Below are 72,089 nucleotides of genomic sequence, written 5' to 3'. Positions count from 1 at the left end.
AAATCATCTTAAAATATATTTCTTCAAGAGTCAAGCATAATTGGTGAAACATAAATTAGTCCGACTAATATTCAGACAGATGATGTTTATTTTGATCTCGTTCAGGCAGTCATCACACACTTCTGTGTAACAGGGATGTGGAAAAAGAGCTGATTAGTGGTAATGGGAGATCTAACTTTCAAAGTTCAATGCTGACCCTGACCCTTGAATTTTTCTTTTAGTTCAAAAAAGTGACTTCATCTCTTTGAGTCAAGTTAAGTAAATGAGGTTATTATTTGGACCAGGTGTGGTCTAGGGAAGTTTTCAGTTGATATTTTATGAATCCCTGACCAAGGTCATGTTGATAATAAGAGCTATGTCCCTACAATGGGGGTAATATAGGCCTATGCAAAGGTGAACCTATCCTTAAAGATTTTTGGAAGCGAGTATGGGAGATACAAGTATATTAAAATGGATATGTCTCAAGGTGGTTTCTGAATTGTACAGGTGATTTTTTTCTTTTAATGTTCTTTATTGCCGCAGAATTAAACATGCTCCTCAATTTGTCTATGCAAAGCCCTTCTCTTGTTTTACTTTATTTTTGTTTTCCCTTTTATCTTCAGTGCTCATTTTCTTTCTCCTCCCTACCCACAGTCTTGCCTATATATGTAACTTTGTAAAACATATGTTATTTGATGTGTCTTTGTGTTTTCAGCTTATGTAAAGGATGCTTAATCTCCTTAATTTATAATTTAAAACTATGTATTTAAAATCTATCTCCAAGTTTTACTATATATATCCCATTCAATAATTGTGATACTTTACTTATTTTACCAGAAATAGACATATAGGTTACCTCAGATTTTTCACTGTCACAAGTCCTCTGAAACCCAATTAAAATCTAAAAAAGATCAACAGAAAAATCATGTTAGCAGGACTTGGAGAAGGGACAGTATGCCAGTGTTGGGCATATACCCTTTATAGACCTCTGTGACATTTTCAATGGGGTAGATTCCTAGTCCATAGATCATGTCCTTCTTAATTTCATTACTAACTTCCAAATTGCTCTCCAAAATTACTTTATCATCTTTTAGTATCTCTGCCAGCAATGCAAGAATATTTGTGCTTGTCCACATCTTATCAAAGTTTGGTATTTTCTGACTTTTCTTTTTTTTTCAACAATAATAAGTGAAACTGTAATAGGTGAAATGGTAACTCATTGTTTTAATTTACCTTTTATCCCATTATCATAAGCTTGTGTATCTTTTCTTATACTTGTTTATCATTATAATAGGATAAGCTAGGCGATGCTGAAACATCAGTGGCAAAATTCAACAAACTTCTACCTTTTATGTTGGGCAAGGCTCCAGGGCAACTCTCCTTGTGGTTGCTATAGGCAGCTCCCATCTCATGACTCACTATCTCAGCTGACAGCCTCCAATGCTGCCACTGAGCGGGAGAGAGGATGCAGGAGGCATCACAGATCTTTCCCACTTTAGCCTAGAGGTGGCTTTGTCACTCAGAGACTGTCGGCCAGAACAAGTTATATAACTCCAAGGATGCATAGGAAATGTAGAGGACTGGATGTACTGTCTGCCACAGTGATTTAACTTTCCAACAAGTCTGTGTGCTTTGGGTTGTTACAATACTTTTTATGCCTTTATAATAAAGAAAAAAAAAACATGTAAGCAATGATCAAGAAATCAATTTTGTATGTCACTGTCAGTTGTAATCATGTCAGTCCTCTGTTCACAAGCTTTCAATGGAGCCCCACTGCCTAAAAGGCTAAATAAACTTCTTGGCCTAGGTTTCTCTCCAGTAATAACAGATAAAATTTAGGATGACCATTCAATCCCATAAATGTTTGATCAGTTTTTATTCAATCTTTGTGTAAATTGGAAGATAGTGATGGTCCCTTAAGAATTGGTATAGAACTGAATGAAATTTAATAAGGTGCTTGACAGTTACGTGATTGTGATTTGTAGAGCTTTCATTTTATAACCTTGAGCAATACTGACCTCAGAGAAGACTAGACAGAATGAGGGACAAAACGAATGAATACATTATTCTTCTTTGGTCTAATATTCCTACTTGCTAACTGCCCCAATAAAGTCTAAATTAATTTCTGAATAAAACTTTCACCAATTTTCTTTTGAGAAAGTTGATTCATTGCCAATACATTTCATATACAATATGCAAGAACAGATGACGGGTAAATGGATTTTACAATGAGCACACTGACAGATACTATGAAGGTATAGAAATGAACAAAAAGTAAGTGTCACTGGGTGATTCTCAAAGGACAGCCTCGGGGATTTGGGAGGTCCCTTTAACATACCTGGGTTTACTTTGAACCCCAAGAGATGGCCTTGATCCTCTCAAGCAGAAAGAACACATTTTGAAACTATGTTCTTCAATTATTTCAGTAGAGCAAATAGCTCTTAGGGTGAGCTGAAGTATCTGGAAGCTTGCAAGCCTGTTTTTAAAAAATTGACCTCCGCTAGATTTTGTGAAATGTCATTTCAATTATTTTTGCACAGAAGCACTGGAGAAACAACATTTCCTATGATTAGCTTGACACGTGGTAATTTGGGTAGAGTTTAACTTTATTTATCTTTGACTAGAACAAATTGTCTCTCTGCCCTTGTTTATACAAAATGCTGTTATTTTTGCTCCTTTCATTTGTATAATCTGTGGCTCGGTTTCATCTTAAACGCTTATAATTGGTACACTGAGGCAGGCTTTCACGGCATCAAACACATAGCTAAGAAAGCAAAATGATGTGCAGAGGAGAGGTGGGGGAAGTTTCAGCACAAACATAAGACCTGTTAACCAAAAGCCAAGGATAATTTTTTTTAATCCTCTGACAGAACAATGAACTGGCAAGGAGTTTCCAACTTAAAAAAAAAAAAAACAGGAAAAAGGAAAACTGAAGAGGAAGCATTTCCAACGCAACTTGGTTTCAATTCTACTTTACATTGAAGACTGTTTCCTTACTCTCAAATTTACATCTATAAGTTTAGATCAGGAAGACTCTAATAATTTGGTCTCATCCTAACAGGAAAAGTTCACATGGGAAGTTATAAGGCCTCTTTAAAGAGTGTTGGCACATTAAATGATGTTCAGAAATGGCAATTAGCCTTGAGAACATGTAAACACATACACTATTATGAATATGTGTAGTATATTCCCTTAATTATGCTACATTTAATTGGATGATTCTGGAGTAGATCATAGAATCAGACAAAACCTAGAGTTTAAATGTCGTCTCAGAGGCTACTTCAACCCACAAAGCCTATTTATTTTCTCTCTCCAACACACTTTATTTTGATTCTGTTGACTTAAATTTTATTCAATGTCAATTTGGCCTTTGTATTTAATATCCAGACAAATTATTTCCATATAAGGGCTCAGCACTGAACATAGAAAAAAACAGAAAAGGAAACATTGAGCACCTAAAACTGGCCACTCTTTTGAGCCTTTTATATGTATTAACTCTCACAACTATCACAGTCTTCACAATTATCAAAATTTATACCTATTTCATTGAATAATTTTATATTTATTGCTTTTACATATTATTTTTTTATAAAATTAATAATGTTCCTCATAGAAACTGTGGAAAGATGTTCAGAGGAAACTACAAATCATTCATAATCTACAGTCTAGATATTATCACTATTACGCTTCTATTCATTTTCCACATGGAAGTCTTAGTTTTTAATGTAATTGGAATAACACAGGTTATATAGTTTCTTGCACTTCAATTTTTACTGAAATTATATCATCAACATTTTCCTATGTCATTATAACTCTCCAACCATGACTTTGAAGGGCCCATTATGTTTCATCATTGAATGCACCATAATTAGTCTAACCTCTTTGATATTGCGGGGATTGTGGGGGGGTGGGTAATTTGCTTAGAATCTTACTTTCTATGAAACCAGGTTGCATCTACAATAGTAATACCATGAATTACTGTGGCCACAGCCTCCCTCTGAGGTTACTGCTGTAACACATTTGAAATCTAAAGGTCGGCTCAAAAAGTATGTTAGCAGGAGATGAAGAGCTAGGGATAGTTTGGAGAGATATTTAAGAGTCAGCAGGATATACTGTGCTCTGCTCTCTTATTTACTCCATTATTTCAGCCAGAATCTAAAAGGGTTAGGTTCAAGATATTTAGGCATTTGCATTGGGCTCCAGATCTTCCTGAAGCCTAGTCAAATTGTGTACACCTCAGTAAACTCCTAATATAAATTCTTCTTTTTTGGTTGTTGTTGGTTTTTTTTTTAGTTAGTTTTTTAGTTAGACTGTTTTACAACTGTCAACCAAAAGAGGTCTAATACATATTTACTAATGAACAAACACATTTAGTGTCTATAACAAAAGTGGTAATGGTCCCATTCTCTTCTGAGCAGACCACACTGGGATTAAAATAAGTTAGTTCATTTAAAACAAATATTGAAAAAGTAGGGTCCCTCTACCCCAACAAGAGACAAGCACATGATAGTTTCCAACCCAGTTCCTACAAGGAATGGTAAAAATAAATGGGATAGTTAGCATAGTGAGAATTATCCATAAATGTTGAAATGTTGTCTTAGGAGATAGATTTCTCTGTGTGGGTGCATGGCTTACAATTTAAACCAATGAAATATAATTTTGTTTAATAGAAGCAAGAACATTCCAAAAGAGTGGAATAAAAATGGACTGGGATACCTTAGGAAGTACTTAGTTCTCTGTAACTGGAAAACGTGTATACTTAATAACCATTTGATGGATATGTTAAGAAGAGAAATCAAAATATTGGCTTCTTAAAAAACTGCTCGGGCTTCCCTGATGGTGCAGTGGTTAAGAATCTGCTGCCAATGCAGGGGACACAGGTTCAAGCCCTGGTCCACGAAGATCCCACCTGCCGCAGAGCAACTAAGCCCGTGCACCACAACTACTGAGCCTGTGTGCCACAACTACTGAAGCCCACATGCCTAGAGCCCGTGCTCCACAACGAGAAGCCACCGCGATGGGAAGCCCGTGCACCGCAATGAAGAGTAGCCCCCCCTCGTCGCAACTAGAGAAAGCCCCTGCGCAGCAACGAAGACCCAACGCACCCAAAAATAAAATTAATTAATTAATTAAAAAAAAACTGCTCTAGGGACTTCCCTGGTGGTCCAGTGGGCTAAGACTCCACGCTCCCAATACAGGGGGTCTGGGTTCGATCCCTGGTCAGGGAGCTAGATCTCACATACCACAACTAAGAGGAGTTCGCATGCTGCAACTAAAGATTCCTCATGCTGCAACTAAAAAGATCCTGCATTCCATAGCTAAACATCTTGCGTGCTGCAACTAAGACTTGGCACAGCCAAATGAATGACTGAATGAATGAATAAGTATTTTTTTAAACTGCTCTATTATTGACATTCCAATTGACATACAAATTTGATGTTTGTTTCCTTTCCTTATTATACTATAGGTTATTATAATAAGAAGTTACCTTCTTAAAGCTAAAAATTGTTTTTTGTTTTTTACTTTTTTTCAGACTGACTTTTCTTTGAGGGTCCAGGACAAAAGTTTGGTAGGAATGTTACCTACTGGTGTGCCACCAAGATTATTTTTCCAAGAAAGTATGAGAAAGTGTCACTGAGTGAACACAAATTACAGTTTAGAGGGAAGGAAGTCAGTATCCAGGGAAACAGTGTCAAGTCTGAGGGTGAGAAGAAGCAAGAAATGTGAGAACTAATAACACGATCAGGAAACTTTGAGAGAAAGTCAGAAAACAGTGAAGGGAATGGGACAAAGTAAGTGGGTCAGAAATCGCATAGTGAACAGTGAGCAAGTGTTACCTTCCATGGTGCTTTAAGCCAGGCATGGGTCTTAATGGAAGAGTGATGGCCTCGAAAAAGAGGAAACGTGTTTATGGAGACCCTAGGTTGGTTGTATTTTCATCTCAAGCATTTACATAAAAGAAAACTTTAAGAAATTTGATATATCAATAAAGACAGAATATGTGACAGAAGTTCAAAATGCTCAAGAAAAAAACAACTGAATTTCTTAAAATTTCAATGTAAGTGCAAACTTACAGAAATAAAAACCTGGATGAGAAAAAAAAATCACTGCAGTATTTGTCTTTTGTAGTATTTAATGCTTGAGCTCTCAATTAGAGAATCTCTTGCTAGAAGACATTTCATGCTTCTTTCAGTCAAATTGAACCCACACAACAGTCATGGGTTCATGACACGGAGGCAAAGAGCATGAGCTTTGCAAATATACAGGCATGAGGTCAAAATTCATCTTGGCTTTTACTAAATTACCTTGTGGAAAATGGCATGACTTCTCTTGTGTTTCAACTTGCCCATTTGTAAATTGAGAGTTGTTCTGAGGGTTAAATGAGAAAATACATTTGATGTGTCTAGCATAGTTCTTGGAAAATTGTAAGTATACATTATAAGTGTAGCTATAGTTATGAGTTCTTTAAAGGTCTGATGCATACATCTGTTCATTAATTAAAAGTTTACTGGCTCTCAAAGTTTGGCCTCATCTATTCAACCATCACCATTACAGAGGCTAGAGATTTTCACAAAATTCAAGCAAAAGGTGAACTCGATGGCATCCAAATAAGAAGCAACATCCCAAGTTAGAATTTGGAGCTGTGATGAACTTTTAATTCTGCCTTCTGAGGAGTAAAACCAAAATGGTCTTTGTTGTAAACAGATCTCTGTGTGTTGCAATGTTGCAGTGTCAAGTGAGTGATGGTGTTGTCCTAGGGTTCATTGGTATAAACCAAGAGCCCAACAGAATTTGGGTTTCTCTGGACCAGCTGAGTTTCCTCTAAACCTATTACCTACAACTGAGTTAAAGAGCAGCCACAATTTTTTAATTCAGATAATTTATTTTGATAAAATGTCTTCTAAATTCAGCTTCCCGGGGTTAAGACAGTCACTTTACCTAATTTACAACTCTGTTAGCTTGACAGCATACCAAAGAGAGAGCAAGACTTGGCAGGCGACCAGGGAAACTGTGCACATGCTGGGTCAATTATCAAAAAATGTTTTCAAATTGCAGTGAATCCGTGTTGTACTTCCTGGCATATAATGATTGCAATGGACTCATAAACAGGAAATTTGGGAGGGGAGAAAGATGGAAAATGTAGGATTTGAGAGAAAATTCTTAACCTTCCACAGAAGGGCGGGATGAAAGAGTAGGAGATGTAAAAGAGGCACTTCAGCCAGAGAAAGAAGTGCACAGCCAAAATCCGAGACCCTCAACCACCATATAATCTATAAATTACTAGAATGACAGTGGTGTAAATAAGTTGTTTAAATATCTAGTTCAATTTCTATATGACAGATAAGCAAAAGGAAATCCCAAGAAGTAAAATGGCTCACTGTTTTCCAAAGTATATATCTTCTTGCAGTACCAGAGACAGAACTATAGATTCCTCAATTTTATGCTATTTCCATGTTACATTTTAAAAGTGATATTACATCATGAAGACCATACCTTAGAAATGCACCTTCAGAAAAAAATATAGCATAGACAGAGAAGTAGCAGAAAGTAGAGTCTACTGGTTAAAGCATTAATACCAGCAACAAACCAACCTAGATCTGATTTAGTTTTAACATTGCTAGTTGTATGGTCTTGAGTAGTTTGCTTACTTTTTCTGAATGCTGCTTTGGTTTTATTTTTCTCGTTATTTCTAAAAGATTTGTGTATTAGTTGGTTGGATGGTAATGAGATATAAATACACCCATCTCATCCAGTTTTTGTTGTTATACTATTAAATTATATAACAAATGTAAAGTACTTAGCATAATCCCTGGCACATATGGGGTATTTTGCAAAAGGAAGGTCTTACTGTGATGGTCAGAGTTTTGAATATAATCTTCCTAATCAGACTGTTAGAGCTAACAGATCCACTTTACTCTGAGATAAACACTGAAATCTTTAACAATACAAGAAGGTAAAATCTGATTATATTCATCAATTAACTATAAAGGGCATCACATACATCAATACAATATATTCATTTTCATACACAGATGAGGTGCTGAAGCTGACTGAATCAACTTTTAGGTGAAGACTTGGTTTTATTTCTTTTAAAGTACATAAAAGCAAAGGTTTGAGAAACCAACTGAGGAAACATGCAGGAAAGTGATGGAGCAGAACATGACCCATCCAGGCCTACCTGTTAGAAGAGATCTTAGTCATGCTTGCCGATGACCATGGAGAAAACTGAAGGTCAGGAATCTTTTGGCCTCCTTTTGGGTATCCATAGCTAAACTACTTGTTTTTAATGTCAAATAAGACAATAGGGGGACTTCCCTGGTGGTCCAGTGGGTAATACTCCGTGCTCCCAATGCAGAGGGCCTGGGTTCAACCCCTGGTCGAGGAACTAGATCTCACATGCATGCCACAACTAAGAAGCCCACATGCTGCAACTAAAAGATCCCACATGTTGCAACTAAAAGGTCCCGCATGTTGCAACGAAGATCTCACGTGCCACAACTGAGACCCAGTGCAGCCAAAATAAATAAATACATAGATACATAAATAAATACAGTAGGAGTTAAATATTCAAGTAAAAAGAGCCTCTGTCAATTAACACACTCTTGGAGGAAGTGTTATTAAATCCGACCATTGCAATTTTTGCCCATCTAGACCCTAAATCTGAATCAAGTGTTTGCCAGGGAAGCATAGGCTTTTGTTATTATTGTTGACGATTTTTTTTCTTTCAGTACAAACTTGGAAAAACAAAAGGAAGTGGGAAAAAAATGTTCCTTTTTTTTTTTTTGAGTTACATTCCTGCTCCTCATTTGGAGAATGATCCTGAAGGAACGATGTCAATGTGTTCTCCAGAGCTAAGCCATGGAATTATCATGAGCAAAACTAAGTTTTAAAAGCCTGTATACTGGGACTTCACTAGTGACGCAATGGTTAAGAATCCGCCTGCCAATGCAAGGGACACGGGTTCGAGCCCTGGTCTGGGAAGATCCCACATGCCTCGGAGCAACTAAGCTCGTGCACCACAACTACTGAGCCTGCGCTCTAGAGCCCGTGAACCACAATTACTGAGCCCACATGCCACAACTACTGAAATCCGTGCACCTAGAGCCCGTGCTCTGCAACAAGGTAAGCCACCGCAATGAGAAGCCCACATGCCACAACAAAGAGTAGCCCCCACTCACCACAACTAGAGGAAGCCCACATGCAGCAACAAAGACCCAATGCAGCCAAAAATAAATAAATAAATAAATTTATTAATTTTTTTTAAAAAAATGCCTATATACCGAAGAGAGGTTTAGAGGAATCACTCTTGATAGGTGTGGAATTTTCTCTTTTTACTATTTTGGAGCTGATAGGTAAAAGGGAGGAAAAAGTATATACAACCTTTGTTTTCTTAATATTCTACATTTTCAGAAGTCAAGACGGAAACATAGGCAGGGGCAACAAATTGGTCAATGGCTCTGTTTTAGATGACATTACATAGTGACTTCTGAATTCCCTCACCTCTTTGTCTGTCCCAGCCACCAAAGTCAAAAATCCATTCTCTGAACCTCCCATCTGTGTCTCTCTAGCTTAACCCCTCATAATATTCATTTTAAAGGCTACTGACAGAAAAAAAAAAGAAAAATTAAAAACCTCACCTCTTATTTAAAGTGGGGTTCTTAAAATTTTTTTTAAATAAAAATAAAGTGGGGTTCTTGCTTGTACATTGTTGGTTGGGAATGTAAATTGGTGCAGCCACTATGGAAAACAGCCCGGAGGTTCCTCAAAAGACTAACAGTAGAGCTACCATATGATCCAGCAATTCCACACCTGGGTATATATCTGGAAAAAATGAAAACGCTAATTCAAAAAGACACATGCACCCCAATGTTCAAAGCAGCACTATTTATAATAGCCAAGACATAGACATGCGTGCACGCACACACACACACACATGCACACGCACAATGGAATATTACTCAGCCATAAAAAAGAATGAAATTACGCCATTTGCAGCAATATGGATGGACCTAAAGAATGTTATGCTTAGTGAAACAAGCCAGCCAGAGAAAGACAAATATGGTATGACATCACTTATATGAGGAATCTAAAAAATAATACAAATGAATGTATATGCAAAATAGAAACAGACTCACAGATATAGAAAACAAACTTGTGGTTACCAAACGGGAGAGGGAAGGGGGGGAAGGACAAATTAGGGGTATGGGATTAACAGATACAAGCTACTCTATATAGAACAGATAAACAACAAGGATATACTATACAGCACAGGGAATTATACCCATTATCTTGTAATAGCCTATAATGGAGTATAATCTGCAAAAATACTAAATCACTATGCTGTACACCTGCAACTAACACAATATTATAAATCAACTATACTTCAATTAAATAAATAAATAAATTTGGCAAATTTTAATTAATTAAGGTGGGTTTCTTGGAATTAATTGGCAGCTTGCTAGAAATACAGATTCTTGGGCCCCACTCAGAATCTGCATTTTAACAAGATCCCCAGGTGATCCCATGGACATGAAAGATTGAATAGCCCTATTCTAGATATTTCCATCATCCAGAGAAACACAGCAAAGTCTTCTGCCTGTGCGTCTATTATGTCCAAACAGAGCACTGGCAGCCCAAATTGCAAAATGATTATGTGTTAATCGTGCAGGCATTAGACAAGCCCAGCAAGCATCCTGATTCAAATGCATCCAAAATGACTCTGCTCATCAGTAAGAGCACAATTTGTGAATTTACACCTGGCTTGTGGAAACCGTAACCATTAATCATTTGCACATCTCTCCTATGTGGAGAGCCCTGCAAATGAGAGGCTGTGCATTCATGATGATCATGGTCTGATGGTCTGTTAACATCCGTATTCTGAATTCTGAACTGACCTTACAATAGCAGGCCTATTTTTCCCAGAGTCAAGCTTGTGCCAGCAACCATCATTCTTACTCACTAACCTAGTACCTCACTTCTCGAAACATCTATCTTATGTGATACAGGATATGTCTAGGATTTGCTCACAAGCTTCGATCATGCATATGTTGTAGGTGTCTATGAAAAGGCACTCTGGAAAAAATTCCAATGCTTATAGAAGAGAAAAGGTATTACTCATACATCCCTACATTTGTTTCTTTTTTTCAATATTTACTTATTTATTTTGGCTTCACTGGGTCTTAGTTGCAGCACGCAGGATCTTCATTGCAGCATGGGGATCTTTAGTTGCGGCATGCGGACTTCTTAGTGGTGGCATGCAGACTCTTAGATGCAGCATGCAGGTTTCTTAGTTATGGTATGCATGCAGGATCTATTTCCCCAACCGGGGATCGAACCCGGGCCCCCTGCATTGGGAGCACAGAGTGTTTCCCACTCTACCACCAGGGAAGTTCCCCTACATTTGTTTCTTGAATAGTAAATGTTTCTTTTTCTCTCTCTCTTTTTTTTTTCTCTTTCTAGCTTACTTTGAATGGTAAATATTTCTTGAATGGTTTTTATATGCCATGTTGGTGACAAAACACATCCAGGCTTACAATTAACCTCGGGGAGAATAGGATAAACTAACAGACATTATGATGCTCAATTATATGCATTAACTAGGGAAAACTCAGGGTAATGTAAGTACAAAAAAAGATTCCCTAATAAAATCCTGAGAGATCAGAGCGTGTTACCTAGAGAAGAAGACATTTAGGTCAATGTGGACAAATAGCAACTATTTGATGAACACAGAGAGGAGAGAAAAGAATGTACCAGATTGGGGGGTGGGAGGCAGAATGTACAAAGGCCTAGAAGGAAGAGGGAACATTAAACAACTGGGGGAATCCCTGCCGGTCCAGTGGTTAAGACTTCATACTTTCACAGTCAAGGGTGCGGGTTCAAACCCTGGTCAGGGAACTAAGATCCTGCAAGCCACATGGCACAGCCAAAAAATAATAATAACAACTGGGAAGCTAAATGGAGTAATCCACTATGTCTACAGTATAGGAAGGGGTCACAGACAAGGGGCACAAAGGATGAAATCAGAGGAGTAAGCAGGAGACACATCATGAAGAACCTCCCAAGCCATATTAATGAGTTTGGATATTGAATGCAATGGGAGTTGGAGCCTCAGACTAATTTCTTGGGTTTCTTTGGTTGCTGTTTGGGGAATATATTGGATAAGGGTAGGACTAGAGGTAGGGAGACTAGATAAGAGACATACAGGTTCAGAGGTAAGGAGGGGCCCCTGACATCTGTCTGCAGAGCTCTACAGAAGGCTCAAGAGATAAGATCAGTAATAAGGAAATGAAGCAGAGATTCTGAAGCCCAGAGGGATCTGATTAGTGCATCCCATGAAGAGATCAGGCAAAGTCAGAATGGAAAGGGAGAAAGACCAACAATGAAGATGGTGAAGAAAAGGGAGAAGTTGGTGAAACAAGGCAACAGACACTAGCTGTTTTTTCAGGGCAATATGCACTTCTCCAGGCCACAGAAACCTTCCAAGAGGACAAAGAGGGATGAAGAGGGAGCCTAATAAATTTTTTAAAATACCACCTGTCATCATTACCACAGGGTAATTTGAAGCATTTAGTAAAGTATACACACATACACACAAACACACTGCACTTTGGATGTAATACCAAAGCTGATGAAAATATGTTAATCTACTATGGATTAGTCTGTCATGGAACACATAGGCAAATACAAAGTATTGAATAGCCAAGGCTGAGGAAAGTTTCAGTTCCAAATATCCAAATATTTGAACCTTGCATCTTAATGGAAAGTGGAAAAAATAAAATCCAAACAAATTCAGCATGTGGATGGACACATGTGATTTGTTAAGGTGCGCCTGATTTTCCACAGTATAAGTTGTCTGTGAACTGAATTTAGGGTTATTGTCCAAATATTAAATACATCTTATTGGCATAAAAAACTTTGCTCATTTATTAACCTTTTGGTATTATGAATTCTCTCCAATCACACCCTCCCGCACAGACTGGTCAGACCAACATACGTCGTGTGTGTGTGTGTGTGTGTGTGTGTGTGTGCACGTACGCGCCCTGTTCTGTTTGTCTTTATAGAGCAGAGAATATCTGCCTTGGAACAGTTCTTGTGATGGCAGGGAGGTAAGTAGTAACTTCCAAATCCAACATTCTATAACTCTAAACTAGTCACTACCTCCTTTGGTAACATAATAAAACCAAAATTTTTGTTCTATTGCCTTAAAATATTATGAAATATTTCAGTAAGGTTTGAGAGTTAAATCTCATCCATTTTGGCTTAGTACCACATAGACAAAAACCATACATTAGGTGTTTAACTGAGGAAACCACCATGAATTTGGATAATATTTTGAAGTTTCCTTAGATGCCTTATCTTTCCAAACCTACAGTAAGAACCAAACAACACATCTGTACTGGGTTGAATAGGGTTCCCCCAAAATTCATGCCCATCCAGAACCTCAGAATGTGACCTTATTTGGAAATAGGGACTTCACTTTGTCAAGTTAAAGTGAGGTCATACTGTAGTAGGGTAACCCCTAATCCAATGATGATGTCCTTACAAGAAGAAGGAAATTTGGACACAAACATAGAGAAAGGAGAATGCCATGTGAAGACATGCAGAACACCATGTGACAACGGGGACAGAGATGAAATGATAGGTCTATAAACCAAGGAATGACAAGGTTGCCGGCAACCCCCAGGAGCTAGGAAGAGACAAGGAAGGAAGCACCCTTAAACCCTTCAGAGAGAGCAATGTCCCTATTAACACCTTGACTTCAAACTCCTAGCCTCCAAAACCAGAATAAGACATAAATTTTTGAGACAATAAATTTCTGTTGTTTTAACCACCCAGTTTGTGGTAATTTGTTACAGAAGCCCTAGGAAACTAACACACAGTCTTTTTACTATTGCACTGGATCCATCAAATAACAATTCTCTAGAGACTTCCTGAAGTACCCACTGTCCTGACTTTGAGAACTAACCTTTCAGAGTCCGCTGAGTGGAAAATAAGGTGGAGAGAAGAACCTCAGTCACGGTAAGTCCATCCAAATAAAACTCTGACTCAATGTGCATTTTATTACTCCCTCCACACTCAAACAAAATAATTGAGGCTTTTAATTGGAATCTCTGAAAAGTGATCCAAAAAGAGTGCCTCCTCCTAAAACCTAAAAGTGAGATTGAAAATGTCACAGAAAGTCCCCATCACAAGAGATTTGTATTAATTCTCTACTGCCGCAAAACAAATTACCACAAATGTAGTAGCTTAAAACAACACCTATTTATTATATAATGGTTCTGTAGATCAGAAACCTGATGGGCTCAGCTCTGCTTAAAGTCTTGGAAGACTGGAATCAAGGTGTCAGCAGGGCTGTGTTCCTTTCTGGGGACTCTAGGGGAGACTTGGGTCTAGGTTCATTCAGTTATTGGCTGAATTTAGTTCCATACAGTTTTCTTGTTTTCTTGGTGGAGGTCAGCGGGGGACCACCCTTAGTTTCCAGAGGCCTTTCTCTAGTCCTTGCACATAGCCCCCTACATGTTAGAACCAGCAGTGGTAAGACAAATCCTTCTTGCACTGCCTGTCTCTTCTGTCTCCTATTCATCTGCACGATCTCTCTGACTGGCTCTTCTGCCTTCCTCTTCTGCTGGCTTTTATGGGCTCATGTGATTACACTGGACCCACCCTGACACCCCCATGATAATCTCCCTATTTCAAAGTCAGCTGATTAGTAATCTTAACTGCGCCTGCAAAAAATCCTTCACAGCAGTACCTAGATTCATGTTTCATTAATAAACAGAGGACGGGAATCTTGGGAGACACCTTTAGAATTCTGCCTACCACAACATAATAAAATAACTCAGACAGCATGAACAGATTCTGGCACGATGAAAGCTGTGCTGTCTATCTTGTGGTTGGTCAGGTCGGTGAATTTGAATGCCCTTGGGAATCCTGGGTTCCAGTAGCATTAATGCCAATCACACCATAGACAGCCCCAGAATTCCCTGTTAAACACTCCAGGGCCCCATCTCAGTCCTTCTGACACACTGGAGCTTCACATAATCTAACTACCAGCTATAAAAATGCAATAAACTAAGAAAATAACCAAACAAAAAAGGGCGGGAGTAATTTTCTGCAAACGTAATATGATATAGTTAGGCAGTATGCTCTCATTCCTGGATCACAAGGGCCTAGGGTTCTGCTCTGGGCCTAGGGTTCTGCTTTTCTTTCTGATACACCAGGAAATCACCACCCAGGTGCTGAGAGAAGAAAACCCAATATGTGCGCTCAGGTTGTTATTACTTAACTGCAATTATGCTTTCAAGAGAGTGTTGCTTTAAGAAACGCCCATTTAATTTCTTAGACTTTGAAAACCTTCAGGTAGAGTAATTCCCTGACATAGAACACCTAGGAAGCAAACTGAAATAAAAAGCCTTTTACTGAGTGGCAAAAAGAAAGTATTAAATGCTTGATTAGAAGCTCTGTGTCGCTAATAGTGAATGCAAAAAAAAAAAAGCCAGGTGAATGCTCCTCTCTTACATCCCATCTTCCCAACCTGACTTTCTCTTCTCTGTCATTCTGGAATGTGCAAATTCCCATTCTACACTGGATAACCCAAACTGGCTTTGAAATTTTGTTTTCCTTACTGAAAAAAAGGCAATTCATTCAATTGGTCTGTTGAGTATTTTTCTCGCTGAAATCTCTTCCTTAAAAGATTGCTTTATAAAAGATTGCTCCATCTTCATTAATGTAAAGACTTTGAGCCTGACATACCTGGGTTCTGCCACTTTCTACCATTATGACCTTAAGAAAGTCATGGGAACTTCCTGAACCTCAGATTTCTCAACGATGATATGGCAATAAAAACATGCATTTCTTGGACAGTTCAGAGAATTAAAACACAGAAAATTATTTGGTACCTAGTTGATGCTCAAATGTTACATCTCTCTTCCCTGTTCTCCTGTATCCTTGTTTATGCTCTAATTAATCTCTGGCGTGTGCTTGCAGGAGTACTGCAAATAGATCATAAGTCCTCTAAAAGCAAGAACAATACCAATGGGATTCCATGAAGCGATTCTTTGATTGGCATTGAGGAGATTTAAGCCCAGGAGTGCAAAAGCGACCTTGATTAAGCCAATTGCCCTCTCTATGTTATAATTTCCACAGGTATAAAAGGCTATTTAACCAAATGGATTGCCCAGCTCTAAAATGTCATGTTAACACCTAGTTTTTTACGTCTTTAAAGACCCTCCTGAGCAGGCAGTGGGCATTCAATTAATGCTTGCTTACTGTTGCCGAATGAAAGTACTCCATATGTTAGGCTTAGTGGCAATAGATAGTGGGTAGTAATGGGAATAGATCCAAGGCAAGTCACTCTTAATTTTAACTAAACATTTCTAAGAGTATCTGAAAACAAAACAAAATTTCGCTGTGGGAGTTAGAAGATAATGAATTGTAGCTAATGCACAATTTTCTCACAAACTGGGTTTGGATACAGCCCTGTATCTCCAGCTTTTTTTTGCTTGCAGTGATGTCATTGATCATTTCTCACTTCAGACAGGAATTGCTATTCACCACAGAGAATTACACATAGGAAGAAACGATGAAGAATTCCTAAAGGTTATGAAATCTTATACAAAGTTCTTATAGATTGTGATCTCACATGAACTTCTGAGATAGTAAGGAGGAGACCTGGTGCATTTTCTTGGGAGTTATTTTTTATTGAATTTTAATTTAAGTAAAATTAAATGCTCATTTTTTAAGTGTACATTTTGATGTGTTTTGACAATGTATACACTTTTGTAACTACCATTCCAATCAAGATATAGAATATTTCCCATCACCCCAAAGTTCCCAGTGCACCTCTCCAGTCAACCCTCCCCCTAAGGCAACTACTGCTCCAATTTCTATTACATTAGCTTAGTTTTGTCAGTTCCAGAAATTCATTTACAAACTATACAATAAGCAACTTTTGTGTGTGGTTTCTTTTGCTCAACATAATGTTTTGAGATATATCCATGTTACTGTACACATCAGGAGTTCATTCCTTTTTATTACTGATTAATATCTTATTGTATGAAAATATCACAATTTGTATGTCCATTCACGTGTTGGTAGACATTTGAGTTGTTTCAAGTTTTAGGCTTTTATGAATAAAGCTGTGAGGAAAATTCTTGCCCATTTTGGACATATTTTGTATTTCTCATTGGTGAATGACCAGGACTAAAATTGCTAGGTCATAGGGTGGATATATGTCCCAACGCATTTTTGTTCTTTTATTCCTCAGAATGAAGTTCACAAAACATTTTTCCTTCTTCTGGCCTCCATCCCATTACAAGAAAGTTCATATTAATCTCCAAAAATAAGTAATACGTATTTAGTGTTCACTATGTGCTAGGACCAGGGATAAGCTTTCTGTAAGCATTACCTCATTTAATCTTAAAAAAACCCTTTAATGATCATCATTTACAAGGCCCTAGGAGGTTAATAAGGCTGTTAATAAGGCTGTTGATCTTATGTAAGAGTTGAGAGCCAATAGAAAATAAATCCAGGACCAGCATTCTCTCCCATTTTACTGTATTACCACCTGCTTTCTTCCACAAAGTATTTTCTTCTCAGCAAGAGGAACTATGGAGGGTTTTGGAGATCAAGATGGTGAAGTAGGAGGATACTGGGCTCACCTCCTCTCGTGTACACACCAAAACTACCCACAGAGAGATTCTCACTGAAATAGACCTGGGAACTGGCTAAACAGCTCTTCTACAACGAAGGCTGTAAAGAAAGATATACACAGATTCTGCTAGGAAGCAAGGAGAAAGGAACTGGTTGGGAGACAGAGAAGTGCAGGAGGATATCACAGGATCAGAGCTCTTCCCTGGGGAGCGAGGGGTTTGAGCCACATATTAGGCACCCCAGCCTTGGAGTCTGACACCAGGAAGATGAGACCCCTTATCTGGCTTACCAAAGCACTGTGCTCCTGAAGAGCACACGCGCTTACAGTCACAGTGTGGTGGCAGCTGACTGAAATCTGCCTGGGGCTCTGGCCAGCTTGCCAGAACCACCCCAGGACACATCCCAGGCTCCTGCCCCAGCCCCTCTTGCTCCAGCCCCTCTTGCTCCAGCACTGCTCCCCACTAAGGTGGAGATTTCTGTTGCCAACAAGAGTGCGCAAAACTGGAGGAAACAAAGACAGACTGAACCCCAGCCCTGACTCTGACCAGGACAGACACAAGCATTGCCAGCTCACATGTCCCTGCACACAACCTGAAGCTAGCTCCAGGGCAGAGACCACCTTTGCTGGAGAACCTGTCCCTATACACACTTGGGAAGGGGTATGGCCAGCTCAGTGATGTGGCACCAACCCCTCCAGCCCTGACCCAGCCTCACACACTGGGGAAAAAGTGAAACCAGCACAGAAGTGCAGCCCCAAGCCCTCAGGCTCTGCCACATACCCAGAAGAAACCTAACTCCCTCAAGGCTCCTGCTCCAGCCCCTCAGCCCCAAACCCCACCCCAATAGGGTGGTGGCAGCCACTGAACATAGGAGAAGCCCCAGCTTGCACCTGGCTCTGGCTGTGGCCCCTCCATCTCCAGCCCTATCTCCCACCAAGACGGTGGCTGCAGCACTCCCTGGGGGAAGACACAGTCCATGCTCACTTCAGGTCCAGCTCTCCCACCAAATCCACTGGGTACATGCAGACTACACAGGACACCAGTTCACTGTTGGTGTGATGTAAATTGGTACAACCACTACGGAAAACAGTATGAAGGTTCCTCAAAATGTTAAAAATAGAACTACGTATTATCCAGAATGCCACTCATGGGTAGATATCCAAAGAAAACAAAAATACTAATTTGAAAAGATATATACACCCCAGTGTTCATAGTAGCATTATTTACAATAGCCCAGATATGGAAACAATCTAAGTGTCCATCACCAGATGAATGGATAAAGAAGATGTGGTATAAAAAGGGGAAACATGGGGGGGAGGGATAAACTAGGAGCTTGGGATTAACATACACACACTACCATATATAAGATAGATAACCAACAAGGACCTACTATATAGCACAGGGAACTCTACTAAATATTCTCTAATAGCCTATATGGGAAGTGAAGATGAAAAAGAATGAATATATGTATATGTATAACTAAATCACTATGGTGTATACCTGAAACTAACACAACACTGTATCAACTATACTCCAATAAAATTTTTTTAAAAAAGAAGGTGTGGTATATATATAATGGAATGTTGGAATATAATGGAATATTACTCAGCCATAAAAAATGAAATTTTGCCATTTGCAGTAACATAGATGGACCCAGAGGATATTATGCTTAGTGAAGTAAGTCAGAGAAATACAATACTATATATTATCACCTCTATGTGGAATCTAAAAAATAAAACAAACAAATGAATAAAACAAAAAAAACAGACTCACAGATACAGAGAACAAATCAGTGGTTACCAATGGGGAGAAGGGGGGGGAAGGGGCAAGATAGGGAAAAGGGATTAAAAGGTACAAACTACTAGGTATAAAATAAATAAGATAGAAGGATGTAATGTACAGAACAGGGAATATAACCAACATTTTTGTAATAACATTAAATGGAGTATAATTTATAAAAATATTGAATCATTGTATTATACTCCTGAAACTAATATAACATTGTAAATCAACTATACTTTAATTAAAAAAAAACAAAAAAAACCTACTGATTCTTTGAGGCAAAACAATTAGTGCCTTCTCACCAAGTGGGAATGTTTCATCTCCCAGAGCCTCCAAACTGAAAGGCACCAAGGTCCATAAGAAGTTGACCCACAAAGAGCCATTTACTCCCCCAGATATTATGGTTACCAAGTGAGAGAGTATTGATAGCTCAGTGGGATACCCAATTCCTCTAACAAGAGTAAATTTTACAATGGAATACTCTGGTTCTAAATCAAGAGCATCATCTCTGTGGGACAGATTAGTACTAATACCCAATATTTAGAGTGTATCAGAATCACCTGGAGAACTTGCTAAACTACATGTATGTGGGCCCCTCCATCAGAATATCTAACTCAGTAGGTCTGGGGTGGAGCCTGAGATCTTGCATTTTTAATAAGCTCCTAAGTGATGTTGATGTTGCTGGTCCTCAGACCTTTGTGTAGCACTGGGCCGGACTATCCACATCACTGTATTAAATCTCTGGTGAGAAACTGAGTTTTAGTTAGAGAAAATGACTAAGAAGGTTATGTAGCCAATTAACAGTAGGCCTGGAGCTGCAAGGTAATCTTTGAAGTCTTGACTCTACATCACTGGTATATAGAATTAGAGTTTCAAGGACCAGTTAAATTGCAAAGTTAAATGAGAATGATCTAGACTTGTCTCTGCATTTTGAGATAAATAGGTAGATGATGATGATGATGAAGAAGATACATAGGTAGTGATGAAATAAAATTCATATTTTATAGCAAGACAAGACAAATTTAAACATAAAATTTTTCTCTGCCTGTTTGGGTCTCCTCCCTCCCCTTTACTGTGTATTGTGAATCTGCATTAACCAGAACTCCTTAGAAGGTAACATTCCTTCTTAATCTTGTAAGGAATCAGGTCGACCCACTACTTGCTTTGTACATGAGGATCTGGATTGTGTAAAGTATCAATATGTCATCTGACATATAACCCTTTGTCTCAAAAACTTATATAACTGTACTTTGACCTCTAATGGGTGGAACAGTCCTCAGAGCTTTCTGAAAGACTGTCTCCCAGGTTATAATCCTCAGGTTGGATCAAATAACATTTTCCATATCTTTCTTAGATCAACCACTGATTATTTTTTTTCACTTATAGTAGATAGATGATAGACGGATAGATACATATAGAATGATATAATTTCAGAATGTGTGCCTTTTAAATAAATCAAAACTCATTTTCAGAAAAAGTCACTACCCTGCTCTAATTTTTATGCTTTTACCACAAAACAGGGAAACCTCTAAGGGGATTCAGCGTTCTATGGGACCATACATCAATATTCCTTTCTGAAATTGCTTTTTCAGTGGCCACATAGACCCAGCTCTACATGGACCCTTAATCTGATTTCCAGATTGAATATTTAATTTCTTTTCCAAAGTAAAAGTTGGCAATTGCTTGATTAATTTAACCTCATTCTTCTTTGTCATTAGAATAAATCTAAACGTCTCAGCTGACAACACCACTTTAGAAACATCCTGATTCTGATAAATGGCTTCCTTAAATGCCTTAAAAGTATTATTAGCGTAGATGCTTGTTTGATTCTGAACTCCTGCTCTTCTGAGAGCCATGGGGTGGGAACTGAATTCAGATTGGGAGGGGATTGCCGTGCCCTCAGGCAGAGATTTAGATTAGTATGCAGAACCTGTTGTGCGTGACTGTGTGAATTTTTTAAGTCTTTTTTTTTCCCCTACTTTTCCATTTTCAGGTTCCAAAAGGGGAGCTCAATTATTCACTGTTAAAAAATGGCCATTGAGGGCTTCCCTGGTGGCACAGTGGTTGAAAGTCCGCCTGCCAATGCAGGGGACACGGGTTCGTGCCCCGGTCCGGGACAGTCCCGCATGCCGCAGAGTGTGGCCTCTGAGCCGTGGCCTCTTGGCCTGCGCTTCTGGAGCCTGTGCTCCACAAAGGGAGAGGCCGCAGCATTGAGAGGCCCGCGTACCGCAAAAAAAAAAAAAAAAAAAATGGCCATTGATTATCTTGCAAATCCAGGCCAAGTAAAGGTAAAGATACTGATGCTCAGCTGCTTAAGTAGTCAGTTTTTGTTAACAGATATAATTATTTTTCACACCTTACTAAAGAACATGAAGAGCAGTAAAGAAACAGTATTATTGGTAATTTTTAATCAGGTTTCTATAAGACCCAGTCAGAAAGTAATTATTCAAACAAATGAAGACAGCATAATCCATCACTGTACTAAATATCTATTAAATTAATAACGTCTCATTTTAAGATAAAGTACATAAGTGATATACAATTCAAGTAAAGCATCTTTTTTTCTTTTTTTTTTACCAGGGAAGCCCCAAGTAAAGCATCTTTGTTATGCACTTTACCACTTCATAAAAAGCAAATTACAAGTAATTCTATTTAATGATTACATGTTATGTATAAAATAATGCACAACTACTACTTCTAATACCTTTATCATTACAAAGATATTAGAAACATTTTTAATCATTACAAATTATTATTGTTAACATTAATAATATTATTATTAACTATAACTATAGCTCATTTTATAAAGCACCTTTTTCTGTGTAAAGCATTTTGCAGCATTACTGAAGTTAGTCCACAAAACACTAGAGTTAGATATTCTACATTTCTTATTGAAGAAACTGAAACCAAGCAGGACCCTGAGTCCCAAAACGCAGATTTGAACAGTTCCTAATCAGGGAAGGGAGGGGATGCAGAGACAAGGGAGGAGCCGTCAAGAAACAATAGTGCAGCTTTGGGGTGGGGTCCTGGTTCCACCTCAAGGGATACACATAACAATATCTTTGAGCTCTTTACAAAACTAAAACCCCCAAAATGGAGGATGTTAGCATTCTTCTTTCCAAATTAAAGGATCCAGAGAAGCTCTTCAAGAGACCACCTGAGGCCAAATTAAAGGAACCACAGAAACTCATCAGGCCACCTGAGGCCAGATTAAAGGAGTGCAGGCCCTACACACACCTTGATCCTTATCAGCAACCCCACCCTTGAACTATTGTTATAAAACTCTTCATCAAATCCCCCTGGGTTGGGACACACAGTTTTGAGAGGCACGAGCCCACTGTGTCCCCCTTTGCCTGGCAAAGCAATAAAGCTATTCTTTTCTACTTCACCCAAAACTCTGACATTTGATTTGGCACTGGTACACAGAGGCTGAGTTTTCGGCATCAAAACTGAGGCTAAGAGAGTTTAAAGGCCAAAGCATCAATCAGCTAGTAACTAGAAGACCTGCCTAGGAAATCAATTTGTGTCTGCCTGTCTCCAAAGCCCATGATTCTGGTCCCTCCCACACTACCACCAGCTATAAGGGTCAAAGATAACACACTTGATATAATAGGGTTCACTGCTCAATACAATGATAGAGGTGTTTCTCTACATGTGCTAGCCCAAAATGGCATTTGAGAGCAGAACAATTTTGCATTCAGTGTCCTCTACAATCAGTTTCTTATTTTCCTTTTTCATTTACTAGAAGTAGTATGTTCCTATTTCTATATCCTAATTCCTGTTTCTCTTATTTTACTGGAAGAGAAAAGTATACTTTTGCTTTGTCTAGGGTAACTTATTTACTACTAAAATACCATTCAACCTCTTGTTCTCTCAAGAGTCTATCAAAATAGATTTTGTCCACAATAGCCAGAGCTAATACAATTATCCCAGGACTAGCAACGGGATGCACTAAAGGAAAGAAACTCATGACCTCCACCTTGTGCAAACATCCTTCTTAACCACTTCTAAAGTCAGTCCCTATTCCTTCACCTCTTGCCTTCCATAAGAAACGTTTCTGATTATTTCATCAATACAGGTCACTCTGGTACAATGGAAAGAAGACAGCCTCTGGAATCAGATAGACCTGGGTTGCAATGCTGGTTCTATGTTTTAATACTTTTGACTACACCATTAACTTCTCTGACCTCAAAGTTCATGCTTGTAAACTGCTATGTTTTGAGGATCTAAGGGACAATTATATGTAAGAACCTGGTACATCAGAAATGGAAGCTAAATTTTTGGTGGTGAGCATGCTATAGGGTATACAGAAGTCAAAATATAATGCTGTACACATGAGGCTTATATAATGTTATAAACCAAATAATTATGATGTGTTCATTTTCCCTCTCCATCTTCTAGAGATGTAATGGAAAAAAAGGCACATGCTTAACATCAATAATATCTCGAAGAACAGTAGGGGAGGGAGACGTCTATGCAAATCAGTATAAAAATTATGCTAAATAGGCCAGTAACTCATGTGCCTCTGTTTCTTTCCTTTATTCAGGAAGTATTTATTGGTTGTCTACTATACTCCAGGTACAAAGGATGACAGTAATCCAAACATTTAAAGAAGAAAGTTCCAGAAAGTAGGGGCAGAGATAGGTAGGAGGACCTAGAGAGGGAAATATTTGATAAATTCAAAGATCAGGAATCAAATTAACACAACTGCAGTATGGTGAACCTGGGGAGTGGTAAGAAATGGCACTGAAGCCAGGCAAATCCTAGGCTATGGGAAATCTAATACAGTCCCTTCACTCACACCCAACTGGTCATTTTCTTAAATTAACACAACTTTACTTCTTACAGAACTACCTGATATGAATCTTGCTTTACTTCCAGATGATCCTACGTCTATTGGCTACTTGTTACAGAGGTTATTTGCTTTTTTTTTCCTACTGTTGCTACAGAGATTCTGACTTAAGTGCGTATCATAAACAAAATGTATGACTAAAGCATTTTAGACTTTTCAGATGACCAAATCTGGCAGGGTTGCAGAATGGTTAGAAGCATAGCTTTCAGAATAGCAGCAGCCAAGTTTAGATCCCCAGCTGAGGCATGTACTGGCTCTGGGGCAGACAGCAAGCCCCTTCACTTTTCTAACCCGGTCTCCCCTTCTATAATGGAAGCAGATGGTTCTAAGAATTAAATTCTGCTCCAGTGCACCTAGCACAGCACCTAACACATAAGGGCCTAGCACAAGACACTGATATTATTAATATGTAGTATCACATTTCAAAATAAACATATCACTTGACTCTTTCTCTCCAAAACCAGAAGGTAAAGAATAGACTGTTTTATTAAGTTTAGTTTGTAACTGCCAACATGTTTACCTGTGCCTTCTCTAAATTAGGTAAAATAATGACTTAATCAAATTTAATGAATGAAGAGTTTCTGTCTTCATAAAGACTCATCTTACAGTAACAGGCATGATTCTAAAGAAAGTCATGCAGAAGATGGTGGAGGAGTAAGACGTGGATATCACCTTCCTCCCCCAAAATACATCAAAACTACATCTACATGTGGAACAACTCCTACAGAGCACCTACTGAAGACTGGCAGAAGACCTCAGACCTCCCAAAAGGCAAGAAACTCCTCACATACCTGGGTAGGGCAAAAGAAAAAAGAAAAAACAGAGACAAAAGAATAGGGATGCGACCTGCACCTCGGAGAGGGACCTGTGAAGGAAGAAAAGTTTCCACACACTAAGAAGCCCCTTCACTGGTGGAGACAGGTTGCGGGGGGGGACCATTGGAGCCATGGAGGACAGCACAGCAACAGGGGTGCAGAAGGCAAAGCAGAGAGATTCCCACACAGAGGATTGGTGCCAACCAGCACTAACCAGCCAGAGAGGCTTGTCTGCTCACCCGCCGGGACAGGTGGGGGCTGGGAGTTGAGGCTCTGGCTTTAGAGTTGCTATGAGACTAGATATCAATTACAGGAAAAAAACTGTAAAAAATACAAACACAAGGAGGCTAAACAATACACTACTAAATAACCAAGAGATCACTGAAGAAATCAAAGAAGAAATCAAAAAATACCTAGAAACAAACAGCAATGAAAACACAATGACCCAAAACCTATGGGATGCAGCAAAAGCACATCTAAGAGGGAATTTTATAGCAATACAATCCTACCTCAAGAAATAAGAAACATCTCAAATAAACAACCTAACCTTACACCTAAAGCATTCAGAGAAAGAAGAACAAAAAAAACCCAGAGTTAGCAGAAGGAAAGAAATCGTAACCATCAGATCAGAAATAAATGAAAAAGAAATGAAGGAAACAAAAGCAAAGACCAATAAAACTAAAAGCTGGTTCTTTGAGAAGATAAACAAAATTGATAAACCATTAGCCAGACTCATCAAGAAAAAAAGGGAGAAGACTCAAATCAATAGAATTAGAAATGAAAAAGGAGAAGTAACAAACTGACACTGCAGAAATACAAAGGATAATGAGAGATTACTACAAGCAACTCTATGCCAATAAAATGGACAACTTGGAAGAAATGGACAAATTCTTAGAAAAGCACAACCTTCCAAGTCTGAACCAGGAAAAAATAGAAAATATGAGCAGATCAATCACAAGCACTGAAATTGAAACTGTGATTAAAAATCTTCCAACAAACAAAAGCCCAGGACCAGAAAGATTCACAGGAGAATTCTATCAAACATTTAGAGAGGAGCTAACAACAAACAACCCAATCAAGAAATGGGCAGAAGACCTAAACAGACATTTCTCTAAAGAAGACATACAGATGGCCAAGAAGCACATGAAAAGCTGCTCAACATCACTAATTATTAGAGAAATGCAAATCAAAACTACAGTGAGAAATCACCTCATACCAGTTAGAATGGGCATCATCAGAAAATCTACAAACAACAAATGCTGGAGAGGGTGTGCAGAAAAAGGAACCCTCCTGCACTGTTGGTGGGAATGTACATTGATACAGCCACTATGGAGAACAGTATGGAGGTTTCTTAAAAAACTAAAAATAGAATTACCATATGACCCAGCAATCCACTACTGGGCATATACCCAGAGAAAACCATAATTCAAAAAGACACGTGAACCCCAATGTTCACTGCAGCACTATTTACAATAGCCAGGTCAAGGAAGTAATCTAAATGCTCACTGACAGACGAATGGATAAAGAAGATGTGGTACATATATACAATGGAATATCACTCAGCCATAAAAAGGAACGAAATTGGGTCATTTGTAGAGATGTGGATGAACCTAGAGACTGTCATACAGAGTGAAGTAAGTCAGTAAGAGAAAAACAAGTATCGTATATTAACGCATACACATGGAACCTAGAAAAGTGGTGCAGATGAACCAGTTTGCATGGCAGAAACTGAAACACAGATGTAGAGAACAAACGTATGGACACCAAGGGGGGAAAGCAGCGGGAGGGGTGGTGGTGGTGGTGGGATGAATCGGGAGATCGGGATTGACATGTATACACTGATGTGTATAAAGTGGATGGCTAATAAGAACCTGCTCTATAAAAAATAAATAAAATAACATTCAAAAAAAAAAAAAAAAAGAGCACAACCTTCTGAGATTGAACCAGGAAGAAATAGAAAATATAACCAGACCAATAACAAGCACTGAAATTGAGACTGTGACTAAAAATCTTCCAACAAACAAAGCCCAGGACCAGATGGCTTCACAGATGAATTCTATCAAACATTTAGAGAAGAGCTAAAACCTACCCTTCTCAAACTCCTCCAAATTATATAGAGGGAGGAACACTCCCAACTCATTCTACGAGGCCACCATCATCCTGATACCAAAGCCAGACAAAGATGTCACAAAGAAAGAAAACTACAGGCCAATAGCACTGATGAACATAGATGCAAAAATCCACAGCAAAATACTAGCAAACAGAATCCAACAGCACATTAATAGGATCATACACCATGATCAAGTGGGGTTTATCCCAGGAATGCAAGGATTCTTCAGTATACATAAATCTGTCAATGTGATAAACCATATCAAAAAATTGAAGGACAAAAACCATATAATTATCTCAATAGATGCAGAAAAAGCTTTCGACAAAATTCAACACCCAATTATGATAAAAAACCCTCCAGAAAGTAGGCATAGAGGGAACTTACCTCAACATAATAAAGGCCATATATGACAAATCCACAGCCAACATCATTCTCAATGGTGAAAAACTGAAACCATTTCCTCTCAGATCGGGAACAAGACAAGGTTGCCCACTCTCACCACTATTATTCAACAGAGTTTTGGAAGTTATAGCCACAGCAATTAGAGAAGAAAAAGAAATAAAAGGAATCCAAATTGGAAAAGGAAACGTAAAACTGTCACTGTTTGCAGATGACATGATACTATAGAGAATCCTAAAGATGCTACCAGAAAACTACTAGAGCTAATCAATGAATTTTGTAAAGTAGCAGGATAAAAAATTAACGCACAGAAATCTCTTGCATTCCTATACACTAATGAGGAAATATCTGAAACAGAAATTAAGGAAACACTCCCATTTGCCACTGCAACAAAAAGAATAAAATACCTAGGAATAAACCTACCTAAAGAGACAAAAGACCTGTATGCAGAAAACTATAAGACACTGATGAAAGAAGTTAAAGATGATACAAACAAATGGAGAGATATACCATGTTCTTGGATTGGAAGAATCAACATTGTGAAAATGACTATACTACCCAAAGCAATCTACAGATTCAATGCAGTCCCTATCAAACTACCACTGGCATTTTTCACAGAACTAGAACAAAAAATTTCACAATTTATAAGGAAACACAAAAGACCCTGAATAGCAAAAGCAATCTTAAGAAAGAAAAACAGAGCTGGAGGAATCTGGCTTCCTGACTTCAGACCATACTAAAAAACCTCAGTAATCAAGACAGTATGGTACTGACACAAAAACAGAAATATAGTACAATAGAACAGGATAGAATCCCAGAGATAAACCCATGCACCTATGGTCATCTTATTTTTGATAAAGGAAGCAAGAATATACAATGGAGAAAAGACAGTCTCTTCAATAAGTGGTGCTGGGAAAACTGGACAGCTACAAGTAAAAGAGTGAAATTAGAACACTCCCTAACACCATACACAAAAATAAACTCAAAATGGATTAAAGACCTAAATGACACTATAAAAACTCTTAGAGGAAAACATAGGCAGAACACTCTGTGACATAAATCACACCAAAATCCTTTTTGATCCACCTCCTAGAGAAATGGAAATAAAAACAAACAAATGGGACCTAATGAAACTTAAAAGCTTTTGCACAGCAAAGGAAGCCATAAGCAAGGTGAAAAGACAATCCTCGGAATGGGGAGAAAATATTTGCAAATGAAGCAATTGACAAAGGATTAATCTCCAAAATACAGAAGCAACTCATGCAGTACACACAAGAGAGAGGAGATATGGGGATGTATGTATATGTATAGCTGATTCACTTTGTTATACAGCAGAAACTAACACACCATTGTAAAGAAATTATACTCCAATGAAGATGTTTAAAAAAAAAGTTATGCAGTTATCTTTCAGCAGAACAGCCTTGGGCTGGAATAGCTCTTGTGTGTTCATTTACTCATTCCTTCATTCACATATTTATTATCATGTGCAGGACCCTGTGACATGTACTGGGCATAATATGGAAAGGCATAAGTCACACTTCTTATCCTCACAGTCTTACAGGTTTAAAAAACAGTAAACAAACACTTCTATTAAATCGGTTATGATACAAAAAAGCACAAAATGCCAAAAGAAGCATTTTAGAAGTGAAGACGGAAGTCAAGACTTACATCACAGTAAGCTTTGGGAAAACCTTCCTGAAGGAAATCACACATGCACCAAACTTTCAAGGGTAATTATGAATTTATAAGATAATGAAAGGAGAAAGTGTATTCTAGGTGGCCCTGGTTGGAGACCTATTTAGCGGATGAGTGGTGATCAAAGGGGTTCTTAGGGTTGTACTCAGAAGGCTTAGCCTGAGTATAGCACTCACAGGCGGAATGCGAGGGGCAGTTCAGAACAGAGAACTAAGGTTTCCCATGGTCGTGGTAGTCTTCTCGTCTGCTGGGATCAGATGTGGGTCCAGCAACTGAAGAGCTTCATGTGGTACCCATATGAAGACCAATCAATTGGCAAAATTCTGGAGAATCCAGCAATGCGGGATCATTCTAGCTCCCACCATGCTTAATTCTCTCCTTTTTTATTTTGGAGGGTCCAGAATATAAGGCTGTCTCCTCTCCACTCAGTCCAAATATGAAGCAGAACCAAAATACTGGGAAGCCCCATTCTCTGGTTTTCTTTCTCCTTTTCATGCTGGGCTCACTTTGAGGGACATTGTGAAGTCTCAGTGTAGATCACTCATCCTCTCTTCTTAAATATAAGTCATGAAACTGTGCCTTGTGATAAACTCAGGAGTATCTAGTTGATCCAAGAGGTCTATGCCCTCAACGAACATGTACTCCGTGTGGTTATGACTACACCCTAAAAGAGGCAACTGCTTCAGAGTCTCTGTTCTCATTGAGGGGGATCCTGCAACATTTCTCTTAGATTCTCAGATTATATTGTGTGTCTGGTAGGCTGTCTTGTCCCTCAGGCATTCAGGAAAACAAAACAAGAAGCACCTCAAATTGCACAGTTGCCCCTTCTAGCTTTAAAATTCAAGGAATCAAGATGGACCTTATTTCCCTAATCTTTACAAACAAATTCACAGAAGCCCTCTCTCCTGAAGACTTGTATAAGGCTGGTCTCTTAGTCATAAACCTGAGCATATGGTTTGTTAATATTAAAAAGAGGGGGAAAATAAAATTATAACTAGCATTGGAAAGAGGACTAGCCTTGTTATTTCTTGGTTTATACCCGCATCTCACATCAACATGATGTGCCCTAGCCTATAGAATATACATACAATAGTTCATCTTCAGGCAGTACTTTTGGAGAACTTTTAAAAAAACAAGACAAGCCATCTGTTTCAAATGGGTTTCTTTCAAAAGAAACCCTAAATCATATTCTTAATTAACCCACATGACTCTATCATCCATTAATGTACCTAATTGCATTTTCCCAGAATGCAGGTTAATTGCAGAAAAGAAAAAGTTATACAAAATTAGTTGATGTCTCACTCTGCTGAGCATTTCTGATTACAGTATTTCTGATTCTTTTTCTAAGTTCTTTATATTAACTACCTGAACTAGCTCATCAGATAATGTGGTAGAGAGAATAATGGCTCCTCAAAGATGTCCACATCCTAATCTCTGAAACCTGCAAACGTAAAAGAATTTTGTAGACATAATTAAGGATCTTGAGGTGAGAATATCATCCTAGATTATCTAGGTGAGCCCAATATAATCACAAGGACTTAAACCAAGCAGGACCCTGTGGGGCTCCTGGGCACGGAAGCCTTTCTGTTCCCCCCCCCATTACTAGACTCCAGCCTCTATGACCTTCCCTGAGTTCCAAAGGGCAGATTCAAACACTTGTTAATCCAGGAAGGGAAGGGGATGCAAAGACAAGGGATGGGCAGCCAGGAAACAATAGTGAAGCCTTGGGGCACAGTCCTGGCTCTACCTCAAGGGATACAGTAACAATGTCTTTAAGTTCTTCAGGATATCAGCATTCTTCATACCAGAGAAAGATCACCTGAGGCTACATTAAAGGAACCAGAGAAGCTCATCAAGATTACCTGAGACCAGATTAGAGGATTGGAGGCCCTGCACACACCCTAATCTTATCAGCAACCCCACCCTTGAACCCTTGCTAGAAAACCCCTCATCAAATACTCCTGGGTTGGGACACATAGTTTTTTGGGGCTGGAGCCCACTGTGTCCCCGTTTGCCTGGCAAAGCAATAAAGCTATTCTTTTCTACTTCACCCAATGTCTCCAAGATTTGAGTCGGCACCAGTGCACAGAAGCCAAACTTTCAGCATCAGGATCATTATAAGACTGAGGCAGGAGGGAGGGGGAAAAGAGGAGTCGTTATTCAATGGGTATAGAGTTTCAGTGTTCCAAGATGAAAAAGTTCTGTTGCAAAACAAATGTACATATAGTTAACACTACTGTACACTTAAAAATAGTTAAGACGGTAAATTTTATGTTGTGTGTTTTTTACATAATAAAAAAAAGGGAGTGGAGAGACACGAGTGTTAAGAGAAGGCAATGAGACAACAGAGGCAGAGGTTGGAGTGATGTGGGGTTAGAAGCCAGGGAATACGGGCAGCCTCTCTAAGTTACAACGGGCAAGGAATGGATTCTCTCCTAGAGCCTCCAAAAGATACATAGCCCTGCCTACATCTTAATTTTAGCCTTGAAGACTCATTTTGGACTTCTGACCTCCAGAATATAAGATAATAAATTTGTATTGTTTTAAGCTAATAAGTTTGTAGTAATTTGTTGAGGCAACAGTAGGAAACTAATACAGACAATAATTCCTTCCATTTGCCCACTGGTTGACACCACTTTTATATATATTACACAATTTACTTTTATGATTTCCATTTTTCAGATAAGGAAACTGAGCTGTAGAGCACTGAATAGATGTGTCCAAGAACAAATGATGAGTTAAGGCTATAAGGCAAATCTGATTCCTTGTCCTTTCTCTTCAGTGTAGTGGCTGTCTGTGATAACAGGTCCCATTTGCATCAATTTTTGTATTGATACTTCTTTTTATTGCCATGTAACTCTCACAAGCTATAAAATGGTAGTAAGAGACATCTTGGCTCCTCTTTGTATACCTGTCATGATTTATAGGCTTTAAGGATATGCCCTCATATCCCTTGTTATAGACTGACTGTTCACTGGTTGAAGACCTAACTCCCATTATGATGATTTTAAAAGGTAGGGCCTTTGAGAGATAATTAGATTTAGATGAAGTCATGAGGATGGGGCCCTCATGATGGGATTTGTGTCCTTATAAAAAGAGGAAGTGACACCAGAGCTCAGCCTTCTTTGATTGGCAACAATCTCCCCAGAGGATAGAGAGGTTCTTCACTGGATGCCTTTATCCTAAGCAGACAAAGGTCAATTGACTGACCACCACACAACTAACTCTGGGTCAACACCTTAAATGACACTTTCCAGACAGAACAAACACAAGATTCAGTTTTTTTCCATACTTCATTTCATCTACTTTTCACAACCATCTGGTGAGGCAGGTACTCCAGGAACGCTGGATTGATTGATCAAGTAATCAATTGATTTTATTATTTTCACCACTTTAAGACAAACTGCTTTTTGAGAACATCAGATTCTTAGCTGCCTTCATATATCTATGGCTTATCCGTCAGCATTAGCCACTTTTGTAAGTTTGAGGCCTTACCTGCTTCAGCCTTTATAGTTAAGAGTTGGAGGAATGGAAGATATGTCTTGCAATTAGAATTTTACATCAGAATGGATTTGATTTTTGACATCAATGAACAAATTCATTTGTCTATCCCTGCACTGCAGGACTAGAAATCCATCATAATTATCCGCCAGCTGTTGGTTCACCCCAGTCATGGTTTCTTATTCAAAAATATTTCCTTACCTCCAGAAAGTCCTCACTGAATTTGTAGTTTGCAGGTATCTAAAAGGCTTGCATTTTTAATGAATTCCTAATGTACTCACTCAAGGAAACAAGGAAATTATAACCATGGAACATTACATTTCAGACATTAATCATAATTGCTTAATAATACCAAACAAGGAGATTTTATTACAAACTGAGACTTCTTATTTAACTTCAGAATCAGAATGTCACATTCACACATATTCTAAATGATACCACATATTCCATATGCCTACATTAAACAGTTTAGTCATAAAGAAATATTTTGTCAGTTAATTTAATTTAATTGCATGGCATAATCGTTTCACCTATTTCTCTAAAAGCAGATATTTTAATAAGAGAACTACAAGGAGGTTATAAAAATCTCAGTTTCTCAATTGCTAGTAAAGGTTTCCACTGAAAGTTGCCAGACAATTACACATTCGGGGGGTTTCTATAGTTCCTCAATTTATTTGTTATTTATCATTAGTCACCAGTGAAGCCCTTCACTAGTAGCAATACCCTTCAACAATAACCCCAGAGAATTTAACACTGATCGATGGCAGGTCACCTGGAACTGGTTGGCAGAATTTCCAATTTTCTGTTGGGAAATTGCTTATTTCTCCAAGTATAGTCCCATTTTTACAAGTGGACAGCGAGCTGAGATTATACATTATTATATGTCTAAATATAAAATTGTGATGGATGGTGTCACACATTTAAAAGAGTTAAGCATTGAATTTAAGATTTAAAAAGTTTAAAGAAGTTTAAAATGTATTTTTAATCTTTTCTGCAATATATTACTGTATACCTTTGCACATAGAAACTCTACCAAATTCTTGAATTAAGCATTAAGTCACTGGCTGCTTATATAAAGATATTAGAGGCAACAGGTAACAATCCAATGACAACTTTGAAATTTAGTCAATATGGGTCACTCCGGAGAGACAAACTAGCAAATCCCCCAAAATTTGCAATGCTCAACACAAGTGCTTCATCTATTTGAGGATTAAAAATGTCTTTATTACTTTGGATTTTCTGTACACACACACACCCCCAAAAACTTGTTAAAAAATAGAAACAGAAAGAACAAAGTTTAAAAATGCATAGAAAATTCAAAGAACAAATTAAACTGATTTCTCTCCACTCAGAAATAATTAACATTAACATTTTGTTTCTTTTTTCATATGCACATAAAAACACACAAAGATGCTACGTATATGCAGAGAGAGAGAGAGAGGAAGAGAGAGAATAATACTTGACAGTGAAAGGCCTGCCTTGCAAACTATACCTTTTCTTACACTCTATTATGAACATTTTACCACATTAAAAAATATATGTACATATAGTTTTTCTAAAAATGCCATTTTAAAGGCTGCAGAGAGTTTCAGTATATGGCTACCTAATGCACTGGTGAATAACCTACTGATGGACATTTAGCTTGTTTTGTTTATGTTATTTATTTGTTAAAGGATTATTTAAGGAATATGTGTTCACTGCTTATATCTACCTTGTCCCAGATTGGGAATACAAAGCCTCTGTTCTCACAGAGTTTACATTTCTGGGACTGAGGGATAAAGACAGACAAGAAAAACAATGCACAGAAATAAATATAACAGCTGGTGATTAAGTCTTACAATAAAACTATAATAATCATAATAAAGCAGGTTAAGAAGACCAACAGTGACAAGTAGTAGATGGTCTCTATGATAGGACGACCTTTGAACAGGGATCTGAATGACGGTATGGCATTGGCCCAGTGGAAATCTGGGCGACAAGCCTTCCAGATTCAGTAAAACAAGAGGTAGAAAAGGGAGTATGCTTGGCATGTTGATATAATAAAAAGGAGAAAAGCATAAAAAAAATCCAAAAAACTTTTGTGTCTGAATCTTTACACATATATCTTCAGAAAATATTCCCAGGAGTATATTTGTAAGGTCAAAAATATGTTCATTTTTTAATCAGAATTTTCTCAATATCGTATGAAAGGAAATTTTTTTATTGAAATAGTTCTTTTAAAACCCCTCTATGTTATAATACTTAGTGAAGTATTAAGAATCTCTAAGAATTAGTACACTCCCAAGAATCTGCTAATGTTAACAGCTGAGAACAAACCTCCCCACACAGAGCAAGTTGACCTCCATGGAGTAAATCCCAAGGTATGAGCCTAGGGATGGGTAGGACAAGCTGTAGGAGCCAGTCCCATGATAGTTCATCAAAAACCAGGACACACATGACCCAACAGAAAACAGTACCCTATCCATCAGGAGGCCTTCTGGACATTGCCCCCGTTATACAGGGCCTAAATGACCAGGACCTAATTAGACCATGCTAATAAGCCTGTCATACCACCCATTCTCCCTGTAAGGAAACCCAATGGGGAATATCAGATGGTGCAGGACCTCAGGGCAGTCAATGAAGCCCCCAAGGATATACATCCAGTCCTCCCTAACCCTTACACCCTGCAGGCCACTCTATTTTCCCCAAGTCCTGGTATTCTGTATTCCATTTAAAAGATGACTTCTTCTGTATTCCATTAGCCCCAGACTCACAAGAAAGTTTTGCTTTTCAGTGGCAGGACCCAAACACGTAAAAAAAAAAAAATACTGCTGGACAGTGCTGCCCCAAAGGTTCAAAAATTCCCCCACCATCTTTGGAGGAACTTTAGCTAAAGACCTGAAAGATCGACATCTGGAGGAGGGAACCTTCCTCCACTATGTAGACAACATTCTGATCGCCAGGCTTATTAAGGAAGGCTCTGAACCATCCAGAAACACCTAGCCAATAAAAGATATGAGGTGTCCAAGAAAAAGGCTCAAATAGCACAAACTAGGGTGACCCACTCAGGCTTCATTCTCACAGAAGTTCAGAGAAGCCTACCCCAGGAAAGGAAAGAAGCCATTTGCAGCCTCACCTTCTCCTAAAACTATAAGACAACTTAAGGGTTTCCCGGGGATGGCCAGGCTTTGCCACATCTGGATCCCTAACTATGGTCCATTAGCTAGGCCTCTATATTAAAAGTTCAAAGGAAAGGATGATGATCGTTTTGAATGGAATTCAGAAAGTGAAGGGACCTTTCAAGAATTGAAAAAGCAATTACTTCAGGTCCCTGTCCTAGCCCCCCCCACCAGATTTAGTTAAACACTTTGACCTTTACATTCATGAGAGGAGGATCTCCTTGGGGTATTAGGTCAAAACATGGGACCCTTACTCGGGTGGTTGTTTATTTCTCTAAACAATTACGTCAAGTCACAAAGGGATGGCCTCCTTGCCTTCGGGCTGAGGAAGCTACTGCAGCCCTGATAAAGGAGGCTGAAAAGTTAATGTTTGGTCAGCCAGTCACTATATGGACTCCACAGCAGATTCACATTTTAGTAAGTTCTAAGGGAACAGAATGGCTATCCCCTGGAAGGTCGACTCAAGTTCAGACTATGCTTTTAGACAATCCAGTGGCTATCGTAATAACCTGTCACGCACTAAATCCTGCCACCCTACCCACAGAAATGGGGTCCCTGGAGCGTGACTGTATAGAAACCACAGACGCCATCTATTCCAGTAGTCCCAAGCTAGGAAATGAGCCTCTTCCAAATGCCAAAAAGGAATGGTTCACAAACAGGAGCAGTTTTATGAGAGGGGGAAAAGTCTGACAGGATACACTGTAACCTCCTGGACCCAAGTCACAGAAGCAAGAGGGCTACCTTCCAGGGACTTCTGTCCAAAAGTCTTAGAGCTCAGGACTGGGAGGATCTTCAATGTTTACACAGATTCCCAGTACGCATATGCCATCCTCCATGTACATGGGGCTATTTGGAAGGAAAGAGGTATGCTTACTGCAGAGAACAAACAGCTGGAACGTGGCTTAAGCATACTGAAGCTCTTAGAAGTAGTACAGCTTCCCAGAGGTCTCTCTGAGTGGGCTGGAGCGTGGCCGCGGCTGCTCGCTCCAGACGGCCACACCGTGGCAGAGGAGGAGCTTGAGGCGCTGAGGAAGCACAGGCGGGCCGAGCTGCAGGCGAAGCACGGGGACCCTGGCGATGTAGCACAACAGGAAGCAAAGCATAGGGAAGCAGAAATGAGAAACAGTATCTTAGCCCAAGTTCTGGATCAGTCAGCCCGGGCCCGATTAAGTAACTTAGCACTTGTAAAGCCTGAGAAAACTAAAACAGTAGAGAATTACCTTATACAGATGGCACGGTATGGACAACTAAGTGGGAAGGTATCAGAACAAGGTGTAATAGAAATCCTCGAAAAAGTAAACCAACAAACAGAAAAGAAAACAAAAGTTAAATTCAACAGAAGAAAAGTAATGGACTCTGATGAAGATGGCGATTATTGAATTTAAGTCGTCTAGAGACTGGGACTTTATGGAGCAATTCTAGGACGGATAATACTTGGCAGAAGTTAAGATCTTGATAGGATGTTTACTTTGTTTATTGTCTACATGCCTTTTAGAAATAAACTTGTTATGCAAAATTAAAAAAATAATAAAAAAGAAGTAGTACAGCTTCCAAAAAAGGTGGTGGTAACTCATCGTAGGGGTCGCCAAAAGGGGGATGCAGAGGGAAACAACAAGGCAGATGTGACTGCCAAAAGGGTGGCCAGGGAACCAGTAACTTGGCAACTACCCCTCATACCTCGAAGGCCAGATCCATCCAATTATTCCCCAATCTGCATAAAGGAAGAATTAGACAAAGTGCAAAAACGGGGCTTCATTAGAGATCTAGGAGGCCATGGGTGGCTAGTTAATGAACACGAACCATGGTGCATAGCCCGGCTGTCCCTGTAAATCTCCATCCTTTTCCCCAGTTTCTGATGACGCACTTGCCTCTCACCCCTTAAAAGTCCCCCACTTTCCTCCTTTCAGGAAGAATGTGCCTTTACAGCATGAGCTACCCTTCTCCATTCCCTGGCCATTGAATAAAAGCCGGTCTTGCTTGAGCCAAACTCAGTTTCATTATTGGCAGCACGAACCTAAGGGGGAAAGAACACCCTGACCGAGCCGGGGGGCTTCGGTTCAGCTAGGACCCCAAGAGGGGGGCCTCACGTCTAAGTCGTTTAACATCCTCTGTCGCCAAAAGGTTAAATTGTCTCACTCAGGGATACGAACAGTTAGAGCCAAAGTCTGGTGACATACATAGCTAAAGGGAGCTGGGGAGTTCTGCTTCTCTACCCCGGGTTATGACGATGCCCGAAATCAGGAGGCAGTAGTTACAGAAAATGAACCTGCGCCCTTCAGCGCCTCTCGAGAATGAAGAGCAGTACAAAAGGCAGAGGAGGGATTTGCCACCAGTAAAGCCCATTAACAATTCCCAGGAAATAAAAATAGAAGCTGGGTAATAGTGTCCAACCTTTCTTTTTTCTTCTCCTTTGTGCTTATTCTAGTTTCACCTGCCCATAGGCTGCCACACGCAGAGGCCCTGTACCCAGCCCTTTGGACCGGAGTTCCTAGAGCCACACAGCCGCGCCTGACACCACAGCTCCACGCAGAGGCGCAGCGCACAGCACTGCGATTCAAGATGGGGGCGGCAGGCCCGTGTGCGGAGACGCTGTGCGTGACACCGTGACCTGGAGTGTGAGCAATACGCCTGCGCCAGACCCGCGAGAACTCGGCGCCCCTCCCCGCTAGGAGAGCCCTAGCAGCCCTGCCCACTGCATATGGGGAGAGTGCGAGCTCGCACCTCTCCGTTTTTTGATCAAAGAATAAAACTTTCCTTTGCTTCTGAACCGAACTCAGTATATCATTCTATTTGGCTCCAACGACACTGGGCTGGAGGACCCTGCTGGGGCCGAATTGAAAGGGTTGTTAACATTTTTGTTGATCAGTTTCTTGTTTACTTGTTGTCAGGTTCCCCCACTAGAATGTGAGCTCCAGTTACCACGTCTCTCCTGCTCAATTCAGTGCCCCGAACCGCACCAGCCCGATAAGGGCAATCGGTAAATGTGAGAATAAAGATAAAACTAAAGGAATGAGATAATGCATGAGCAGACTTTGATTACAGACATCCCACGACAGACTAGTCTCCAAGGGTGACCTACAGCATGTAACTCGAAGCACATTCCATAGAAAGAAGCATGCCCTGGGAATTCCCTGCCGGTCCGGTGGTTAGGACTCCACACTTTCACTACCGAGGGCAGGTCGGGGAACTGAGATCCGGCAAGTCGAGCGGTGGCAAAAAAAAAAAAAAAAAGCATGTCCTGAAGAAGTTCTTAATCTCTGATCTAGAGTTATCACATATTTGAGCACACACTCAGCCTACTAAAATGAATGGTACAGAATATGTGATGATATGCTTTTAATCTTTTTTGCAAAGTTAAATATAGGATAGTATACACAACCATTTTCTTCCTTTCAAAACATCACAATTCATCTTCTAATCAGGGCAGGCATGCACCAAGCCCTGCTGGCAAGGTGTTTCCAATTTCTTTATCCACCGCTCTTTTGCTGTACCGCCATCCACCTGCTAACTACACAGTCCTCAGTGTCATATTTAGGAGTTTAATTCTGGTAAGAAGTGGATGTTTCCTTTTTCTTTCGCAATTATGGCAAGTTGCTGGTGCTCTGAGTAACTATTAGCATTGTAATTAGTCCCGTAGATGTCTATTTTATTCAACGTACTCATTATCATATGAAATTATTTTGTCTCTCCAATAACATGTCAGCTGCATGACAACAGAAATCTTGTCATAATTGTTCTCCTTATATCCCTCTCCCCACCCCATCCCCAGTGCACAGAACACTACTAAACTCAACGCTGGCACTTAGTAAATATTTGGATGAAAGTACAAATGATTGAATAGATGAATGAACCAATGAACTGTGTCTCACTGTTAGCTATGGATTTCATGTGTAAGATGTCTTTCTATTCTTGTCTGTTTCATCAGCTTTAGCTGTACTGAGTTACCCATGTAAACACAGGCAGAATATAGAAACCTAGCTTCAGTCAATGGTCATTATTTCTAAAATAAATCCAAACTGAATGATGTTAATTTTGTGTCCCATGTTCCTCATACGCAAACTCAGTGAAGCAGATGCTGTCATTGCTCTGACACCATCTGCAACTCCTTATATACCAAGGACTGCTTCTCTTCCTGATGATGTCTTGGAATATGATAACATGACAGTGCCTAGGAATTAATGCCTCAGAAGCAACCCTCAACTAATGAAGGGTAGGAGCTGGTGGATAAAATCTAACACTTCCCTGTCCCTCAGTGGAACAATGCTGAGGCATATTCTATACAGCATTTCCAGTGGCATTTGGAGCCCTGGTTGCCCATGGCAGACACCACTAATTAACAGAACTTATTTGGTTTTCCTCCCTTCCTTGACTGACTTCTCCACTCTCTCATAGAAGACAGAGCACCTGATATCATTGCCCGGGGATTGAATCCAAATCCTTGTCCCCAGGTCTCCTTTTGGGATGATACGAGGTAAGACATTGCAGAATAATGTAAGTATCTATCACATACAGTTGTTGAAAGGATTCACTGAGTTAATACAAGTAAAGTGATTAGAAGAGTGCCTGGGATGTAGTCTATGGTTCATAAATGTTATTTATGCATTGTTATCTTGCATTATTTGTCTCCTCTGACCTACTTCCCCTTAATTTTGCCAGTATTGGTTCTCTATTTGGGTCCACACCTTTCCTCTTGATAGTTGTCTCAATCCCCAATCAATCTCTGAAATTTCTAGATGAAGTTCATCTACCTCCTTTTGAACCCACTTTTCTTTATTGCTCTATGCATTTATTAGCTGATATTAATGCAGCAGAGGGGACAAAAGCTCACAAACACTACACACATTCCACAAGATGCACTGCAGGAAAAATGTGACTAAGAAGGATCAATAGTATCCTAGGGTCTTGGTGGCCACATTCATGGTGGAGGTGGACCTCTTATTCCTGGAGAAGGGGGTCTCATTCCTGGAGGGGGCATGCCTATTGGAGTCCCTCAAGTAGGGGAAGCCTAATTGGTGGGCCCATGGGTGGTCCCATACCAGGTGCAGGAGCCATAATTCCTGGAGGTAGGGTTGCTCAACCAACAGGTATGGGGACAGTCCCCTGTCCTGGTGGATACTGAGCTGGGGCTCCAGCAGTGCTGGCAGTAGCAGCACCTGCAGCAGCTGCTACAGTGCCTCTTCCCTGTAGGGTCATTACCTGTTGGGATGCCTCACCCCTAACCCCTCAGACAGGGCCTGCTAATCTAGCAGGAGGCTGGGGAATTGGAAAACCAGGTGGAACACCTCTGCCAGCTGCTCTACCGACCTCAGGGCCTCCTCCAGCTCCAGCAAGTGATATCCAAGCAATGCCAGTATCTTTGGGGGGTGGTCCCTCCACAGTCATGGAAACCAAGTTCTCCTGGCACAGCAACACCAGATCCAAAGCCCGCTTTTCTTCACGCTCTGGCTGCTTCGAATGCTTTGGCTTGATCTTCCTGAACTCATCACAATCACAGAGCATCAAGTTCATATGCTCGTCAAAAGCCTTAAAGGTGCCAGTGAAGATCCAATCATCTTGCAGGACTCATCTCACCCTATAGTCAATGTGCTGCAGCGTCTTGCTGCTCTTCCCCACAGTCATGATTGCTGCTCCACCAAATCCAATGTGCACAGGAAAGTTTCGGGATCCTTAAGACCTAAGGGAAGGCTACAGATTAAGGTAAGTCGAAGGTTCTCCACCAAACAATGCAAGCTGGGGCAGAAGCTTCAAACAGCAGCTAGAGCCTGTTTTTATTTTGTTTGTTTGTTTTCTCTTGAAATCAGCTACCTGGGTGTTCCAATACTGCTTTAACCACCTCTTGGTATCTCAGCTAAGAATGCCTGTCTCAATTCTGCATGGAAATCCACCACAGTTACTTGCTGCTGCTGCTGAGATCGCCTCGGGTACAGGTGACACTCTTGGTTGCTCAGTGAGGTTATCCTTCTATGTTTGACTGGGACTTCTACCTCTGGTACGTGCTGTTCCACAGTCTATCTCAGGTGTAAATGGTCCCTGGCCTGCTCCATCACACCGCTGGCCTCAGAACAGAACAGAACAGGTCAGGCATCTCCAGCGGCCACCCCACTCTGCGCTGCTCCTGCCACGGCAGCACCATCCAATCACTCCGGCTCAGGCTGCACATGTGTGGCCACCCCCCTGAACCCACTTTCGATAGCTGCCTTTCAACTTGCCTTTCTTTAGGCCATCCCCAACAGCTTCAGAGGTAGGAACGTGAAACTCGACAGATCTGATTTAAAAGACTTACATCACTGCTGAGAAATAGCTGAGGACACTCAGGTTTTCCTGCTTGGCCTTTTTCTCCCTGGAGAAATATATTGCTAAAGCAACTGCTAGGTGAGCATTTAAGAACAATTATAGTAGATCCAACTGACCTAGTATGTAGCTGGAAAGCTCATTCTCCTTTCTTACTGGTGTCAGTGCTCTGAATTTCTTGAGTTAACTTTCAGCTAAGATTTATTCTAGAACAATTCCAGAATGTCTGACTTTACAAAGCAACTGGGTCAATTCCCTTAATGTGTTATGAGCTGTGACTTCACTATATAAAAACCCTTAGAATACAGTCAGGTAGTCCCCTTTCTGATATTCATTTTTATCCTTTCTCCCAATGACTAAAGGTTATGAAACGCTGTGAATATGCAATAAATACATCTTATTGGATTGGTATTAAAATTATAAAACAGTAAATTCTCTTTTGCATGTGGATATCTCTGCAACAACAGGATAATCTCTATTTAAACTAGCTGCCCCAAGAACCCTCCTACACTGTTGGTAGGAATGTATGTTGGTGTAGCTACTACGAAAAACAATATGGAGGTTCCTCAGAAAACTAAAAGTAAAACTACCATATGATCCAGCAATTCTACTCCTGGGCATATACCCAGACAAAACTATAATTCAAAAAGATACATGCACCCCTATGTTTATAGCAGCACTATTCACAATAGCCAAAACATGGAAGCAACCTACGTGTCCATCGACTGGTGAATGAATAAAGAAGATGTGGTACATATATACAATGGAATAAGACTCAGCCATAAAAAAATAAGGAAATAATGCCATTTGCAGCAATATGGATGCAACTAGAAATTATCATGCTAAGTGAAGCAAGTCAGAAAGAGAAAGACAAATAACACGGATATCACTTATATGTGGAATATAAAATATGGCAAAAATGAACCTATCTACAAAACATAAACAGACTCACAGTAAAAGGGAGCACACTTGTGGTCGCCAAGGGGGTGGGGTAGAGAGAGAGGGATGGACTGGGAGTTCTGGGTTAGTAGATGCAAACTATTACATTGAGAATGGATAAAAAACAAGGTCCTACTGTATAGCACAGGAAACTATATCTAATCGCCTGGGACAGGGTAATGGAACAGAATATAAAAAAAGAATGTATATATGTGTATAACTGAGTCACTTCACTGTACAGCAGAAATTAGCACAACATGGTATATCAACTATACTTAAAAAATTAAAAGTATTCCATCAAACATTTAGGGAAGAGCTAACACCTATCCTTATCAAACTTCCAAAATATAGCAAAGGGAGGAACACTCCCAAACTCATTCTACAAGGCCACCATCACCCTGATACCAAAACTAGACAAAGATGTCACAAAAAAAGAAAACTACAGGCCAATATCACCGATGAACATAGATGCAAAAATCCTCAACAAAAGACTAGGAAACAGAATCCAGCACCACATTAAAAGGATCATACACCATGATCAAGTGGGGTTTATCCTAGGAAGGCAAGGATTCTTCAAAATATGCAAATCAATCAATGTGATAAACCATATTAAAACATTGAAGGAGGAAAACGATATAATCATCTCAATCGATGCAGGAAAGACTTTCGACAAAATTCAACACCCATTTATGATAAAAACCCTCCAGAAAGTAGGCATAGAGGGAACTTACATCAACATAATACAGGCCATATATGACAAACCCACAGCCAACATCACTCTCAATGATGAAAAACTGAAAACATTCCCTCTCAGATCAGGAACAAGACAAGGTTGCCCACTCTCACCACTGCTATTCAAAACAGTTTTGGAAGTCCTAGCCACTGCAATCAGAGAAGAAAAAGAAATAAAAGGAATCCAAATTGGAACAGAAGAAATAAAACTGTCGCTGTTGGCAGATGACATGATACTATACATAGGTAATCCTAAAGATGCTACCAGAAAACTACTAGAGCTAATCAATGAATTCAGTAAAGTAGCAGGATACAAAATTAATGCACAGAAATCTCTTGCATTCCTATACACTAATGATGAAAAATTGGAAAGAGAAATTAAGGAAACACTCCCTTTAACATTGCAACAAAAAGAATAAAATACCTAAGAATAAACCTCCTAAAGAGGCACAAGACTTGTATGCAGAAAACTATAAGACACTGATGGAAGAAATTAAAGATTATATAAACAGATGGAGAGATATACCATGTTCTTGGATTGGAAGAATCAATATTGTAAAAATGACTATACTACCCTAAGCAATCTACAGATTCAATACAAGCCCTATCAAACTACCACTGGCATTTTTCACAGAACTAGAACAACAAAATTCACAATTTGTATGGAAACACAAAAGACCCCGAATAGCCAAAGCAATCTTGAGAAAGAAAAACAGAGCCAAGGAATCAGACTCTCTGACTTCAGACTATACAACAAAGCTACAGTAATCAAGATAGTATGGTACTGGCACAAAAACAGACATATAGATCAAAGGAACAGGATAGAAAGCTCAGAGATAAAGCCACACACATATGGTCACCTTATTTTTGATAAAGGAGGCAAGAATACACAATGGAGAATGTGTCCATTGACAGATGAATGGATAAAGAAGTTGTGGCACTTATATACAGTGGAATATTAACTCGGCCATAAAAAATGAAATTGAGTTGTTTGTAGTGAGATTGATGGGCCTAGAGTCTGTCTTACAGAGTGAAGTAAGTCATAAAGAGAAAAACAAATACTATATGCTAAAACGTATATATGGAATGTAAGCAAAAAAAAGTAAGGTTCTGAAGAACCTAAGGGCAGGACAGGAATGAAGACCCAGACGTAGAGAATGGACTTGAGGACATGGAGAGGGGGAAGGGTAAGCTGGGACGAAGTGAGAGAGTGGCATGGACATATATACACTACCAAATGTAAAACAGATAGCTAGTGGGAAGCAGCCACATAGCACAGGGAGATCAGCTCTGTGCTTTGTGTCCACCTAGAGTGGTGGGATAGGGAGGGTGGGAGGGAGATGCAAGAGAGAGGAGATATGGGGATATATGTATATGTATAGCTGATTCACTTTGTTATAAAGCAGAAACTAACACACCATTGTAAGCAATTATACTCCAATAAAGATGCTAAAAAAATTAAAAATAAAAATAAACTCACTGCCCCGAAATTTATAACCAAAGTTATAGATATTAAAATACCTTTGTGATGAATTAGTCTGACATAATTGTGATATATATAATGAGGATGACTTCTCTTTATCCGTTATTTTAAAGTGTGGTGAAATATACATAAGATAAAATTTACCATCTTTACCATTTTGAGGTTAATACAGTTCAGTAGTGTTAAGTACACTCACATTTTGGGACAAGCAATCTCAAAATTTCTATTCATCTTGCAAAACTGAAATGCTACACCCATTAAACAACTCATTTCCCCTTCCCCTGAGTCACTGGCAACTAACCTCCTTTCTTTCTCTATGAATTTTTTTACTCTAGGTACTTCATAGAAATGGAATCGCACAGCGTTTGTCGTCTTATTTCACTTAGCAGAATGTCCTCAAGGTTCATCCATGTTGTAGCGTGCATTAGAATTCCCCTCCTTTTTAAGGCTGAATAATACGCCATTGTATGTACACACCACATTTTGTTTATCCATTCATCCATCGATGGACACCTGGATTGTGCCAACTTTTTGACAATTATGTATAACGCTGCTATGAACATGGTTGTGCAAACACCTCTTTGAGACCCTGCTTTCAATCCTGTTAGGTATATACACAGAAGTGGGATTGCTGAATCATATAGTAATTACATTCTTAATTTGGGGTGAACTGTTATACTGTTTTCCATGGCAGCTGTACCATTTTATATTTCCACAAACAGTGCACAAGGACCACAATTTCTCTACAAGGTGACTCCATTTCTTCAACTATCTCTGAATGTTACCACATCTTGGTCTCCATTTTCTTTTAGCCTTTCTTACAAATTGTATATATCCTATTTACATACTCTTATTTACCTTTGAACAATTTTTTAAACAGAAAAGCCCAACTGAGATTTACTACATCAGAGTTTTTACACATATTTTAACCAGGTCCTCAAGGTGATTCTAATGCACACCTGGGCTAGATAATGGTAAATATTTTCTCCTGGATTTAAAAAGCATATGCATTATATCCAGACAAAACTATAATTCGTAAAGATACATGCGCCCCTATGTTCATAGCAGCACTATTTACAATAGCCAAGACACGGAGACAACCTAAATGTACATCAACAGATGAATGGATAAAGAAGATACACACACACACACACACACACACACACACACACACACAATGGTGTATTACTCTGCCATAAAGAAGACTGAAATAATGCCATTTGCAGCTACATGGATGGACCTAGAGATTATCATACCAAGTGACGTTAAGCCAGAAAGAGACAAATTCCATATGATATCACTTATATGTGGACTCTAAAATATGACACAAATGAACTTATCTACGAAAGAGAAAAAGGCTCATAGACATAGAGAGAACAGACTTGTGGTTGCCAAGGAGGAAGGGGCCAGGGAGGGGTTGGATTGGGAGTTTGGGTCTAGCAGATGGAAACTAATATATATAGAATGCATAAACAGCAAGGTCCTATTGTATAGCACAGGGAGCTGTATTCAACATCCTATAATAAACCATAATGGGAAAAAAATAAATAAAAAGCATATGCATTAATGTTCCCTAGGTTTAAGGTGATTCTTTTCCTTTGAGGGAAAAATGTTTATTTCCTCCAAGATGGACTAGTCTATGCTCCATCCTAGCATCCTGCCTCAGTCAGTGAGTCCTACCTAGTACGGGGAGAATACAGGAGAATCTAGGCATGGTGGACTGTCCCCTAGTAAAGTAAGTTTTGCCTTCAGTTCTTGATCAGTTAAGAGGGAGAAAGAAGAGAAGGGTAATTTGTCAAGAAAAAATGGTAGAACACAGGAAAAGTGCTAAAACTCCTGACATCCTAATTTTTGTCACATGATAGGCACTCTAGAGACATGGTCTCTTTAACTTTATTTCTATAAGAGGTAATATTTACCTATTTAAAGATAATGAAACTAAGAGCATAAATTTTAACATTTTCAGATGAGAGGATTCAATCTAATGTCTGCCTGTCTTCTTGTACTATTTATTATTTTACCCACTCCAATAGAGATAGTAAGATTTTTGAGAAAAAGGACCACATGTGTCCATTTAACCCAAGTGCTTGACAGACACAAGGTACACAATAAATATTTATGAAATATGTCTTAAATGAATAATTGTTCACAGGAGTGTGCTGCCTCCTTTTGCCAGATTAACTCCAGTAGAAAGCGGAGAAACAGTTAATATTCCTGATATTTTTATGCAATTCACTTTTAGGCGGACTCCCAACCGCTGCGCCACCAGGGAAGCCCCTGTCTTTCTCTTTCTGACTTACTTCACTCTGTATGACAGACTCTAGGTCCATCCACCTCATTACAAATAGCTCAGTTTCGTTTCTTTTTATTGACATTTTTTGATAGCACAAGCCTCAGACAGAGATATCTCTTAAAGCTGTAGATGATTCAGGAAAGCCTGTTAAACCTCAGATTCATAATCACAGTAGGCAATGGTGGTTCATTTCCTAAGCTCAACTTGTCACACCTTTTGATCAAGGAGAGCCAGGCTAATGGTGACTATGATTTATCACCCTTCCAGAAGAACCACAGATCCTATTCTACTGTGCCTTGAACACATTTTTTTTTTTTTGCCTTGAACACATTTATAGCTTCTTTAGACTAAGCATCAATTACCTCAATGTAAAAAAAAAAAGTCAACAATGAATAAAAAAGTGGGTTTGCTTCTAAGTACATAAAATCTGTCTCTTTATAAATCCTCTCCAAGGGCTCCTAATGACATATAGCTCATATTGTAGTCATAGAATAAGCTGTACTTGCCCCTGGACCTTCTCAGGCTAGTAACACATTAGACAGTTGTGATGTGCATTGATTCTCTCATACCATTCACTGCCTTATATTTCCAAAGAGCTAGTAGCTCAGTGCTAATGAGGTCAAGGTCCCAGGTTTGATTCCTCATGGGCACAGATGATTATCACTCTCACGTTTAGACATATAAATATCACTGAACCTTGCCAGCTTGGACTACTTTTTCTTCATGGACAAATTCTTATAGAGAAAAGTGGGTCATTTCAACCTCTGGGTCTCAATGTTCTACTGAATAAAATGAGAATAATAATAATAGATCCTTATTACCTACCTATCCTGCCTATACTCCATGCTAAGCCACAAGCAGAGGTCTCCCCAGAGACACTGGGGGCCCAATTTGGACAGACACAGAGAACTTCTGGAAGGCCAGCATGCATGCAATGATTTTCAAGATCCCGGATCTGTGGTGATTTTGCTCATTGTGATTATGGACTGAGGTACCCATTTAGTCCTAATACAACCAGAGATAACACATTGTGAGAGAGATGAAAAATGACATGTAACACTAACTGTGTGTGTTTCCTCCAAGGGGATTTTTTCGATTTCTGCTGCGTAAGAGAAGCTCAGGGGAAAGTGAGAGTCAGGTAAATTGGACGAGGATAAAGTACTGTGGCCAGAGAAAGCAGGGCAGATGCAGAATTAATATTTCCCTTTCTGTGTTCTAGGAGGGCTTTTTCAGGAGAAGGCAGCCACTTTGACTTAGGAATACGTATAGGCCTCTCAACGCCACATGCAAGGAAAACATGGCACAAAAGCTACACGACAGGGAGTCTTCTGATGAGGATGAGATATTCTATAAGGATGCAGGGTAAATGATAGGGGACAGTATAAAATTCTCATCTAAAATGAGGAAATAATGAAAACTATAATTGTTCCTTTCAAAAGTAAAAGCCTTGGCATTATTCGTCTTACCCCAGGGAAGTCATCAAAGCCCCAGCAGAGAAGCTTCTGGCTGCCGATTGGATGGATGAAGAGGCGGGTGAGGAATGTGAGACAGCACACGAGACTGTCACAGAGTGAGCCCTGTTCTGCCTCAAGCCACCTGCAGATTTTATTTTTTAATATTGGCTTTCATCATTGCTTGTAAAATACTTATTTTCTCATATTAAAATGTATAAATTCATAACCAAGTCTAACCATGTGGTAAGGAATTAAAATGTAAATAGTTGAGTATTTATATACCAGTAACAAGGGCCTGCAAGAAGAAGCAGAGCTGAAACTAGAATCCTTCATGGTAGCCAGTACTTCCACAAGAGGAAATGTGGGCAAAGGAGGATGAGTAGAAGGATGAAGAGGGGCTTCCCTGCATTGTTTCCCCAGTATCATCTGTCCCTGGGAACTGGAAAACATACCATCTTCAAGGGGCGTAGATCATTAAATCAAATAACAATTTATTCTGGTTCTCTGTCTCCTGGTTCATCAAGTACCAGTTATTTACAACATGCTCGACCTCCTGCCCATAGAGGATCATCTACTTCTGGCCCCTCTCGTACGGTCATTGTGGTTGCCAGAATATTTGGATCACTGGGCCTCCCTCCACTGTGGAGCCAAGGCCTGACTTTTCTTCCGGGTTCTCAAACTCATGACAAATGTGTACCCTGTCTTGGTAGGGGGTTCTCCACCATTTCAAGCTGGTGGAAAATTCCCATGAGGTTGTTTTTTTTCTTTAAAAAAACCCCCAACCCTTGGATAACTAGCAGGGAAGTGCCAGAAAGACAGGGTAAAGAAGAACGTGTGAGAGCAGCCATTGCCCAAGATGGCCCTCCTCAGGCCCTGGCCTCTCCTGACCCCACTGCGGGTCAGCTGTGTGCTGCTTGGCTCCCTACAGCTCAGCCCAGCACCTAACCTACCCACCTCCTGCCTCACCCAGCACAGGCCCCGGGCTGCATGATTCCAAGTGACTATATAATGACAGTGCCACCTGAGGAAGGTGCAAAGGCTCTTCCACTCCTGCCAAGAAAGTCATTAATCACATTTATTAAGTCAGTGAGAGTTAAATACATTAATGAGTAAAAGAAATTCTGGATGAACACGATTTGATAATGTACCAAAATGACCACAGATAGTGCTGGTGGTTTAGTAATATGGGGTGAAGAATGGTGCAAGCCATGGGGTGATAGCACACGGTCCCCCAGAGGATCAGTGGGCCTGGGAGATAGCCCAGCAGGTTCTGCTGGTTGGGTGGGGTTCCGAGAAAAGTGAATGGCCCATCGGTTCTTCTGATTTATTAGTTTGCTGATGCTGCATGAGAGACATCTGTTCTCTCAGTGCCTGCCCAAGTCACCTCCCAAAGTTTCTTACTGAGAATGAAAGACAAGTGTTTTTCTCTGGGCGGTGACTTCAGTGAGGCAACAAGTATTTACTGTGTTTAAGGCGCATGACTAATACTAGTAACGATAGGAAGCAGCAGCAGCCAGCATTTACCACTTGCTTGCTTGGTGCCAAGCCCTGGGTTAGGCATCTTATGGTCTTATTTAGCCCAACAGTCCGTGGAAGCATGTCTTGTTATCCTCATTTGACAGATAGGAAACAGGGTTTAAAGAATGTAGGTAACCTGCTCAAGGGCCCAAGGCCCCACGTCCAAAAGTGTGAGTTAAGGTTGGAGCCCAGAACTGTTAGACTCCGACAGGGATGCAGAGAAGTATAAGCTGTGTTTGCCACCAAAGAGTTGATAGCAATGATAATAATGAGGAGAAGGAGGCAACTGCTGTTTATTGAGCACCTGCTATGGACCAGGTACAGTACTAGGCACTTTGGTTACACTATTAGGTCACAAGAGCGGAAGGTCCCCATGCCCGCTCAAACTCTGTAATGAGTGGGGGTCTGATTTCAATAAGAGAGGTGATCACAAGACAGGGAGCTGACGAGAAACCAGGGGTAGAGATCCTTGTACTGCTGGGCTTCCCAACGTGCGGACCAGGATTCTGGGTAGCTCCAAGTTCCTATTTTGGGAGATTTCCATTATTTCAAAGTCGGTACATAAATGAGGCTTAGATAATATTTTTTGTATCATACTACCTCAGATTTGTACAATTTTTTATTAGTCTCAAATGCTACCCTACCGTATTTGTAAATTGAAATTCCCAAGAGTAAGATTCTGCTTTGCCCAGCTTGACCTAGATTGGGCAGTGTTTTTGCAAGAGCCAGAGACTTCACCTGGGCAGCCTGTGAGTGAGCTGTCTCTCCTTGCATCAGGGACTCATCCCTGGCCGTGGCCCAGAAGCAGGAGGGGTGCCCAGGGTCAGGTGGTACAAAACATGGCCGCCTGGGGCTGCCTCTGTCACCATCTTACGATGGACAAACTAGCTCAGAGTCCAACTCCTTACTGAGACCTGAGAGATAGAAGGGGAGAGGGAGATACAAGGCCAACAGCTACTAAATGAATGAAAATTTTGATTACGATGAAATCTGTCAGAGAAATGAGTCACTTTTTAAAAGATAATAAATGAGACCATATATGATTAGGGCAAAAATGATACAGAGAAGAAAATTGTAGGATTTAGAGGAGGGAAGGTTAGGAAACTAGGGAGGGTCCATGAAAAAGGTAGAACTTGTTCTGGGCCTGGATTATATGCCAGACACTGTGCCTGGTGCTGGGGAAAGAGTTGGTTAGGACAAAGTCCCTGCTCTTGTGGGGCCCTAAGACTGAGAGGAGGCACAGACACCTGAAGACATATTATACATAGAAGACAGTGTGTTGACATGACAATGGCAGTGTACCAAGAAGTGGTTCACTTCTTGGTTGGCTGGAAAGGAGTAAATGTGAGGGATGTCTTAGAGGAGGGGAAGAAGAAGGAAGCCAAACAGAAGTTTCTTGGGAGGATGAAATGAAGGAAAGGCATTCTAGACGGAGGACAGTACAGAGGCAAGAGGCATGAAATCTTGGGTGGGCTTGAAGCGTGTGCAGTCTGGTGTTCCCAAGCATGAAGCACAAGGAGGAAAGGGCAGCAGGTGAGCCTGTGCGGGGCGAGCAGAGAACCAATCCCAAAGGGCCTGGTCAAGGCACATGGCCTTGAGCGAACAGAGCACAAACTACAATGTTTTAAAGAGAGAAGAGACATGACCAAGCTCTAGTTTTATAAAGAGTACTTTGATGGTGGCCTAAAAGTAGAGAGGCTGAGAGGTCAACTTGGGTGTTTAGACCAAGTAGGAACTGGGAGAAAATGGGGCACCAGACCAGAGGTTTTGATGCAACTGAAGACCATGTATGGTGGATACACATGAGTGAGAACTGAAAGGACAAGAGCTTATGTTCAGAGAATGAAAGATTGTACTTTTAAGGTATTTTATGACAAATTCCAGATGACGATAAGGTCCAAATGTAACCTGGGAATGGAGATCAGTGAGGTGCTGGGAATCCAGAAAGTGATGAGAAATAATTCGGATAGTCCTGGACACTCATTCCTTTCCCCTTTCAGTAGCTCAGCAAAAAGCTAGCTCAGCAGGTACCAGCGAGAGCAATGGAGAAATAGGCTCTCCCTCCCACTGTGACCATTTCTGTCACCAAGCAGTTGCCACGGTTAGTAGTATAGACGTTCCCTGCCTCACTATCCCTGTAACTGTGATGCACTCCTGGCTGTCTCCTCCTCTACAGGAACTCAACAGGTCATGGGATACACAATCCAGGTAAGTCTGGTCTAATCCCCTTCTCTGAAAGCTTGGGGGATAGAGTGTACTCTGTTACTGTTCTGCTTATAAGTTCCCCCATGAACAATAAAACCCTACTGTATATTTGCACAGTAGGGGGTTGAGGAATATCGTGTCCAGGAAAATCTGTGGGTTGTTGGCATGGCAAGTATTGTGGTAGAGGATAAGACTTGGAGCCCAGGACCGAAGTCCCCAACCGTTACGAGAGCATCATTCATTAATATGCCAGTTCAGTATATTGAGGGTCTCAAGTCTGTCTGGTTCAACCCCTGAATCAGACAGCGTATTGATTATCTGGTGGTATGTAACAGATCACACCAAAATAGTGGCTCAAAACAACAATGAACATTTATTGTTCACAGTTTCTGTGTCAAACCTTTAGGAATATCTTGGGCAGTTCTGGCTCTGGGTCTCTCATGAGGTCCTCAAGATATCGGCCAGGGCTGCAGTCATCTGATGGCTGGACTGAGGCTGCAGGGCCCACTTCCAAGATGGTTCAATCCCTTACCTGGCTGCCAGGGTGGTGCTGGTTGGTAGAGGGAGGCCTATTTCCTCCCTGCATGGGCCTGTCTGTCCACCTGCTACTTGATCGAATTGTCCTCACTACATGATGGCTGGCTTCCTCCAGAGGGAGCTGTCCAAGAGAGAGACAGAGGTTATTATTCCTCTTATGGCCTGGCCCCAGAAGGCACATAGCACCACTTCTGCCACATAGCACGGTTAGAAGTCAGTCACTCGTTCCAGCTCACATTCAAGACGAGGGGATTTAGACTCCACCTTTTGAGGAAAGAAGAGTCAAAGAATTTGCGGATATATTTTAAAACTACCATAAACAAGAAAATAGAAAGCACTCTAGATATTTCAAGCAAAAAAAAAAAAAGCCAGAAAGAGAGAAAGATTATATCCAAACAGTTGGTGCTTAGCATTGAAGGGGCTAATGGTGGTGAAAGTTGGGGATGGGGGCATTGTAGCACTAGCCTTCAGGTTACTTCATCACAGCTGCTTTCCATAGACTCAAAACTGCTGCTGCCACTCAGAAGTCAGGAAACTTTGGGAAACCACGGATGAGGTCATTGCAGCCCCAAAGCCCCAAGGGTGGTGACTAGATGGGGAATATGGAGTCTGCTGCAGAGGAGGAAAGAATGACTTCCATCTGCTTTCCGTCTTCCAAATTTCACACAAGTACATTTTATTGGCAGAACCCTGCTGTCGAGGGGATCTTCCAGCACCTGCAGAGAAGGGGGTAGAAATGGGTGTCAAGAGCCAACCAACACTATCCAACATGCGTCCATATACAGGTATGGTGAGGAAGCACCGCCTGTACTTGGAGAAGTCCTGGAGCCCTACTCCTTTGTTTTAATAGGCTTATGGGTGTCCAAGGCTTTGTAAAAGGCGGGTGTTGTCTACATAGAATAACATGGTGGAGAGCTAGCTGAGTCACAAATCTGGAAGGTGTCACTGTAGTTGGGCAGCAGGTGAGGTACTGGTTGCTGGTGACATGCAGTCAGCCCCAGAGGTGACTGGAGAAACACCTGGAGTTCATCCTTAGTTGGTCTCTGGAATGTTCTCACTGCAGTGAAAGCTGGGTAGACTGCAGGCAGTGCAGCATCGGAGAGAACATAGCTGCCATTTAAAAGGGCTGCCAGAGGAAAGGTGTCCATAGGGAAATATCATTTCTCAAAATATGGTCTGTGGCCCTCTACACTCAAACATCTCTGGGATGCTTCTTTAAAACGTTGATCCTGGGACTTCCTTGATGGTCCAGTGGTAAAGAATCTGCCTTCCAGACTTCCCTGGTGGCACAGTAGTTACGAATCCGCCTGGCAATGCAGGGAACATGGGTTCGAGCCCTGGCCCGGGAAGATCCCACATGCTGCAGAGCAACTAAGCCTGTGTGCCACAAATACTGAGCCTGTGCTCTAGAGTGTGCGAACCACAGCTACTGAGCCCTCGTGCTGCAACTACTGAAGCCCGCTTGCCTAGAGCCCATGCTCCGCAACGGATTAATCCCAAGTATACTTGAGTACCTAATAGAGTATGAGTGTGATAGGTACTAGAAAAAGGATGATAAATCTGTAAATATTGTTCATGAGGTGTTCATAATCTATCTGGAGAAGATTATGGAGATTATCTCCATACACAGATAATGGATACAATGAATAAATGGATACATACACTGACTGCAATGGATAATGATACGGATAATAAATCTATAGTTATTGGTTTGAAACAGTATCAAGATCCAAGTAATTCCTCCAAAGTCAACAATTTTTGAAGTAAAAGAGATCAGAAGTAGGTAATGGGTGGGGATAAGGGTCTGATATATTGAGGTGGAGAAAGTCGTGGGTATGGAGAAATGTGCTTGGTGATTTGGGGGTACTTTAGGAAAATGGGCTAGAAAATAGCTTTTTAAGAATTTCGTACTAGACTGTTGATGGCTTTAATGTTATACCTTGATTTGCATATTTAAGACTCATGAAAACACTCAAGTCGAAGGATTGCATCTTTGGTGGTCATTTCTCACACAGAGTCGGGAAATCTAAATTTTTAAAGTTCAGTGGATAGTTAGCGCTGACTACTTGGTACTCTAGTCTTTTCTGGGAGTTTGAAGATGAAGCCAGCTGCTATAAAGATGTCCGCACCATTCGATCCTGTAAACTCACACTTTGGACTCTACGCTAAAAATACACTTGAATAAAAGCGCTAAACTCCAAGACTTCTGGCCGCCTGGGTTGCAGAAGCAGACCTAGAGAAAGAGACAAGCCAGGAGTGGGAGGGTCGAGGGAGAGGTCCGAGTACCGCCCTCGTCCCACTCCCACCAAGCTGGATCCGCCCCTCAGGCTCCCGTTTCTAAAAACGCGCGAGCGCGCGTGCGCAGGCGCAGTCCGTTTGCGCCGCGAGCCGCGCACGCGCAGTGGCAGTAGGATGGTGGAGTTGGTATCTTTTTCGGTTCTCATAGTGGGTGAGAAAACCTTGCTTGTGTGGGAGCTGCGCTCTGGACCCACGGCCGAGGCCTTGCAAGTGAGCCGAGCCGGGGCGGAGGGAGGGGTGGAGGAAACTGCCCCGCGCCCCAGTAACTGGGCTTCCCGGGGTATTGCTTCAGTACCTAATCTGCCTGTGGTCTCCGCTGAGCAGTCAGCTCGCCCCCATAGATTTTTGAGAGACAGTTCCCAACAGACGGCATTGCCTCTTTTTTTTTTTTTTTTTTTTGCGGTACGCGGGCCTCTCACTGTTGTGGCCTCTCCCGTTGCGGAGCACAGGCTCCGGACGCGCAGGCTCAGCGGCCATGACTCACGGGCCTAACCGCTCCGCGGCATGTGGGATCCTCCCGGACCGGGGCACGAACCCGTGTCCCCTGCATCGGCAGGCGGACTCTCAACCACTGCGCCACCAGGGAAGCCCCGGCATTTCCTCTTAATGCTTCTCGAAGCTTAGGATTATCAGAGGGAACCTTGTTCATGAAATGAGAAGTGTTTGGAGTTGCAGCCTCACAACAGTTGCCTGTGGCGAAAGGCTGGGGGAATATAAGGGAATGGGCGGTTTGGTTTCCTGGGCCTGAAATTTCCTGCACTTACGTAGCATGGGACCACCCTACAGCATTCTCTGTTCACAGTCTTCTCCCAGTTTTGCGTTCTGTATTCGGTCCGAGTCTTCCCAAACGCAGCAGTGGCGGGTCCTGGGTTCTATGCCATCATCAAGTTTTATTCAGCAAGGGATGCCCACAGCGCCCAAAAGGCATGCGACCAGAAGCAGCTTTTTCACACATCTCCAGTGAAGGTGGGTCCAAATGTGGAATTCCTCGCTCTACTGGGATGAAGTGCTGAATTTCAAACTAATAGGCCATCGGGAATTCCCTGGCGGTCCAGTGGTTAGGTGGGGGCGGGGGGCCGGGGGGTGGGGGGAAGGCCAGCGTTCCTACAGCACTGTGGTGTACAGAATGCTCTCAGATACACGGCTCCACTGATCCCCCAGTTCCCCAGTTCTTTCTTTTTTTTAGATGAAGAAACTCGAACTCAGGATGGTTAAGTGACTTACTTAAGGTTCATGACAGTAAATGTGGAAACTAGAGGGCAAACCCAAACTTAACTGATGTTAAACCCCATGTCATTTTATGCTGCCCCTTAATTTAAGAAATCTTCACAAGAGTCTTCTTTATATTTACTTTTATGTGGATTTTAAATATGTGAGGTTGACAAAATTTTTTTTGGTTAATTAATTTATTTACTTTTGGCTGCGTTGCGTCTTGTTGCTGAGCGCTGGCTTTCTCTAGTTGCGGAGAGCGGGGGTTCCTCTTCCTTGTGGTGCATGGGCTTCTCATCGCGATGGCTTCTGTTGTTGCGGAGTACGGGTTCTAGGCACGCGGGCTTAGTTGCTCTGCGGCATGTGGGATCTTCCCGGACAAGGGATTGAACCCGTGTCCCCTGCATTGGCAGGCGGACTCTTAACCACTGTGCCACCAGGGATGTTCGGAGCTTGACAAACTTTTGTCAAATGTAAGATAGAGGAGGCTTCATCATCATCATCACTCTCAAACTGCCTAATCAGAACTCCCTTCAGATTCCAGAAAATGGTTAAAATATTCTTTAATGCATTGTAGAAACCTTATTCCATATCAACATGCCATCCAATTTTACTTTCCTAGAATTAACATTTCATTATGTGCCTCCATTCAGCCACCATTCCTTTTTCAAGGACCTTTTCAATTCCTCTGAATAAGTGAGTGAGGCTTAGATTTCCCAGACCTTTCCCTTTATAATTGTGTGTCTTCTCGGATTGGCTTATTGCTCTGGCTACTTCCTACTGACCTTGTTGCGTCTTCTCACCCATATTTCTTTACTCACTGATTTCACCTTTATTGAATCTGAGAACTCTCCTCAGATGTGACTCCAGGTACACTACCTCCCACTTCTGTACCCTGTTTAACACCCTCTTCAATCCTCCTGTACTCCCTGGGATTGAAATGATTTTGTGTCAGACATTCTTTAATTTGCGGACCCTGCGACCATTTCACATAACCACTCAGATATTACAGATGGTCCTGGAAAGATTATGAAATAGTTACTTGGTGTCAGTTGTGAGTAATGAGTTCTTTTCTTATATTGGACATTAAGACCATTCCATAAGCGTAGGTTCTGAGATTTTCACAGCATAAAGCCCGTCACTGATAGAATGTTCTACAAGTCACTATAGAGTTGAGAGGAAAGGGCATTTGTATTAGATTTCTGTGTTCATGCAGAGCCTTAGTTTAATGCCCACAACCCTGAAATTGTTACCTACTTTAATTATGCATTCTTTTAAATTTTTATTTATTTATTTATTTGGTTGCATCGAGTCTCAGTTGCAGCAGGTGGGCTCCTTAGTTGCGGCTCAAAGGCTTCCCAGTTGGGGCACGTGGGCTCCCCAGTTGCAGCAGGCAGGCTCCTTTAGTTGTGGCTTGCAGGCTCCTTAACTGTGGTGTGCGAACTCTTAGTTGCAGCATGCATGTGAGACCTAGTTCCCTGACCAGGGATTGAACCAGGGCCCCCTGCATTGGGAGCATGGAGTCTTAACCACTGCACCAGCAGTGAAGATCCAATTATGTGTTCTTTTATTTATTGGCAGTTATACATACTTCTTATCTTTTTCCCCTGTATTTTTTATAAATAGAGAAAAGAGAATAACATCTTAAAATAAAATGAAGGAAAGGCCAAAAGTATCTGAGTTTTTCTCAGTAGCATGAAGGGAAATGTTTGCCAACAAGAACTGTGGCAAGGTTATCCCGAACGTCAACTGTCTCTACTACCCAGGGGCTCAGAGCCCTTCTGAAGCTTCCTAATTGTTCAGGACAGCTCCATTTGACTCACCGTACATGGCCTAGCCTCCCATGCGACACTCAACATTTAAAAATTAATCTTCATTTCTCCTTCCCAGCAGGCAGCTTCAGTTGTAGAAAGTAATTTCAATTTCTTATGTACTCATTCATTCACTCAGTCAACAGACCATCACTCTATTATATGCCAAAATCTATGCTTTTTTCTGGTAACAAGGAAAGAATAATATATGGTTCCTTCAAGCACTTAAGGAGCTCATAAATTAGTGTCAGGGGAAGATGCACAAACAAATCAATAAAGAATTAACAATGCTTTGACTTTATTTGTGTTATTTGAATTTTTATGACTATATTAACATACTACACCCTGTTCAAAATGGAAATAGATATTTAAGAAAGAACTAGTGATGTAAAAAATCCACAGTAATATGTAAGTTCTTTAGAGAGTTAAGACTGGATATATTTGCACTCTCAAAGAAGCTTGTTAATTCAGATGAACCTCTAATTCATTTGGTTGCTTATTTACATTTATAGAGGTATATGTATTCCCTCTTCTAACAGCAGTTAGTAACGTGGGGAGGGGGTACTACAGATTAAGTTCCTAATTCAGTGGCAGGTGCTTCTTACCTCCTCTTCAGGTCATATTCTCAAGCAGGAGCTACAGGATGAGACGACTAAAACAGTTCACTTCCTTTGCTTACCTCCAGCCCCATAATAGTCTTCTGCTGGGCTTCCTTGGTTGCTTTCATCATTACTTTCACCACCAGAGGTCAGGGAACTTTCCAGTTAGTTAGGGGCCCTGGAAATGATGCAGAAAAGTACTGACTTAAAAATAATAAATAACATTTATTTAGGGCTCACTGTGAACTCATTGCTTAAAACGTCCTACTTAATCTTCACAACCACTCTATGAAATTGGTATTGATCAGTCTCAGGTATACCCAAAATAAGTCTCTATGTAGCGTTGTGACATTTTTAGGTCTTTTATATCTTTAGGTTTGTCTCGGCACCAGACATAAGGCGATTCAACATAATACGCTTTCCCTAAACAGCTCCAGATGCCAAGAATTGGCAAATTAATACTTTGGTTTCCATGGGTGGTCAAAAAGGATCATCAGGGTAAACTCTGTAGATTTTCTTTGACTAACAAGACTCCTTCCAACATTGAACTCCTAGACTTTAGAGAGAAGAATAGAACAGGGCTTTGGGGAGGAGATGTGAGAGGCTTCCACATGGAAGTATCTGAGCATTGGCCTGCCACCTAGAATTAGTGATAATCCCAATGACTTGGATGGTGGTGTCCATAATTTTCTCCAGTATTTGTATGGCATATAATAAAAAATAGTTGTCCATATCTAGTCATTCATTTGCAAGTCTCACTTGATTTTGAAGCTATAGCATACCTAAACTATTACCTGGGATTGCTGGAGTTTAGTTTTTATTTCTAACAACAGAATATGTTAAAGTCTAGCCTTTAACTCAAAGTCCTAACAGCTTCAGGATCTTTCTAACCTTGAAGAAAGGGAAAATAAAGATACTGTGCCACCACTTCAGAAGCAAAGCCTGAAGTTCTTTTGTGCTTTAGAGGTGGTGTTTCCCTTGCACGAGTGCAGGAGTCCTGATGTTGTCATGGCTGAGGAACTTTTGGATAAGTTGGAGGAAGGTCTGTTTTCCAGTATGTGTGGGTGGGGGGAGGTGAGGCATTGGGAGTTCTCTTTTTTCCTTTCTTTCTGAAACTCCACTTTTCAGATACATCATCACCTTTGCTAAGCAACTAAAGCCCTGGGCAGAATTTTTCTGCCCGACAATATAGGTTTTTATCTTAGGCGATACCTGACAGCACCTTAAACTTTAGAATTTTAGAACTGACTGCCTGCCAAGAAGCTTAGGAGGAGGGTAAATTAGTTAGTTGTTTTGTTTTTTTTTTGGTTAATAATTTGTTTTGTGCTAAAATAGTCCTTCATATACAGATGTCTTCTGGCCTTCAGTTATCCCAACAAAATCATTGTCTGAAGATTGAAATAAACTCTTGTGTAAATGTTCAGTCTTTTGCCTCCTATAGAAGGGCCTGAGCGGTAAAAGTAAATGTAGATCCCTAGAAAGGGGATTCCAATTGGTGCTGAGTTGTTTCCTAGAATCCCTGGCACTTGGGCTTAGGATTTTAAGTCAGCGGCAGGGCTGTTAGCGAATGGAGTGGAGGAGGCTCCACCATCCACCTGAGTGGGTGGTGGTTGAGGAGAGGCCAGATCATCTGCACTACCACCAAATCTATCTCACTGTATGAATCCAGCCCTTTACGCACACGAGAGCAGGGTCTGTAGCAGTGTAGTCTCAGCTTGTCCATTTGAAATCTGTGAGTAGTATGAGATTTGTGGCACGTTCTTTGTTTGCATTTGCCATGGAGTATTTTAGGAACTTCCAGAATACATCTGAGCAGTAAAAATGTGCCATGCCAGGGTATACCTGCAACAGAGACATTCACCCATACCCCAGTGTTGTTCCTGCCCTTAATCACTAAGATAATGTTCTAAGAATCACAGATGCATTTTTAGTTTTAAACATACTACCTAGAAATCAGTTTTTCAGATAGACATTTTAAATTCAACTCTTTTGGTTGTATTTAGGGTCGTTATCATTCCTTATGAAAAGTAAGGTAACCCGGAAGCTTGTTATTCGGAAAGCTATGACAGATGCATCCAGAAACTGCTGATTGTGGTTTTAGGTAAGACCTTTTTGATTGTCCTTAAAGTGCTTCAGTTTCAGTGAGGAAATAAACTTATTTGAAAAGTTAATTGGATGAAAATAATACGAACCTGTGTCCCCTGCATCGGCAGGCGGACTCTCAACCACTGCGCCACCAGGGAAGCCCTAGGTAAGACCTTTTTGATTGTCCTTAAAGTGCTTCAGTTTCAGTGAGGAAATAAACTTATTTGAAAAGTTAATTGGATGAAAATAATGTTTATCTACAACATTACATATTCTTTCAATCACCAGATGCTTTCACAGCAGCAATCTTAAATTTGTTCTTTGTGTCATTTATGAGAAAAATGACAGCAAATATTATTGTCCCCAGTGTTTAGATGTAGAATGACTTGCCTCAGTTCATTTGATCTGAGAAAGTGTTTGATCCACTTCTTCCTCAATTGCTTGCTTATCATACAGAGTAGTGTAGTGATTATAAGCCTTGGACACCTGTGTTTGAGGCCTAACTTTGTCTCTTACATTTTTTGTTGTTGTTGTTTCAATTTTAGGTTTTTGTAGCCAGAGACATTTGAAAGTATTTAATATCTCTAAGGTGCAATTTCTTTATCTGCAAATAGGGTTAGTAATTGAGCTTACCACCTAATGGAGATATTGTAAGAGTAAATGAGATGATGAATGTAAAAAGCTTAGAACTATGCCTGAAACATAGTAAGCAGACAAAATATATTGACTATTATTATTATCATTGTTTTTTTCTTGTTGAAAAGTTTATTAGATTATGTTTTTGGAATCAATTTAATTTCAGTCTTCATTTCTGATATATTGGGTGAATATGATTCTTATATAATAATCGGCTACGTTTTTGTGAGCCTTGAAAGTGGTCATGCTACTGAAGAGTGTTGATTGTGTTCCCTATCGAGTTATACAGCGGTGAGAATATCACAGTCTGTGCCCAAAGGAAACTTTATGATTAGTAGATTCCCAGAACAGAATTGCTCCCCTGCTTCACAGCCCTGCAGGCTGAGAGACTGAGAAATCCTAGCTAAGTTGTCAGAGACCTTATTTGCTTGTAAGAGTTGTCCCTGGATTGGTCTTGGCCTTCCAGCCTGGGTAGTCATTCCAAGTGAAGTTTGACTTCCCTGGTCATCAGGCAGAAGCTCCATCAGCTGTCAACTCTGGGTAACAACATGTAAGAACCAAACTAAATGCCTGGGTTGTTTGTGCCTAATATGCCAAGGTATTCCTTATATGTACCCAAAAGTCCTTAGACCAAAAAGCCTGGTGGCTCTAGCTTGCCTTGAGGAAAGCTGTATTGTCCAAAAGGTACATGGGCCAGTTTCTGCCAGTAGAGTGTTCAAATGCTGTCTGTCTCTGTCTCCACCTCCAAAGCTTTGTTCATTGTATCTGTTAGAATTTTGGTCCCAAGGAGTAGGCACTTGCCTTGCTTCTAATCGGAAGTATCTATTATAGTCCAGTGGTATCTATCCCAGGTTTGAGCTCACTTTGACCCGCACGTAATGCCTTCCTATTTAATTGTATTGTGATTGAACATTTTTGTTTCCACAGCTTTTAATTCCTCTGTCATTATTCCTTAGTTCTTACTTCTAAGATCATAAAGGTTTTTGAACCAAAGTTGTTACATCTTATATATTTTTTCACAAATAATTAAGACAAAAACAAGTGTCAGATGAGGGAACTTCTAGGAAAATGCTCTTATTTTCTGCTTTTAGAAATCAAAAGAATGTTTAATTATTGGGTGCTTCCATTGTATAAAGGAAGTTTTAGAACAAGAAAACTTCTGAATTGATCATTGTTAACTTGATTTCAGAAAGTGGTAAAACGGCTGTGGCATCTAGACCCTGTGAAGAGGTCACAGATGCTCCAACCGAAGAGGAACTACAGGGTTTAATTCAAGTATGTGGAGATAAAAGCTCAAGGGGTACACAGCCAGTGGAGCCATAATTCAAAACAACCAGCAGGATTTGGAAGACTTCAGCATATCTATTCAGTTCTGTCTTCTTACGGAAAGGTGAAACTCTGAAACTGCTTTTGAGGCAGGGAATTTCTAGGACTTTTCCAAGTCCAGCTCCTTGGCTCTGGCCTCTTACTTGAAGTTTGGAGAGCAGGTTTGAGGGCCACCAGTGTACGTCTACAGTTGTGGACACAGGAGAAGACACAGGCCTTTTAGAACTCCCCTCAAATAGAATTGCAGGTATTTGGGAACAAAGTAACTATAGCCTTAAGTGTGATTATGCCACAGTGTTTAAAAACTATTCATGCCTTTCTAGTGAGGTATATTACCCAGATCTGAGCATCACATATATATCTTGTGTTAAATATTTTGCCGAAGAACCTTTCTGTAACCCAATTATATGAATGCCTCGAATTAGGGATTAAGTTGTCAACGTTATTTTGAAAAGAAAACACTAATGTACTGCATATAGGATTTTTATTAAAAAGGAGCAAAAAATGTGTTTCATGTCATTGAGAGCTTAATTTGGGGCTAGATTTCTGATTATTTAACTCACCCCAATGTTGCAAAGTTTGTTTTCAAGAGAAGAAAGTAGAGAAAGAAAAGGTGGTTTTGTTCTGAAAAATGAAAAAAATTTGAAAGTTTTTCCTTTACAAAGTAATTATTTTAATTCACTTTAAATCAGTCAAGGAAACTTCAAACGTATCCATGTTTGTTTGGGCTTTAAGAAGTCTAGCTTCCTGTGAAATGTGAGAGGAAAGGATTCCGTATTGATACTAAAGATTTCGGAAACCTGATTATAACAACAGATCCACTCCTAAATGAGGCCAATCTTGCAATCAGTTCCATTTAGAAACCATTATGTGCTAGGCACTGGAAATAAGGTGAAGCTCCTTCTCTCTTGGAGTTTAGGTGTTAAAGGTGTACCAGACAATTAAAAAGGACTAAAATTAAATAGATTATGAAAAAGACTGTGAAGAAAGTAAACAGGGTGCTAGTTCCAGTATTTCAAGAAAATTACTTAACATGCTGACTTTAACATTCTAAGTGTCTTCTCCGTATGTGCACACAGGGTAGACCTCTGAAAAGTGACACTGTAGTTTTTTCTAGATTAAGGGCTCTGTTGAGACAAGGTGGGGTGGGGGAAGTTTTCCCATGCTAATGTAAAGGGCCATTCACTTGGTTTTAGACTCTCTTTCCCAGAATGAATTGCTCACCTGCCCCAAACCCCTCCTACAGAACTTCTGGAGTCATCACTGATTCAGTAGTGACCCCTAAAAACAGAGTGGGGAATGAATAATGAGATGTGAATCCTGAGAGTTTGGAGGAAATGGCAACATTTTCGAATAATTATAAGGTGTGTTCCCCTACCCCCACCCTAACTGGTGCTTATTTTGCAGGTCAGCTACTTTTCTTGTCAGCCGTGTGGCCAAAGGGAGCAAGAATGATACTCAGACTTCAGCTTTGAGGAGGAAGAGTTCAGATTGCCAGAACTGGACTAGTACTTTTGAATCTCCCAGAATGCCAGGTCCTTTGGTTTCCTCGGGAAGCTCTGCATCCTTCCCAACCCCCCTCCACCCCTGGGCTGCTCTAGTTTGTTGCACTCGGGTCTGCAGCCCAAATCCCTCCTCATTGTTTGGGGCCAGGGAGCGCAGGGCGCGGTTGGGAAGAGGGCCCGGCAGGAGGTAATTGTCACCTTTGCAAGGGGAAGGATGGCTTGCCCCCTGGGGACTCTGGGAAAAAGTCCCACTCTGGTGGCGCGGATTGGATCTACGCACAAAGCTAAAAACGGTGGCGTAACTAAAGACGTCATAAATAACGGGTGGGACGTTAGGCGGGGGTGGGGCACGCGGTTGCTAAAGTGAGCTGTCGCGTCAGCGCTGGCATAGCAGTTCAACTCGGAAGCAGGATGTGGCTCCAGCTCCTCAGTGGCCTGGGTCGCTGCCCCTGGAGCCACCGCATGTTATGTCCCGGCTGCGCCTTTGGTTGCCACGGCTCTTCCTCACGTGGGAACAACTGTGGCTTCTAGTGCAAGCAGTTCAGTCTCCGGAGTGGGCCCTGGGCCCCGTCCAGGTGACCCCCAACCCCGCGCGGCTGACAGAGGCTTGGTCTTCACAAGCCTCAGAACCCCTTCCAAATTGTCCCATGCTCTTACACCCCTGGCAGAAGCCGTGGGCTTGAACTACTTAACGTCGGTGTCTCCAGTGCAGATGTTGGCCCCGCCTCATCAGGAGTTGACGGAGACTGAGGTTCCATACCCGGACACGGACTCGGTTGGAGAGCTGCCTACAGGGCCAGATCAGTTTGCTGTTCCACATCAGCATCTGAATAACAAGCAAACCCAACATCAAAAGCTCCCAGAGGCGGTTCCAGTGCCAGACTGGGATCAGAATCAGCCCTTGGTTGTGCCTTCTCGACACAAAAGTAAGAGTATACACATACTAGATCAGGGTGAAGGTCACCAATCATTTGAAATACTTATTCCACCTCTAGGTAGCAAGAGCTCAAAACCAATGAAGTTTATTGTTTCACCCCCAAACCTGAAGAAAGATCTAGTTCAGCATCGATGGCTGGCCTGTTGGATCTACAGGCCAGTTTGAAAAAAACACTCAGGGTGTAGAACAACAGTTGCAGGGTGACTATTTAGTTGCCAGTATGGATGCCATTTATCCCGAGGAGAGCCTACCTAGGGATTTTTTGGGGAGCCCAGATGAACCTCCAGAGCCCCCTGAGGAAGCTGAAATTTCTGCTTCCCAGCAGGATGGCCCACTGTTAAGTTTGATCACTTGATTAAGGTGGTTTCTTCCATATCTCTCCATTGTAAAGTCATTTTTCCCCTTGGTAATTGCTAAATAATCTGTGGGGTGATACTTTGGGATCAGTGAAGATCCTACTTTCAAACAACTCTTCACCCAACTGTGCATCAATGATAATCTTTCAGTCGATTATTACATTGATAGTTGCAAAATGACACTTTCCTAATTCTATCATTCCTTTTGCATTTATTAGCTGACATTATTCTATACAGAAGAGCTCCCCAACTTTTCATTTTGAGTATCATTATGAACTCATGTGCTTCTTAAAAAATTAACTATGTTATACCTTATTATAATGATAGTGTTATTCTTTGGAATGTTCCTTTTGTCTAGATTTGGCCAATGTGATCTCTGTTATTGTTTAACCACAAGATGCTTTTTTATTACTAGAATAATTTATAATATATTACTACTCACAAATAGGACCTGAGAAAGGGACTACAGAACGTGCAGTCTTATTCAGAGTCTTCTTAGAAGTCTGCCTTCTTCCTGTGTACTCTCAACCCAAAGTGAGGATTTCGGGTTGGAAGGAGATACTTCTGAATTAAACTACAGATCAGTGTCACCCAATTCTAATCCCTATTCCCTTTTTTCTAGGCATACCATACTTACTGCCATCCTAATCCTTCTGTTGGGCACATCTCTCCTCCTCTATATTTATTTACAACAGTCAAGAGCAGCAATTGGCCAACCGGCCACTATTCAGTTCTCCAGTCCTTATGCCCTAAGAACTCCTTTTTGCACTGGTCTGTGGTGGCCTTGGCCTACCTCTTCTACCTACTCAAGTAACTCTTTTACCACGAATTTAATTACCTGTGTTTCCATTTATAGGATCTTACCTAGCCGTATGGCCTACTGCCTCTGCCAATTTAAAAATACTATTGAGGTTGTCTGTAAGAGAGTCAAGCTGTGTTCTGACAGTGGATGCCTGACAGAAGTCGCACGGTGTGGTGAGTCTCCATTGCGGGATAATAAATTTTTAATTTAATTTTATTTTTAATCAATGATGATGATTTTTACAATTAATTTAAAATTAAAATTAATGATGTAATTTCATTATTTTAATTAATTCATTCAGAGTTCCAGCTCCCTAAGTTTCTAAGAACTACCGCCTTGGTAAGAATCATAGTCTTGCTTACATTATTAAGCTAATAGTTGCTCAGTTACATTGTTAGCTTAATAATGTAACTGATCCACATACATAAAGGAACAAGAGAAAGGAATGGAAGCGGGAAGGGAATTAACATTAATGGTCACATATCCTATGCTGTGCTCTGCGAATGAGAACTTATTGATATAGTGCCTCACAGTTTGTAAACTGATTTTATATAAATTAGGTCTCAAGTACCCTTTGTCTTATACGACAGGTGTAAATATATTTTTGTTTGTTTCTGCAGTTGTATAAAGAGTACAAGTGATGCTGTCCTATTTGGAGCCTGAGAATTTCTGGTTCCATAAGCAGAAGCTGCTACCTAGCCCTTTTAATGGATGGGAGAGCTAGTTTATTCTTAGACTGTCCAGCTCTGAACTTGCTCTAAATCTCAAGCTTTTTTATCCACAAGACACTCAGGGGCTTTCAACTATTTTTATATATATTAGATTTATTGGCACTAACTCGATGACTTCCAAAATGTGCTTTCATGCCCACGTAGCTTGAATACAGGTCTCTATCACTGATCTAGAGCACACCATAAATAATAACACTTTGCTACTTATATAAAGACAATATTGCTGATTTTTCAACAAAATTTTTTTTTTTTGGTTCACGACACACAGCTTGTGGGATCTTAACTCCACAACCAGGGACTGAACCCGGGCCACAGCAGGGAAAGTGCCGGGTCCTAACCACTAGACCACCAGGGAACTCCCCCAAACAATTTTTTTTACTAGTTGTATTACTCCCTTCTCCTCCAGAAGTAGGCAGAAAAGGCATCTTTAATTTCCTTTTACAGGTGAGGAGAAACAAGATCAGAGGTGTTAAGTGCTATGACCACCCTAGTGCTCCGATCTCCTCTCCCCAGTTTGGGGCTCTCTGCAACCCCACGATCCTCCTTTCTCATGACCCTTCCCTCCTCCTTTGACTCTCACGAAAAATACTTTTAATCCTTTTGGAAGAGAAGGTACACGTTGTGTACATAATGTGTACAATGGTACACATTACCTTCACACAGTCAGAAGCTTTGGATGTTTCCCCAAGTAAAGCTGGAAATATTAGAAGTAAAATGAAATGAAAGCAAAGTAGCCATCTGACAGAAGTTGCTTTTTCCCTTCTGCATTTTGGACCTCAAGTATTATTCCATTGATTTGTTGAACATTCCACATTGGCATACAAGAGATTTTATTTCCCAAACTTGTAAGAAAAGTGAAAATCATTTGGCACAAGAAATAGATAACTTAATTTCCTCTGGGAGTGGAGGGGAGTGGTAGACTGAGGGACAGAGGTAAGAGAAAAAGTTTGAATTGTGTGCTACATATTTTTGGAATTTTGAGATGTGAATATATATTACATATTTTTAAAAAATAAATTGAAATTAAAAAATTAATTTTTAAAAAGCATGTGTTTGGGAGGTGATACACTATAACATGAGTCTGGTAAGGTTTGAAGATTTCTAAGTCAGCTTGAAGTTTATACCTTATAAGCAGAGGTTCCTAACTGGAGGTCAGTTGTTCCCCAAAGCAGAATTCCTTAACCTCCCTCCTGCTCCCCAGTGTATACCTCTTTGGCAAGCTGCAGAAGCTTATGTTCTTGGGATAATGTTTTAAAATGTATAATAAGCCCAACTATATAGAAAAACAAAGGAAACCAGCTATATTGAAATAGTTTTCAGAATATTTTTAAAATTAGTGAAATAGTAATAAACATGCTTCTCTTAACACATTAAAAAACAAGATACAGTGGTAGGTCTAATAAATATTATAACTCCAGGGTAGTGATGAGAATAAATGGTATTTAGAGGTATCTGCAACATATACGTGATGTGAAATGACCTGTGATTTCTGTTGGGCCCAAATTAACTATACTGCTGATCTACTGTGGTTTGTTGCCTACATTCATAATGGAAGGAAGTGCTGATTTTAGTTAGAGATTTGTGAAAACTGAGATGTACTTTTATTTCCCATCCAAGTTTGGCACTCTGGATTCAGTCCTCTCTATTCACAGACCTCTGCCCTAAAAGGATGATCCACAAGTCGAAATTGCACGAACACTTTTGCGTGTGTTCAAGAAAGTGCAGTTTTTTAGGGAAAAGAACCATTGCTTTCATGAAATTCTCAAAGGATTCTTGTCTCAAAAGATTGAGTCACAAATGTAGGGGAGAAGAAAGACATTTCTTTGCCTGTACTTATCCTCATGAGTGACGATAAATGGATAATTTGTTTTAAATAAAAGTATCTGATAGTTGATAACTTGTCACTTTCTGAATTCATTCAAAAAATATTTTTTGAGTATCTACTATATGCCAGGAACTCTTTTACATGCTAGGGTTACAGGCCCAAGAATGAAACAGACCAAGTATCTCAGTTCTCAGGGGGTTTACAAATATATAGAAATAAGTATATAAGTATAATAAATAGATAGATATAATTTCAAGCATTGCTAAGTACTTTGTGGAGAAGGAAAGCAGGGGAAGGAGAGTAGATCAGTTCCAGAAAGGCCTATTGTTTGCATTATATATATATAGTTAAATCAATCAAACAAAGAAACCCTGAGACCTCTCAATTTCCTAGAAGTTACAGAGGTGGAAAGAAGGATAATTGTCAGTAATACAGAATCAAGAATGAATGTGAAATTCAGAAGATTGCCTTAGACCAGAACCCTGGTCAAAAGTTAGACATGGATCTTTCTTAAATGTTACTTCATGCCTGGTTTTGATATTTTCATGGTGTGAGAAAGTTTTAGATCTGGCTTTAACTCTGATTCCCCATAGTTTAAAATTTTTTTTCTTCAGTCAAAATGAATATTTGGAATTTTACAGATTAATGTATTTTGTTTCAGTTATTCAGTTATTGCTTATTTGAAGCTCCTTTTTGGGTAAATTTTTGGTAACTTAACTCATTCTCAGTCTAAACTTTACTTCTAGGCTGAATTTACCGTTGTTATTTTAAAAATCTCTACTATCCTGCCATCCAAACAACTTAAGAGAAAGAAACCCCATTAATTTGAAATACATACTGTTTGGTTACCCCCTGTCCTACCATGATATTCAAACTGTAACCAGTCTGATATGGGCATCAGCCAGTCAGAGAAGACAGTGCCGTAAAGAGTTGAGGATGATTTCTTTGCTGTACTTACTGAATTCTTGTCAACGTTCAAAGTTATAATTAAAAGCTACTTTTATGTAGCTTTTTTTCATATACCATCACTTCCTGTGACGTTTGTATATCATGTATGGTGTATACATACAGTTTTGTTATGCGATATGGGGAGGTAGAGTTTTTTCCTACCTTTGAAGGTATGGAAAGGGTTACCATAAATGTCGTTGGACATATTGCTTTGTTTTTTTTTTTCTTTTTGGATCATTTCCATGGAAATATGAAACTACTATTTAGAGGTGAGAAAACAATCAATCTTAGCACCATCTATTGACCATTCCCCATAACATGTATTCTGATAATCACTGCGATTCCTTCTAAAATGGTGAATTTAAAATTGAGGTCAGGGTCTTTGAAGCATGCTCAGGGCTCCAAGAGTTCTTTGTGGGAATTGAAGTCTTTTGTGTTTTTGTTTTAGTGATCTTATAAAAATGTGTGTGACTATATTCTGTATAATATGAACCACCTTAATAACTGAGTTGCAGAATTTCCAGGTAGTAATATTTTAATTCTCATAAGCTATGTGTAAAGAATTAATTTATGAGCTGGAATTAAGCTATGAGATGGAATTAATATAAACATGTGACCAAGAGACACTGTGAGTGAAAAGCAGAACGTTTTAAATGCAGAACTCAGTGGAAATAGATTCACAAGGCAACATCGCCTGTGCTCAGGTCCCCAAGGCTCCTGAAGGATGTACCACTGTTAATATTACCTGCAAGGAAGGGGATTCTTCCAGGCAAGAGAAACCTACCTTTGACACCTTAGATACTTTCTTCTGTACTGGCTCTCTCTACCACTCCCTCACTCCACTCTTGGGATACTGGCTATGCTCCTTCCTGCTTATCAGATATAAGAAACAGGTGCAAAACACCACACCCTCCTCCCCGCAGCATGTTCCTAGACTTCATTGTGAGACCAGCAGAAACAAAGGGCTTAACATTCTTCATGCAGACCCAGGCGTCAGGCTTGACTGTGAATCGTTCCTGCTCCCTTCATTGTGCATTTTGGAGAAGTCATTGGCTGCATCTCTCAGTTTCCTAATTTATTCTTTAACTGTCATTTCTGCTGCTCATATACTGAGTTTTTTTTTATTATTGCTCACACTTTTCATTCGTATATTCTTGAGTTGATTAATGGAGGCACTATCTGCTTACATCTGTCGGAGGGTAATAATTGTGCTATCCTAAGGTCCTCTTGTGCTTTGTTAACTCTGATTCATTGGCTGTAAGCGCTTATGTTTGTTTTTGTTTTCTGTCCTTAATGGAGTTGGCTTTCTCACATTGTTTGGTCGTTCCTGAGTGTAATTCATCTTTGCAGTTGAGTTTCTTTCCCAGCTTTAGGGGAGAAGTGAAATGAGCTGTTGGGGCTTATTACACCCAATGGGTTCCCCTGAGAATAAGGCAGAGGTGGAAGGTGCCTTCTGGTGGCTAGTCAGGGAGTGCATACCTTTCTTCCAGGGTTCTGGGACCTTGCCCACTTTCTCACACCAATTGCTCTGCCTAGAAGAAAACACCTTTTGCTGCCTTGATCAAGGAGGGAAGATGTGGGGTTGATGTGTGCTGTAGGCTGCTCCTACCGCACTATTCCAACTGAT

General features: G+C 40.4%; 4 pseudogenes; 2 read left to right on the top strand and 2 right to left on the bottom strand.

The window, feature by feature from the left end:
* Positions 1-36,808: 36,808 nt before the first annotated feature.
* On the top strand, positions 36,809-37,325 carry LOC112390866 (programmed cell death protein 5 pseudogene; annotated as a pseudogene).
* Positions 37,326-40,836: 3,511 nt separating this feature from the next.
* On the bottom strand, positions 40,837-41,561 carry LOC112390867 (small nuclear ribonucleoprotein-associated protein N pseudogene; annotated as a pseudogene).
* A 206-nt stretch (positions 41,562-41,767) lies between these two features.
* On the bottom strand, positions 41,768-41,986 carry LOC112390869 (SNRPN upstream reading frame protein pseudogene; annotated as a pseudogene).
* Positions 41,987-55,806: 13,820 nt separating this feature from the next.
* LOC112390868 (RAD52 motif-containing protein 1-like) lies at positions 55,807-64,867 on the top strand (annotated as a pseudogene).
* Positions 64,868-72,089: the final 7,222 nt, after the last annotated feature.

This window comes from Neophocaena asiaeorientalis, unplaced genomic scaffold, assembly GCF_003031525.2.
Source record: "Neophocaena asiaeorientalis asiaeorientalis breed wild unplaced genomic scaffold, Neophocaena_asiaeorientalis_V1.1 scaffold738, whole genome shotgun sequence".
Lineage (NCBI taxonomy): Eukaryota > Metazoa > Chordata > Mammalia > Artiodactyla > Phocoenidae > Neophocaena > Neophocaena asiaeorientalis.
Note: the sequence above shows the minus strand (reverse complement) of the source record. Positions and strands in the feature narration are given on the sequence as shown.